Here is a 71865-nt window from a genome sequence, read left to right on the forward strand (position 1 = left end):
AAGGCAGCTCAGAGTGGGATCAAGTCGTATTGTCGGCTGAATGAGAAAAGGCAGCGCTACACTACGTCTTCATCTGTTTCCTAACACGGTGCTGAGAGGTTTATCAGCTGAGGAAAACTAATGTAAACCTAGTGCTGATGAAACGAGCCATGTGTTCCCCCTGGTTCACCCCACAGCTGAGAGCAGAGAGGAGCTTTTTTGTGCCGGGGGTTAAAAGGCCGGTGTTGCCAGCACCTTTCAGCACCCCCTCACATTTACTGGGCTTCGCGACACAGGTATTGTTCTGGAAGACGGTTGAAAAGCATCGCCACGTTTCTCTCATCGGGGGGGTTTGGAACGCGAGGCGATCTGTGTTCCAGCTGTTCCAACACATACTTTTATGGAAAACATTCGTGTTATCCTGAGAAGCAGCAGCAGGGAACGATAGTTCACATTTTAAGTACTATAAAAAGTACTATAAAATAAAGAGTAAAACTGGTCTGCTGTGTTACCTTCAGTCCCCACACTGTTCAAAAAAAGCATTTGTTGACTCAATTTAATATAGTTCAGTCTTTGATTTAACCCTTAGTGCTCATGTTGCACGGATCTGTGCCGCAGGTGCACCATTTGCTGTGGGAATAGTACACAATTCCTTATAGGGACATCCTGGGTGTGTGTCGTCTTCTGAAGTTATTAAGATTCATTTTATGTCGCATTTTTAGTCGTATAAAGTAGCAATAATTGTGCAGAAGTCACAAAATAGAGCGTTTTTTTGTTCATAAAAATGAGCCAAGTGAACTTTGAACTGTGACTTTTTTTTCATCAGATAGGTTGTGCTGGAAAAAAGGGGAAAAAAAAAACATTTAGACAGACGTGTGCAGACAGTAACATTAGACAAAACAAGCAAGGGATTAAAGGATTATAGTCTATGTGCATTATGTAGAGAAACAAGTTATAGACATTATATACAATTAATGAAGGAATAAAGAAATATTGCACGTTGCAGGTAGACGTGTAAATCAATATAGTGAATATTGTGTATACAGAATATAACATACTTATGAATATGAACTATTTCACAGGATAAGTAGGCACAGATGATGGAGGTAGTAGTGGTGGAGTTGTGATTCTGTGGTATTCAAATAAAACTGAATTGAATTGAATTGAAAAAAGCAGCAAAATGCTCTGTGTTCTAAGGGTTAAGTACTAGTTATATTTTATATAAATATTTTAGTCTTCAGTTTAGTCTTATAGCAATAAGCAATAGTGTTGTAGAGTAGTGTATAGCTTTGCATGCCATATGAGGCAAAACATTTCTTAAAACTTATTTCTATAGTATAATTGTTTTAAAAGGTTAGTATTAGAGTTATTATTATTATTTCTATGAAACTAAATCAATGTCAAATTGTTGTACAATACCATCTCAGATGAACAGGTCATAATTTATGTCTTCATATCAAGTTCTAGTTCTCAAATTTAAAAAACTAATTAAAATTAGGGATGTCCCAATACCACTTCTTGTGTGTCCAATACCGATAACAACAATTCGAGCGTCTACACCGATATACAGATACCGATATTACTCCGATACAGTCATTTATGAACGTATGAAGCTGTTGACGCCACATTTGTTCCGAGTCATTTCAAAGACATGATTCTCCCAAAAAGATCTGATTCTACATTTTTTATCTGTCCAATATCTGATGAATCCAGTGATTTTGACCAGTATCGATACCGATTACCATCCCTACTTCATTTAAAGATGACTTGACAAAATGTATGATTCATATTTTGCTTTTTCTGACAAATTTTAATTATTCAGTTTCCTTATATGGAGAGTTTTGACATCCACGCACAAGATGAATACTTTCTCGGACACATTGCTCTTACATGTCAGAGAGGACGACCAGTTAGTTCAAATTACGGAGAAAAAAACCCAACTAAAAGCAGTGCAGTTTCCATGACATCAATAAACACAATCAAAATGTGGCATGAATGGCTGATTGCAGGGATGTGTATTTCCACTTCATGTGACTTACAATAATAAACCGAGGAAAAGGAACTGACCTGGAATAATGTTCCATCCATATGTGAAAGTCATCAAATATATTCTCCTGGGTTATCATTAGCATACAGAAACGTTAATAACAACACTGCCAGGTATTTCTAACGAGATAATCAAAATAAAGCCGTCCCCTCCCGGCCAAACACATGTGCTACTCTAACATATGAACCACTGTTAGATTATACCTCTCCTACGTCTCCTCCTCGCTCATATTGACTCATAGTAATGTTGTTGTTGCTTCCCTCAGCCTTTTACTCACATATTCCATTAAGCATTAAAAAGGCCATTAATAATAATAACAATAATAATAATAATAATAATAATAATAATAATATACAAGGACAAAAGAAATCCATGACAGTGAGGAATCTTTTTTTTAGCAGAAATTATTATTATTCTTAGTTGCAGTAGTAGTAGTAATAGTGTCCTTGCTTGTGCCCCACATGATGGAAAAGTCTTCAGTGACCCTTATTATTATGGTATGTGATCTCATGAACAAGGCTTAAATTGAGATAAACATGTTGCAATGATTATTTTTATAGCTTTGGTTGCAGTAGACTCTAACTGGTGCCTCCAGGCAAATATGATGCTTCCCTAATGTGGACTCGTCCTGCTCTCCTCCCCCCACTATGATCAGCATCTATACTAATGTATGGAAATTGTGTTTGTATGTCACTATTAAGATCACATGACACAACACATGTGGAATTCATAGAAGAGAATAATGTGCATGATAGCACCCAAAACTCCCAATTTAGTTAAGAAGGCATCTTCAAATTTGCTTTAAAAAAATTTAAAACAAAAAACATGAAAAGTCAGAATTCCGAGATTAAAGGCAGAATTCCGAGATTAAAGGCAGAATTCTCATATTAACATCAGAATTCTCATATTAAAGGCAAAATTCTGAGATTTAAATCACAATTCCGAGATTAAAGTCAGAATTCTGAAATAAGAGAAAAAAATCTGAATTTTGAGAAAAAAAAAATCTGAGATTAAAGTCAGAATTTGAATTCTGACATTAAAGTCAAAATTATAAGATTGAAGTGAGAATTCTGACTTTTTTCCTCTGGATCCTGCCTTCTGAGATTAAAGAAAAAGTCAGAATTCTGAGAAAATTTCTTTAATCTCAGAATTCTGACTTTAATCTCATAATTCATGCTATTTTATTTATTTTTCTTGCTTTCAATTTATTTTTTACATGCAGCCTTAATACTCTTCCGTATGTTTGCAACTTAAGTTGGTAGAGCATATATATGTATATATATATCTTTTACAGTTGGAAAATGAAGGGGAAAATTCCAGGTTTCCTGAATGAATCTAGCTCTGTCGCTCCTGTCATTCCTCCATCATTGCAAGCGCAGAGCTATTATATGACTTCCAAATGTTTGGTGGAGTCTATAATGTTCTCAGTGACAGTTTCTGCCTGTGGAATTGGTTCTGCTATGAATGAGCAAACTGTGCTCTGAATTGTAGCCCGACGCCTGACAATCACCAGGACATTCCCAAGATGATGTTACAGATTAGCAATCAATAACCGCCATAATCTCTCAACTTGCACTTGAAAAGCATAAACCAGATGGTGCAACTGCTCGGAGAAGCATGAGTCTTCTATGAGCTTGTGACGGTACAGTCTCTGTGTGTTTGCATTGGGCAAACCACAAACACATGCTTCTCCTTAACAGAGTCTTTCTACACGGGGGTTATGTTTTTGATCATTTGTCATAACAGACAAAAACAACGAGAGCTTTGCGATAACCACACATTCGTCCTACATGTGAGCACACGCGGTGTAAATATAATCCACTGCATCTTTAATACCACACGGACTTTCATACAGAAGTCTCTTTTTTTCCACACAGGACACTGGGAAAACATGTGGTGAGACGCCTGTCAGTTTGATGCTGGACGTTTTAAAAATGTATAATAAGATTTCTAATGTGTTTTCAATATTCAGAGCATTTTGTTTTTGTCCGTCTGCAGCTGCAGCAGCGGCAGCATGGTGTCAAACTACCATTAAAAAGCTCTCTTGCGTCAGTGAGCTGACAACACATCTCAACATCTGAGAGTCCTGTCTGTCTGTCTGTCTGTCTCCTTCTGTCTTGTCTCAAGACTGTTGCTCCAGATCCTCTCGCCTGCTGAGATAATTGCCACCTATCTATCTACATGTATCTCTCTGCGATCTGCTCGGGCCTAAAATGTGACCAACTATCCTTCACATGTGCCAGATGTAGCAGCAACTCTCCGTTGGGCCTGACCTGCATATCGTCATGTGGATAACGATGATAACTGTATTGTGAGGAAAAATACCAATAATACAGAAAAGAAAAAGATTCCTCTCCTACATTAACTGCCAGTTAACTTAATATAAATAAGAATATGGCTATATTTTGCCTGCTTGAAACTAAAGTTTAGAAGAAGGCTGTGGAGGAACTTCTCTGTAGTTGAAGGGAAATACTAGTATTTCATGAAAAGAATTTGGTTCTTTTCATGCAGAAAAGGGAAGTCAGATTAATAAATAACGCAGGATATAGAGACCGCACAAATGAACTCTCCTTAAAAGTACAAGCTCTAAAATTTCCTGGATGTGATTCAGTTAAAAACAGAGCAAATGGTATTCAAAGCAAGAAATAATTGACTTCCAAAACAAACATAAAGACGTTGTTTTCAGAAAGGGAAACTAAATTTAATAATGCACCGTGCCAGGACAACTTTGAAAAGTATGTGTTTCAATCTCGGGGGTTAAATTACGGAACAGCCTAACAGATGAATTAAAGCAGAGTGGAAAACATCAGTTTAAAAGTAAATCTAAGGATGAAGAACAGCAGTTTAATCCAGGATGGTTATGAAATGGTCGTATTCAGTAGTCAAAAGCATTCTTGAGTTGTACAGAGAACATTAAGAACAAAGTTTAAAATACTGTAAACATGTAAATATTTGGTGTATAAATTGAGTTGTTTGTAATAGGAATGGGGGATAGGTATAAAAGTTTATATATTTCTGCCTACTCCTTTTCAAACCTGTGACGAGATGTAAGTTTGAACGTGTTTTGCTAGTTAGCATGCTAGTTAGCTTGCGAGCTACCAAGCTAGAATCTACCTATCTTAACTACTCTTTATTTTCTTTGTGATAATTATCTAATTATAATAGAATATATTATTCTTTCTTATCAAATAATGAGGTGTAGTTCTCCTAAAACATGTATAAAAAAAATATGCTCTTAATGTCATGTGCTTTTTTTTTGCTATTCAGGGAAATGCCCTTCACCTCGACAAAGAATCATAATCTAATCTAATCACAGCAATCACTACATGAAAGCTGTAAGTGTATGTGAATCTTGGTAACAAATAATCTATTTATATGCAAATACTCTGAGCCACATGCAAGCGGCACATTATTCCAAGGACACGCTGGAATACAGTAACCGTATAAAAGCTTCAAATGTAAGTTTGTCCATTTTATTCATATGGCAGCAAACTTCTCTGTCCATCTTTTTTAAATTCTGGGTTATAGTGTGAGCTGAAAATCGGCTATAGTGAAAAAAATACCGTATTAATTTAACTTAATTTCAGCTGATGTAATGTATGGGATCATAAAACTGAAGATGCTTTTATACACTTAATGAGGGGAATTTTATAATATTTATGCAAAAACAGTTCCAGCACAGACAAGTTCAACTCAATACAAACATGTTTCTCCATCCTACAGGTGTGAGGCACTGCGGTTGAAAGAATGCGTATAATTCTTTTCAAAATACGTGATCATTGAAATTAACTACGTTTGAATCCTGACCACAGGTAGCTACAGGTTTCTCTTCCCATTCTACAGTATAGTTTGTCCAGTCATGCATTGGCAGTGTTCTACGACGGCAACAAAATGAATGGTTTTTAATAAAAAAAAAATAAAAAAAAGGAGATTCTTTAATTGCAGCGAAGGCGAGAGCAATTTAACGTGTCAGGATTGACTGCGAAACACATCTGAACCTGCGATAATCGTCGTGGTTTTAGTTTATTGGGCTTTTCTCTGGCTTTTATTGCCAAACCACAAAATGGGGGTTACATTTAATTGTGAGGCTTTGTCATCATGTTGCCCCATCTCCTCAGACAGAGAGACTCCATGTACTGTCAGTCACTCAGAAAAAATGATGTTCACCTTTGGCATTTTACCCAGTGATGTTTGGAGAAGGGCCAGAACCATGGGAGGCACTACAGCAACATGGAGGCTTTCTGTTTGTGTCCTTAAGTCACTGTCCACAATTAAAACAGAAGACAGGAAGCATGACTGCTATTGCACATACACGTTCCACGCGGTCTCTGCCGTTCGTCAGTGCCTGCAGGTCCTAAAGCGTTCTTATTACTGCACTCAAGAGGAGCGAGTATGTCAGCACACTAAACCCAAGGAATCCTCTCTACATTCACCATGCCACAGCCAGAGGGAGGCTGCTTTCTTCATATCCCATAAGGAATTCTAACTCCTGCAGTGAAAGGAGGTGAAGCAACAACTACTGTAAAACCTATTACTGCTGCCAAACGCATAAAAGGGGACCATTTTACAGGTGCATGTGGGTATAAACTCTAACAAGAACACATCTAATTAAGGTATCTTAGTTCATATTATGTATGATCAGTTGATTCAGCAATCTTGACATTTTATGTCAGAAACAACCAAAAAAAGCATGTTCCTGCCATCTAGTGGTCATGATGTGGATGCACAGCAACTAATCAAAATTCAACACATACACACAAGTGGTTTTTTGTTTGTTTGTTTTTTTTTACTTAAAAATATGCACATAAGAGCAAATTCAACTGACGAGAATTAAAATGTAAAAATCACCTTTCTAACCAGTGTGACCGCAATATATTTATATATAAAAAAACAAAAAAAACGGTGTGGACACATTTCAGGGGTTCTACATTACAGGCCACACACACACACACACACCTTGTGGGAAGAATACTCGAATGAACGACACAAGATCATTTCTGTACAACATACATCGCCGATGATGTATAATAAGAATTCTTGTTTTTTTTTTTGAAAACCGTCCATCATGCCTCCGTTGTGTGAAAGACCGCACCATTTTTAATCTCAGTGTACAAAACTGTGGCTATACAGCGGGGACAATGTCCATGGCAAACAGGGAAAACAGTGCAGGTGATTTGGAGCCGAGGGTGGGCAAACACTTCATTCACATTTTATATATATATATATATATATATATATGTATCACATATTAAAGTAAGAATTTGATCAGTCCAGTTCCTTGAACCGTGCAAACATGGCCTTGCGAACTGCTTGTTTGTAGGTGGCATGGTCCCAAACGACATGCTCTTTCTTTTTCCTTTGCTAAAAGAAACAAGTGCAATAACAGAAAGTTAAATTAAACACACGGGCACCACCAAGATATTTGTGAATATATAAAAAGCTCCATACGTACTTGAATGGGTTCAGCCCCTAAGCCGGGCCTCTCACTGACTTTACTCATCTCCCTACACAGAGAGAACATTTTAGACTGTTATCGACAGATCTATTTTAAATATAAGCAACCGAAAGCTGCTTTGTTTTCCTTTTCTATCACTAAAAAGAGAGTAACCAACTTAGGAGTTTTAGTAAAGGTCAAAGGCCACCTCCCCCTTACAGATCTGGAGAGGGTAATCCACATTTTTAACCACCTCTCCCTCTACTTTGGCATCGACAAATCATTGATGTCTCGTCTGCAACTCATGCAGAACGCACTTGGAACGCAATTCTCTTATTTGTTTTTAAATCATTGGGCGGGCACCTCAATATATGGCTGAACTGCTGCACCTACACAGTACAGTCAAGAGCGCGTAGGTCGGCTAACCAGCTGCTTTTAGAAGTCCCAGAGACAAAGCTAAAGAACAGAGATGACAGCCTTTGCAGTGGCAGCTCCTCGGCTCTGGAATGCCCTGCCTTGGCATATCAGATGCACCCAGAGTGTTGTGCATTTTAAATAGCCTTAAAACCTACTATTATTCCATGGTGTTTAACACAGGTTGTGTTGCACTCCCATTGTTTTTGTTTGTTTGTTTTGAGTTGAGTTGAGTTGAGTTGAGGAAACCTACCTGGAGCCCCCAGCCCAGGTGTTATGTTGCTGCTGCTGTTTTCTTTTTTTCTGTTCTGGTGATCTTGTTGATTCTTTAGCACTCAACTGTGGAAGACACACACACAATGTTAAGTATACAACAAACAAGAAGAAAGCAGTCTATTTTTTAAACACCATATTATTTTTCACTCACTTCTCTTTCTTGATTTTCTAGTGCTTCCAACTCCTTCTTTGACCTCTTGATCTTGAGATGGATCTCCATATTTTGCTGTTGAGACAACAAATTGAGTATTAAGAAGCTGTTTTTCCAGAGTTCACTCATCAAATACAGTTTACACAGAAGTAGGCGGTCGTACTTTGTGCAGATCAGAGAGCTGCTGGTGTCGGATCAAAGCGTCCTTGTTGGGGAACTGTCTCCTGCACAGCAAACAGGCCATCTTTTTCCAGTCTGTCAGTTTGTCTTCCCTGTCATCAGACTGGCCGCTCTGACTGCTTTTAGCCGCCTCCTCCTTGTCCTCTTCAATTTCGTCGTCACTTCCGGCTGCATAGTCTGACGCCAGCATACCGAGAGAGCCCATTGAACGCTGCAAAATACAAACCAAAACAAATGGTCAAAACAGTCTATTTCCACACGTTTATTGATCTAGTTGTTAAACGAATTTCACCTTTGACTTTTCATCTTTCTTTGCTGGAGCAAGGGGCTTTTTAAAAAGATCATCTCCACCTGAGATCTGAGGATAATAGAGTATATTGTTAGAATTAAACTGAAAGACAGAAGTCAATACATCTTTGATACAAGGGTTTTTTTGTGGAGATTTGAGATGGGTTATATAAATAAATTGACTCGGTAACAGTGGGTTTCCTAACCTTTCTCTCAAAGATAGCAAAACCAGCATCAGCTGACTTGGACTGCCTCCTATCATCATCCATTCCAGTCCTCAGCAGCGGTGACGGGGAACGGACAATGTCCTTCTGACGATTTTGGATCTTCGCCCAGCGCTCCATATCTTTCATGATCTGCAAACATAAACAGATTATGAAACCACCTGCCACTAAAGCACACGAATGACACGCGTCGTGCACTTATAACTGATGTGCGACCTTGACGGCAGCGAGACTCTTCGGCTTGTCTTCTTTGTTATCCTTGTCCTTTTTCGCAGAGTCGTCGTCTTCTTTCTTCTCGGGAGTCGCTGCAGAAACGGGATCGGGCTCCAGAGCGGACGTGTTAGCGGCTACCAAATCGGCCGGGGTCGAGGGAGTCACCGATGGTTTCTTCATTTCCAGAGGAGCGTCTGCCGCTGGGTTGGAAAGAATAGCCTGGTCCTCGGCAGTCATGGCCACAGGTTGGGTCTCTGCAGCGGAGTTCCCTCCCGGAACTGGGATGTAAGTCTTTGTTGTCGGATCCCAGTACATGTACTCCTGGGTTTGAGCATTGTAGAAATACTATACACACACAAAAAGAGGTTATAAACAAAAACAATTATTCCTAACACTTTTATGGTAGCTATAGGCTGACACAGGTAAATTTAAACTATGGTCTTTGTCATCCCTTCTATGACATTTCTCAGTTTTTTGTACTTTAGTATTACCGACAGATTCTGAGTGTTTGTCTTCATTGTAGGATAAAACAACATCTGTCTTTACAGGACATGCAAGTCCAAATCATGTCAATCATATGTTTGCACTCTTACCCTAGAGTTGGGGTCGTAATAAAATGTTGTCTCAGGATCGTAGTAGAAGCCTGATGTGGCGTCAAACAAGTAGTTGGCAATGTCTGGGATTTCAGAGCCTAAATGAATTCAAACAGGACAAAATAAGTAATAAATTACACATAGAGAAAAAACACATCAAGATACAGACAGGAAAGAGCATACGTTTATGACCCTTGTGGTTATTAACAACTATAGGAAGGAAATGATCAAACATGACCCTCACTGATTCTGTAAGAACTATGTCAAACAAGTGCAAATCTAAAGTAGTTATTATCATAAATATCACAATTTATTGTTCTGGACTTGTTTTGTCTCTCACCAGACATGTAAGCCTGTCCATCTATACCAGCGCTCATACCAGCCGACTCTGTGGGCACATGAGGTCCACCGGCATGAAATGAAGGATCCATAGTTTGGGTTTCACAGAAACCAGCTCCCTGTGAAATTTAACAAAAACATGTCCAATTAAAACACCTTCGCTCTGACACAGGATTTCCACATCTTTCTACACGACTTGTTTCACCACCTACCTGACTAATGCTGGGATCTAATGACAGATTAGTGGCAGGTAACAAATCACCTGGTGAAAAAGAAAAAGTGAGACCAGTTGAGAATGTATGATACGGTTTATAAGAAAGATCCTATACTAGACTGTGTGTTTGATGAAGTGTCACCTGTCATTCCAGCAGGAGGAGCAGCAGGTGGCTGCAGAAACTGCGGAGGTTGTGAGAACGGTAGCTGCTGAAATACCAAAGCAAAGACAAAAAATATAAATATATACATGGCAATTCTCTTCTTTGGTCATTTTAAACAATGACAACATAAAAACAGTAAAAACGTACCCCCATCGTGTTGGGCTCGGGTGGATAACCAAGGATAGAACTGTTTGGTTTATCGGAATCTCTTCTAAAACTGGAATAGACAGAAAACAACCACAACAAATTAGATTAGGGATTTCTTGAACGAGAGAAGTTGGGAACAAATCTTGACAGCTCGGTGACTTACCTTTGGTTCTTCAGGGGTTTGGCAACTTCAGCATAAACTCTGACTCCGTCAATATAAAGGGGTCTAGGTTTAGTGAGGAGTTCAACCAGACGTGTCACTTGCTACAAACGAGAAGACACTTGCTTAGACACTTCAACAACACTACACAAAGATGACAACTTAATACTATTAAAACATGAAATAATCAGCAACATAATTAAGTTTGCGTACCTCATGGGAGTCCATGTCCACAAAGCAGAAGCACTTTGTTCCGGGCGGCTTGCCCTTGACGAGACGGACGTTTCGTTCATCCAGATATGCAAAGGGATCCAAGGCTTTCAGGATAGTGTCTACTGAGGTGGTGGTCTTCACATTCTTTATAATCATGGCTGCACGGTGACAAAAGGAATAACATCGGTTAGTGCTGTGCAGTATGAGCAAACATTTACAGTTACAGTTGAGTGAGTATGTGTGTGTTCATATTAAGGAAATGGCCGAGCGAGAGGGGAAGAAGGGAGCGGTGTGTGTGAGAATGTAACTGCATATATTCTTGGTACTCGTGTTACTCGTGTAAGACGTGTTGGTGGAGTAAATTTGCTCATTGCATCGGTGGTGCAGCAGTGAAAATGGCCCCCCCACCCTTGAACAGTGTTTTGTTGTGCCACGTCACGTCATATACCGGTCTTCCAGGATCAGCTGGGATTGGCACCAGCAGCCCAGCGACCCTCATGTGGACGACGGATGGATGGTATGAACGGTTATATCGCCCAGCACTAGTGTCACTGATCCGATTTCAGTAATAAATAAATAATAAATAACTTGAGCAAATACACAGCACTGACGGCTTTATGCAACATACTTTTGCTGTCTTTAAAGACAGATTCAGATCGCTGTGAACTGTGAGGAGGATGGATGCGGGAGCCCCAAGAGTCTGCCAGTTGCTCCCTCTCTTGCTGCTGCAGCTGCTGGTCCACCTGCTGCTGCCACGCCTCTGGAGTTAAGTCAGAGTTGCGCTGCCAAGCACCATGGGACACTGGCTCCACGGGACCCTTGGGTTTGGTCCCGTTCAGGTTACTATTATTAAAATCCTTCGAGGGTTCGTCTGGTCTGGGCAACTGGGGCTCCTGGAGTAGAGGCACTTTGTGATCAGATTCCTAAATAACAAAAACAGGAAAATGGGAAACTCTTCATTACATCTGAAATAAAATGGTGGTGTGAACAACATGGTTCAAAACTAATCTACATGGTGAATGTACCTCAAATATTATGTAGGGCAGGCTCTCAATATACCTTAAGCATCTGCTTTCCCTGTTTAGGGTTATTACTGTACAATACTTAATCTAATTGTATTGAAAGTAGGGGTAGGAACCTCTTTCACAGCAGATATTTGTTGATATGAAACAGTAGGATAAACACAGGCTTTACAAGTAACATTCATTTGGATTCTACTCCAGTTTTAAGAAAGCCAGTGTCTTACTGTTGTTCAAGAGTAATGGGAGATCACACTAAATACTTTAACCCACACTAAAACTACGCAATGCATATATGTTCCATATATTTTCTATCCCAATAACGTGATTGAGAAAGTAATTATACTGTAAGATGATTAGAGCATTTATGAAACAGCACATCTAATGATAGCCTTATAGTTATTGGAGAAATAAGCCTTCAATTATTTCATTCTATAATGACAAAAATGTTATTTTCAAAAACATAAAATGATTATTTCCCCACTACACTTACATGGACTCTTTCATGCTTGTCTGGCTGGATGAATTTCATGGTTGCCGTTTTAGTGCCAACCTTTAGGGATCCCTGGAGGAGGAACAAAACAGATCAATCAGCGTTATAGGACACTGGTGAAAACACCTAAAATAATATCAATGACATGCACTGAGGCAGGTTCTGCCCTCGTCTTCACTGCAGAGAACGAAATAGACCAAACTCTTATGGTGGTGTGTGCAAAGCCCGGGGTCGAGAACCACGCTTCACACAGCCCATTTACCCTCATTCTACATTAACTACATTGATTATTTCATTATCTAGTGACTGTTTTGTCAATAAATCATGTAATACTTGGGTCCATAAAACACTTTTTCTAAACCCCTTGATGACACACTCCGATTGCTTGCTTTTGTCTAAGCAAAACAGAGAGATCTGCATTTCACTTCTACACAAGACAAAAAAGGCAACAACTAACTGAACAAGAATGAACTAGATTAGTTTGTCATTTTTTGCTTTAAAACTGCAATTAATCAGTTATTGACCAGTTCCCTTTGGCTATAATTGGTTACTAAAGAACATGTTACTTTATTCATTTAATCCCACTTCATATCAGGAAAGGAATCCATAAATAAAGTTATCTGAGGAAAAATTAAAAAAATTAGATAAATAACAAACCTAGTTGTCTACAGATGCTGCAATAATACAACCAATTATTCTCTTCACACTCGTGAATTCGATTGGTCGTACTGGCTCAGACCAGCATGGACTGGCTCGTGTACCTGTCAATCTTAACCCGGGCCCAGGTATCACCTGCCTCAGGAAACGGTACTCAACAATACACCAAGACATGCAGAAGCAGCAACAGATACACAGCGAGTCACGGCAGAAGAGATGGCAGAAAAACTACAGCCACAATTCAGTCCCTTCAACCTCTGGAGCAAAGCCTAAGATGAGGCTTTGCAAAAAAAAAAGAAAGAAAAAACTTGAGCGATTGACAGCAAACAAGGCAAAACCTCGATGAACATCGATACCATTTTTTCAGCTGAAGAACATGAAAGCTTCCCGTGTGTGCATGTATGTTGGTGTGTGTGGAGGTATCACTGGAACTCTCACTGAGGAATGTAATTATGTCTGTGTGTGTGAATTGAAAGGCCTGTGACTGATTGATTGAAGTTATATAGCAATTGACTTATAGACCTTCCTTATGTGCTTTGGTGAGAGCACCAAAGGCAGTTTAAGCTTTTCAAAACCTGCTCTTGCTAGCATTTCCTGACTTGTGGACAGCACCTTTAGAACAGCTCTACTCCAAATAGTCCCAACTCTATTTCAAGCTTCAAATCCATAAATATCAAATAAAGAAAAAGACAAAAAAAATCAAAGCGCAAATGAGAACCACTCTTGGCACATAAGGTGAATAAACCAAACAAAGTTATTGTAAGTTGCTCATTTGCTAGACAGCATTAGTATAAATTACATTCCATTGTGTTTAATGAAGCCGTTAACAGTAAATTCCACCAAAACCATTAAAACCAACACATGCTTAATTGCAAGACAATATTCTATGTTGCACAAGGTAAGCTCACAGTGGCCATTAAAACCCTTTATGAAATTAAAACCATCACACTGCTGACCGTGTAAGCTGTTATGATAACCCATCTTCAAGCTGCATAAAAAGTAATGGTCAAAATATAGCATATAATTGACAAAGCCAAACTAACCATCAAAACAAACGATCCCATCAAACATGAGGTTGCCATTTCTGAATGTTTTAAGGTAAAAACACAGCAAACTGACTGGAGACTGTTCGTTGTCTCAAGATGAAAACTCCACTGAAATATTCAATGAAATTTTGAAGAATTTTAAAAGAATGCCATCAAGAAGACGGATACTGTGGGAAAAGTCACAGAAGAAGGAGTGACAGACTCCTATGGATACTTGAAAAGAAGGCCGAAGGTCTGAGTCCATGTTAGAGATTGTGTGATGCTGTATTTGATACAACTATTATCATCGTCGGTGGATCATCAAGCGAGCAGGCTCCTTCCTTCCTTGGCACCAAGACATGCCTGTGCAAACTTTTCTGACAATGTGTAGAATAGATTTTTACCCAAACCAAACTTGACAGAGCGACTGCCATCATCACCCAGTCACACTGGAAGCACAGCCAACGGCCCTCAGAAGTAATGTAAGCTAGGACAACTTGTGTTGACTACAAGGGCGTACCCTTTTTTTCCAGAGAGGTCAATACAATCAAAAATGTCGTTTTTCTCTTCTTGATATAATAGACTGATATGAACTAGCAACCTGTAAAAGCAGGTTTCTCAGTGACAAGGCTACACTCAGAACAGCCGTAGCCCTGCATGAAAAAGTCCTGCACATAAGTCATTTAAAAAAGGCCAATCCACTGACACAATGGGGATGCCACTGTAATAAAGAAGAGATGCACGATAGTGGCCAATCAATTATTTTAGGAAAGTTTGAAGCTGCTTCTTCAACCACCAAAAATAACAAACCCACAAAGCTAAAAGGAAACCGTGATCAGTAAGACATTCTTCAACTGACCTTGTTACAAAGTGAGGGTACTCTACCTTCATGTTCAATATCACCAATAAATATTCCTTAGAAATATCCTTGAGTCTTAAGAGCTCCCACCAACGAGGACTGTTTTTGTTTACCCAAACATTTCCTGGTTCAATTCATTCCAGGTATTTTGGGATTGAATCTTAGAGTTAAGAGAAAAAATAGTGCGTCTATCTCTGCATATAGAGTTGAACATTTATTTTCTAAACGAGAAGCCTAAAGTAGCACGATAGCTTGGTCAGTACAAAGTAAATACCTATATTTACATAGTGAGGACTAACTTTTGAACCTTCATCTCCTTATCTAATGTAAGTGGACCAAAAATGAATAGCAACCCCATGTTCCTAGAGTCTCTCCCACCCCCATCGATAAAAATGCCCTCGGAACCCCTCATAATCCTGATGGGCCTTCGTAGAGTGACGAGGATGGGCCACCTTGTTGGACTCCATGAAGTGGACTGCATCCTCGAGGTTTAAAAACTCCACATAGGCCGTATCGTAGCTGTAACCTGGGGACAGCATTTGAAATACAGATGGGTTTTTGTTAGTCAAAACCAGAAATGACAAGTCACCCACTAAAATACAAAAGACACCAGTTCGTGAACACATCGAGAGTAGTGTGAGCGGATTTCTTTTTTTTCCCTTTTAGTGACACACATACCTTTTCAGGAAAACACTTTTTGTTTATGCTTTTTTCTATTCAGTCTTCTGATGACTGAGGTCATATCAGACTTTGCCATGAAAGGCTCCAATAGAGCCGAGCCTGAACAAAACAGATATTCTGGACCAGTGGCAGTGAACAACTGCATGGTGCACACCATGGAGAACAATTTTTTTTTACCATTTATAATTATATCAAAAGGAAATAAGGCACCCAAAATCTTTTTCTATGATCGTTGGATATACTGTGTAACGTAAACAGAAATGTTTTTAAGATGTAATTTCATGATCTTGACGAAAAGGCTTGAAATCGTATACAACCATATTTACAGCAATCTGTTGAGGAGACTTTTCAGTCTAATGGAGATGTTAGGATCAGCAGGATGAACAAAGCACGAACAAGGCAGTTTCCATTTCAAAATTGTTAATATTCAGTCACTTGTCACATATCTCTTGCGACTATCACTCTCCTAGGTTCCTTAAGTTGAACCGTTGGTAGTTCTTGCTAACAATGTCCCCAAACAAAACTCCGACATGGCTTAACCCCTTCTTTATGAGCAAAGTTCACACAGACCAGCAACAACAGAGACCATGATTGTAGAGATGAAAGAGTGCAGAGGATCGAATGTCATAAAAAAGCGAAATGTCGAGGAACGTACGATCGATTGTCGTAAAACATTTCGAAAAGACACTAAATTCTTACCTGGCACAACATTTTTGATTTTCATCCCCTGCATTGGAACACCATCACGAACTGCAAAGGCACCAAGGATCTGCAAAATAAAATGTCAAACTGAGTGACTTGTGTGACCACCTAAGCAAACAAATGCAAACAATGAATAACTATGACTCATGGGTTGGGCTTTGGTCTAATAATTACCTGCTCCATTGTGGCAGTCTTTGGAATACCAATGATGGATATAGTATTGGAAACCTTCTCCTCCACTGATGCGCTCCTGTAATCCTGATCCTTTTCCCAGACATTTAGATTACAATTTTGATTATTAGACAATGAAAATGTAAACTTTACAACACATTTATAACCAATAGTTCCAAGAGAGAAATTATCACACATACCTGAGAACCAGATTCACTAAATTTTGAAGGTGTGATTGGTTTGGATTCCGTAATGAGTTTCTCCTCTGGTCCTTGAAGGTCCTCATGTTTGTAATCAAAGTTTCTGCCAGAACCTGTTCTGTAATCAATGTCCCTGTAGTCTTGGTCTCTCACCTGCATGGTGTTGCTGCTTTGGAAATTGTGTTCCAGTTCCATTTTAACCCTGGCAGGACTTGGACTGACTTCCATCCCTTTAAAACAATCCTTTGGCTCCTGATTCTCTGGTTTGGGCAAGTTCTTCTCTTGATGGTAATGAGGCCTTTCTTGACCATGGGATTTATTTTGAATATGTTTTGGGGGCCTTTCCCCAAGCCAATGTTCACTTTCATTTTCTCTACCAGGGGGTCCAGTAAACTTACTTATTTCTGGAGGTGGATTTTCTTGTGGGCCTTTGCTACCAATTGGCGGTAGGTCGATAACAGGAAAGCGTTCATCACGAGCAAAGCCAATATCTTTCCTTGGAAATTCTACAGGAGGCCTATTCCTTTCCTGAAAAGGTGGTGCATCTCTAATTTTCACATCATTGCCAAAACCTACAGGGAAGTTTGGTTCAGATACACCTCCAATACTTTTACCCACAAAAGGTTTTTTTTCCTTTTGGCGGTTTTTCCATTCTTCTGCAAGAGTCATCTCTTCACCACTTCGATAATCCGTAAGGGGACTATCACTTGACTCTGGATACTCGTTCTGTCTGAGAGTGTTTTCTGCACCCATAAACTCAGATCTTTGAGGGCCAGAAAAGTCTGGAGGCATATCTGATCTCGCCCTGTCCACCGAGGGAACATCATTGCTTCCAAATCTTAAAGGTGATCGATCTCTTCCTCTAAATTCAGCAGATGGTCCGGGACGATTTCGGAAATCCATATCAGAATCAAATTCACCTCTCGGATTGAAAGGTGGACCTCCTCTTCTATCAGAGTCCATCCTTCTGTTCTCATGTGGAGGTAAGTCCATATCATAGCGATTGCCATCACCAGTGCCCATTGGCTGCCAGTCACGCATATCCCTACATCCATCATTTCGGTCCATTGGAAACCCCCTTCTTCCATCAACATTTGGATTATTGAACCGTGGCATGTTGGGCTGAAATGACTCTCTGTCTCTAATGTCATTAAATTTGTTGTTTGGATCCCATGGTGGCATACCCCTCCCTCCCATTTCAGATAAGTTCCTGCCTGGTCCCGGAAAACCAGAAAAGTTCATAAGTTTGTCCCTGATGGAAATTTCATATTGCCTCCTGAGGGTGAAATCAGGTTCCTCTCCCCGTCTGAAAAAATCTCTGTTAGGCTCTCTACCCTGCATATCACGTGGGTCCATGTCACGGCCTCTCATGGGTGGTCCATCCATCCTTCTCATGTCCATAGATGGAAGATCATGAGGTCTTGGGCCCATGTGACCCATATTCATCTCATCTCTACCTCTATAGTCAGGCATGGGGCGATCTCTGCCCCCGAACATTTCTCCACGATGATCACCACTGGAACATTTATTAATATATTAGAAACTGATTTGCTTGACATGTTTGACAACAAAGCCTTCAATAAATAATATAAGCAGGAGAACGATTAACTGACTTAATTAAATTTGGTCTACCAACCACCATATACAGTTGTGTCCACAGGTTTGAGACTCAGTCTTTCATAGACTTCATAGTCAGAGGATGGAAGAGTTTGTCTAATGTAATGTTTTGTCACAAAAAAATACTAGTGGAGCCTGCAAATGCAAAAACTTGAGACACTGTATATGGTGTAGTTTACAAATGAAAGTCTTCCCTGGAGAAAAAAATTTAAAACTATGTGTTGTTTGTAGATTCATCCACCATCCTGAGCCCAAAAGACTACATTTCTTTACATAAGTACTTTCTAAAATCTAAACATGTGAACGTACCACTCTCCAAGAGGGTTGGAAAAGTGGTGTAAATTAACCAAACAGTACATACAAAGTTACCAGAAAGATAAAGTCAATGTGTATAGATGATGCTCTTTTACCGAAAGGATGGTCCTCCTCGTGGTCCTTGCCTGGGCCCAGGTCCATCCCACATGTTTGCAGTCAGTATTTTATCTGGAAGCAAGATGAATCCACCAATTTCTATTTTGCAACAACTAGCAGATCTAACGCGTAACTATGAAATATAAGGACTGCTACTGTACAACTTTATTTTCACAATCGTAACGAGATATCTTTCAATGCACACACCCAATATACACTAATCGACCACTTTATTAGGTTCACAGGACACCTAATAAAGGAGCAGGAGTGTCACCTGATGTCATCTGCTGCTGTAGAGGTTCAACATGTTGTACATTCAGAAATGGTATATTTGAGTTATTGCTGCCTGCATTACTTATCAGTCTGACCTTTCACATCTGTCCTTCTGCAAACTTCCTCCTCCTCTTTGAAATATATTTCCCTTTGTCAGACCGTTCTACATACACGTTTGGACCGTGCTACCCAAACCCGTAGCACGTCCCTAGCGTCTTAAATGGATTCCTTTCATCATTCGGTTTATCGGTGTAAACCTCGGCCGGTCATCTTGGCCATGCCTGCATATGTGGATGTGTCGAGTTGCTGTCATGTGATTGGCTGGTTAGAGATTTGTGTTAGCAAGCAGTTAAACGGGTTTTCCTAATAAAAGATGGCGGTGAGTGTTTGATTTAATGTCCAAAGCCAGTGGTAGTATGAGTGCTGCTGTCGGCCTACATACTGGACATAACTAGGCTATCAATAGGCCTACAGAATCTGCGCCACGACTAAATCAAATAACACGAATTCAGTAAATGAATACGAGTGGTGGGGGGAAAAAAACAGGAACATTTTGGGAAATTCAAAGGAATAGGAGCATCGTACTGGGAATTCCGGATTAGCAAGAGAGAACCATTTCTACCAAAGAGACAATTCAGAAGGGCGACTGTTTCTCAGCTAACACTTCTTTGCTAACGTTGACGTCAAACAACCAGTTTCATTTACGTCGTTTTGCAACCGGACGCCGTCCTTTTGAGAACGAATCACCTCACAGACAATCCGTTTTTCTATTTAATCGTATATGTTATTATTAAAGCCATATCTTACTTGTTATTCGGCCTTGTTGTTGTCAATACTGCAGTGACTCGGACGTTGTCTCGCCACAGCTTTAGCAATCTGGTGAAAAATGGAGGAGAGTCTTCTTCCACCTTTTTCTGTTATAATAGCGGTTGGCAAACAGCGCGGTGGGTGCATTACTGCCACCTTCTGCTCCGGAGTGTGGATCACACCCACCACCTACCTTTAAAAATACCTCCTACTGTATTGATTTACTATTTCTTATTATTGGACGTGAACTACTTGAACCATGTATATAAATGTGGTACCTTGTTTCATTGACTCACTTTTGTTGCAACTCTTTTATTGATTTGATATCACATTCGTTAATGGAATTGTAAATCTGTGTGTAAAGATTCTTCTTCTTTTCTTTATTACATATATGAGGCTATAGGCTAGAAATGTCCCCATTGTACCTGTAGTGCACTGTGGTATTCAATAGACCAATAATATACCAATATATACCATTACCATTATCTATGGTACATTAATTAGGTGCTGTGGTACTTGTTTTGATAGTACTGCTATTATATGTAGTGTCATGGCAGGTGCTATTGTACATGTTACCATGGTACTTTTATATGTGTGTGGATATATTTGTATATATATATGTGTAGATATATATATATATATATATATATATATATATATATATATATATATATATATATATATATATATATATACATGTATATGTATATGTATATATACATATACATATATGTATACTGTATACAGTGTAAACAGCATGGCATTTACTGTGAATATCTTATGGCATTACTATTACCTGTATATAACATGTTAAGAGCTGTAGTTTATCACAGTAGAATTCCTTATGGGCCACTCTCTTAAGACGTGCTTAACATCTGGTCGTAATTTAAATGAATTATGATGTTAATTCAACTAAGGTTTATGACGCATTAGTTGTGGCATAAATGAGCTGCTCATTACACTTAACTGACAACAAAACTGTTCATGTTATTGTTTTTGCGTTCTACTGTGAAATTGGCTGAGCACTCGAATAATGTCTCCCAAATTATTCATTATGAAAAGCACAATGTTTTCTATTTTTAAATATTGAAAATGTAGGCGCGCACTAAGTGAAAACATTAAAGCGCTTAATGAAGGACAGCCTGAGGGGGGGGAAAAAACACCCGTTTCAGCAACATTAGTATTGCTCATTTTATTCATTCACAAGCGCTGAAGCAACCCATTAGCTCAGCTAAATGTTGCTAAATACACATGTAAATAAAAAAATACACATGTATACAATGCAAATATACATAGCAGTACAGTATAGGGACTCGGCAATAAACTCTGTATTTATTTACTGGTTACAAGTGACAACACAATAACAGCTAAAAACATCACTCCACATAGGAAATGCTCTAAACCTAGTTTTCTGTGTTTTTTAAATGAAGTGTGAAGTGGACAGAATACAAGCTTCAGTACAACAGCGTCAGACTAAACAAGGAGGAGGCAAAGGAAAATGGCTAAAACGTATCAAAAAGAAAGAACTAAGCAGTTATCATCAAGTTTTCTTTTAAAACACTACAGCAACAAATATTAAGGCACTTTAACTTAAAAATAGACTTTCTTCGTGCCTTAAAATTCTAAGTTGTCTAAAGTTACACTGCGCTGAAAATAAACCGGGAGATGTCTTTTCAGGGCGTCGAATCGTGAATTGTGTCTAAATATTTAAGGAACTCTTCAGAATAGTCTCCTTTAAATCAAATGATCTGTTCAAGAAAGACATGACAAAACTTGTAACTCCCTGTATCCTAATTTGAGGTATGGTCTCTAAAACGTCTTTACATATACTTGTTTTATCTCTTGAAATTAATCTTGATAAATTTACAAAACTCTTTCAACTCATAATTTTAAGTCACAAGACATGAACTCAGAATTGTTAAGTTCTGCGGCTAAAAACTAGCTATTTTTTTTTCCGAACGGACAAACACATCTACAGTATATACAATGAGCTGGATGAGTAAAGATGGGAGATTTCACTAAATTACACAGGTTTTTTTTTACAGTCTTAAGGAAAAGGGGGAACAGAAGAGCTACTTTGCAACTATCTTTAAAGGGACTTGTACATAAAATAACAAGGGGAGACTAGAGAACACTACTCAATAGACTGACCAGTACAGAAGGTCGAAAAGGGATGAAATGCATGGGCGTGAAATTATTCTGCAAACTGGGGATAGCCAAACATCACAGATATGGTATCATCATGCCAAAGTTATGGCTGTACTGCACGTGTGCTTCTCGGATGGCAAGGGTCCTCTTCTTCTTTCTACCCCGACCTGACGTCTACTCGCCCTTTCTCTGTGGCAACATTTGGGCAACATCGCCGTTGCACCTCGTCTGCGGCTGCTCGTCCTGTCGCGCTGCACTGGGCAGGGTGAGCGTGGTGATGGTGGCAGTCTGTGTTTCAGGAGCCTTTTCGCTGAGAGCAGCCTTTATGCTGGCGCCGACGCCGTCGCTCTTGCTCGCGGGGGTATCGGCGGGAGCGCCACCCGGTGTGTTGGGGTCGGCTGCAGCCCCTGCCCCAGGTTCACCCTGCTCAGACGCTCTCAGTCTCTTCATGAGGGTGGTCACTCGGACAGCTTTCTGTGAGGGATTCAAACAGATATAGACATTTACATACAAGACTAACGTGTAGAATGAAAAACTGTAGAATGAAAAACTGTTTTAACCCTTAGTGCTCACGTGATCTGTGCCGCAGGGGCATTCATGGGAATAATACACAACTCCTTATATGGACATCCTGGGGGGGTGTGTTTATAGGTCACATATTCAGTCTTTAAAAAATGCGTTTTTCCGTCTTCTTATGTGTTGTTGAGTCAAAATTATGATTCATTTTACATCACATTTTTAGTAATGATATAAAGTGGCAATAATTGTGCAGAAGTCACAAAATTAGGGCGTTTTCCTTTTCTTTTTGTTCCTAAAAAGGAGCCAAGTGAACTTCCAAATTTCCAAAATTCAATCCGATTTTTATTTTTATATTTTTCAGCATAAAAGCGTGGTTAATTATAGGGAAATCTATAATAGATTTCATTAGGAGGGGATTAAAAAATCCAGACCATTTCAAATAAACTCTGCACTGCAGTCCTGACACTGAACAGAACAGATACACATAATAAATAACGATATAGGGGCAGAAATAAGATCTATGAGAAGCAATACCTTCCACTTAGCTTTGGCAAAGTTCTTCTCTATCTGTGCACAAACACCATCCTTTATGTTCTTGTCTGAGGCAGCGTTTCCAGAAATCCTAAGAGAAGGAATAAAGAAAACATTTTCCAGCGTATTATTAGATTTGTGGCACGTATACGGCGTGATTAATAACCGCTGTATTGGTGGTACCATTCCCAGCATGTTTTGATAAATGGTATTTTCTTTTCTTTTTTACCATTCATGGGCTATAGCTTCCTGTGCAGTCAGCCGCTGGTCTTGATCCACTTCCATCAAAGATGCCACTAAGGTTTTGGCTGGAAAAACATCAACAGTGACCTTGCGTTTTTGTAATAACTGTGATCTGTGTAAATACAGTTACATCAGTACAAACGTGCCTTTGATTGACATAGTCTCTTACCAGAATCTGAGATATCATCCCAGTATGGTGAATCAAATTCATAGTCCCCAGACAAAATCTTCAGAAAAAGGTTTTTGTCACGATTGTCAGAGTCGTCTTCTTCGGCATCGTCATAGAACGGAGGGTTTCCAGACAGACTGTGGAGAAAAGGACAATTTTGTGGCATTTTGGCTGATTTTTCCATTACTATGTTTCACCCTTAGTGCACCGTGCCACAGGTGCATTCATGGTAATTTGCCATGGGAATAAGACACAACTCCTTATATGGACATCATGGGCGTGTGTGCTTATAGGTCACATATTCAGTCTTTAAAAAATGTTCGTTGTTGAGTCAAAGTTATGATTCATTTTATATCGCATTTTTAGTCGCGATATAAAGTAGCAACAATTGTTCAGACGTCACAAAATAGGGCGTTTTTCTTTTCTTTTTGTTCATAAAAACGAGCCAAGTGACCTTTGAACTGTGACGTGTTTCACAAATTTCACAAATTCAATCTATTTTAAACATTTTGTGTACCTTTTGCTCAGGTGTGTTTGTATAGTTGGTGGTTTTATTCATCACTTTGCCTAAGTAGTGAAACACATTTTAGCCTCTGTATATACTGTACATTTAACCCTTCGAACATTACTACGATTAAACATGCAGTATATACAGAGGTTATAAGAACATGAAAAATACTCTATTTTGTGACTTCTGCACAATTATTGCTACTTTATTTCACTACTAAAAATATTACACATTTTAGCCTCTGTATATACTGTACATTTAACCCTTAGATCATTACTATGATTAAACATACAGTATATACAGAGGTTATAAGAATGTGAAAAATACTCTATTTTGTGACTTCTGCACAATTATTGCTACTTTATATCACTACTAAAAATGCCGGATAAAATGAATCATAACTTTGACTCAACAACACATAAAAAGCCTGAATATGTGACCTGTAAACACACCATAGAAGGAGTCGTATGTTGTATTATTACCGTGGGTGCACCTGCAAAAAAGCAATCATGTAAATTCAAATGAGAAAACGGCACAACTGTGATGAAAAGTGCAGTGCGCTTACAGGATGTACATGATGACGCCGATGGCCCAACAGTCCACGGGTCGTCCATATCGCTGCCTGCCAACCACCTCCGGAGCTGAGGACACAAACGAGACTCATTTACCCCGACAACATAAGCTGCAGCAAGATTTGTTTCCCCCGCCACGCACGCAGTCACAAACCTATCAAACAAACCTATTTAACAAAAACACATTTGTCTATGTGTGTGTGTGTGTGTGTGTGCTTCACTGTCATACCAAGATATTCTGGAGTTCCACACGGATCCTTAATGAGTCCATTTTCCAGTTTTGCCAGCTGAAAGTCACTGATAACAATTTTGGAGTGCTTCAGACGATTAAAGTACACCAAGTTCTCCAACTGTGTGCACAAAGAAAGAAAGAAAGAAAGAAAGAAAGAAAGAAAGAAAGGCATTGGAACACAACCAAAAATACAGAATGGTATGTGAGGGACAGTGCGGCTGCTTCCCACTAGGTGTCAGCATTGTAACGTACCTTCAGATTTCTGTGGACAATTTTCAGGGAGTGCAGGTAAGCGACAGCTTCCAACACCTGCCTCATAACATTGCTTGTGTCCCTCTCCGAGTAATAGCCCTGATCTAAGATCCAGTCAAAGACCTCTCTGCCCGTAGCACTGACGGACAGGACACCCACATTAAACATATGCAAATGTTGAATATGCAGAAATATGTCAGGAAAGTACACTAGTCGATACTCACAGCTCCAGAAAAAGGAAGTACTCTTTCTTGGTTTCGAACGTGTCGACCAGCTGAAGGATGTTGTGATGTTTTACCCTTTAAAAAGCAGGAAAACAGGACAGAGAATAACAGAAAGAGGGGGGAAAAGAAGCTTAAAAAGCCGATTTGGACAGTTGATTCACATACTTAAGAGTAGTAGAAGAGTAGTCACTGTTAGGCAACAGCTAATGGGGAATAAACAGCAGTGATATAATGTGTTTAATTCTTAGTAATCATTGCTGCCAAAAGTCATTTTACAACTTACTTAATGTGGGGCAAAAATGTTGCTCACTATTGTAATTACACAAAACAGAACCAAACTTTTCTTTTCTTTTAATCTATCAATCTCCTACAGTGAAATATCCAGTTATTTTTTAACATTTTAAGCAAATTAAAGGACAAATCAGCTCAACTTCCAACAACGATCTCTGTCACCTCCTTCTATCTGTCACTTACATTAGTATTAGGGAAAAATACTACACACAAATGAAGGAGTCTCAGTACATTTACCAAACAGACATTTCTTTGAGTAAAAAATGGTTACATATATATATTAATATTAATATATTATAATAAAAGAACATGTCACCCAATTCAAGTGTGTGTGGCTCACACAGAGAGACTCTGTGAATAGGCGGAAGTGCACTCTGCTGTGAGTCTTAACATCTGTTGTGTTATTGTTACTAAAAAAGGAGAAAACTCAGAGGGTATTTTACACGTTGCTTTGTACTCGACGTGGAGTTTCAGAAATTCCGCTGATCACTGGTGATTACACTCCCAGCGCCGAGACACTGCCTCGGGCGTGTAAAAATGTTCTAACGAGGAGATAAAACCTTCACTCACATCTTTAAGATCATTATCTCATTCTTGGCAGCTTTCCTCACTTTCCTCCCGTCCTTTTTGTGGAACTTTTTACAGGTGTACATTTTCAAGGTGTTCCTATCCTTGGCCCGGAAAATCTCACAAAACTCCTCTCTGCAAAAGAGAGGAGAGAACCCGTCACGTTGTGAACCCTGGGTGTCTTCGAACGACGCACAAACGGAGACGACACCGATGTACTCACGCTTTAACAATCTGTCCGAGGTCATATTTGTCGGTCACCTCTGAGGGATTGTTGTAATCCTTCTTCTCCCCGAGTGTCAGACAACCAAATGGCATGGCAGCTCCTGCCACAACACAACCTGCCCACAACACACACACACACAAACACACACACAATGTTACACAGAATTATTTAGAGAATCGAGTGAGCGCCAACAAATGTTGCTTTACAGAGAAATAATCTGTGCCTCTCATGTCAAGTACATCTACATGTGAGCAAAATCGTCAGAAACAAGTCAACAAAAATGTCAAATTCCACGAGAACAAACACTGAGCGTGATCTTCACTGAGCTCTGTCAGGCTGCCACTCTCTCTCTCTGCAGTGAGTCAGCGCCTGTACTACTGCAGCAGCACTCGCATTATTCATCTATCTGCTTCTTTTTTTTTCCCCTGACCCCCGCCACACTGCAGCTGTTTATTATTTATTTATCACCTCCACGGTTTTTAATGTTTGGTTTTTTTTTTTTTGTTTCGATAGTTGATCATCTCACTCCAGACGCTGTGTTTTTAATTTGGGCTGAAAACTGGAACGACCTGCAGTTACTGTATAACGACCGGCGCAGTAGCTCCCAGCGACGCTGACAGGCCCATACACACACACACACATAAAGAGAGAGAGATAAAAAGTGTGTGTTTATGCAACAGTGACATTTTAAAAACAATTAATTCAACACAAAACCCTGTACGACGGCATGTTTTCTTATTTATCTCTTGAGAAATTCATCAACACAGTAGTTCTCCTTGATTTCTATTTAAATTAGGGATGGATTCTGTGGTAACCCTTAGAACACAGAGCATTGTTTTAACGTACAGCATATACAGAGGCTATAAGAATGATATGCTAACTATTATTTTCATAATCGATGAATCTGTTGATTATTTTCTCGATTAATCGAGTAATCGTTTGGTCCTTAAGATGATAGAAAACGTTAAAAGACGTTGATCAGTGTTTGTCAAACCTGGAAATGATGATGTTCTTGAATGTCTTGTTTTGTCCACACACCAAAAATGATGCAGTGTAAATGATTTCTTTGTTAAATGGAGCAAAATAAACTAAATATTCACATTTAAGAAGCTGAAACTGAATCAGAAATCTTGCTTTAATCATGAAAAAAGCTTCAAACCGATGCACCGATGCATCAAAATAGTTGACGACTCATTTACTTATTGATTAATCGAGTATTAATCAATAAGTAAATGAGTCGTCAACTATTTATAGTGATTTATAGAGCTATACAAACACACCTGAGCAAAAAAGTACTCGAAATTGTTTAAAATTGGATTGAATTTGTGAAATTTGTGAAATACGTCACAGTTCAAAGTTCAATTGGCTCATTTTTATGAACAAAAAGATTTGTGTGACTTCTGCACAGTGATTGATATAAAATAAACCATAACTTTGACTCAACAACACATGAGAAGCCTGAATGTGTGACCTATAAACACACCCCCCCCAGGATGTCCACATAAGGAGTTGTGCATCACCACGCGTGCACCTGCGGCACAGCTCCGCGCCGTGTGAGCACTGAAGGGTTAACGTACGAGCAGTCGCGCCGCTCGCCGGGGTCACGCGGTTGAAAATACATTTCACAAGTGCAGTGCACAGAATCTCTCGCAGCAGAGAACGAAAAGCCTATTAAATGAAATTCACCAACATGACGTCCTGTAACACGTTCATGTGCCAATTTCAGAGCCGGGGCTACAAAACGCTTTTTCATTCTCACCATAGACGCAGGATGATCTAACACTGGATAATTTGCTCTGACGTGTTGCTCTCAGCAACGAGCATTCTGGTGTTACAGTAGACTATCTGACTACACTCATAAACAACAGGTTGTTTTGCAGTTAACAAACCAGGTGTACCGTTCTTAAACTTCGGCTGCACTGAAGAGTGTAATTCCACCACAGCAGCAATGTGACATGGGATGCTTGTATGAAAAACAGACTTCTTTTTTCCCTCTTCTTTTTTTTTTCTTGGCACAACTTCCAGCAGAAATGGCAGCCAGCACAGAAGAGAGTGGGAGTAGAGAGAGAGAGAGATTCTGACTGAGGTGATGTCTGGAGTCTCAGTCGAGACCCGATCAGAGGCGAGATTTCTACCCCCAGATAATAGCGTCAGGTGAAATCTGCATCGGCAACAAAGCACGCGCAAACGTGGAGCCGAATGTCAACGCGCGTTCACGTGAAGCTCGTTGGTTATCGCAGCTTTGGAAAAGACATGATAGAGTCAAATCAAGAGGGAGTCCTTCAAGCATGCAACTGTCCACGAGGGGACTCATTACTCTGTGATCCGTGTCTCCACAGATCTGTGTAGCTGATATGGGAAAGAAAAAAAAAACGCGTTACATTATTTAAATTGGTTGGTTGTCATAAATAAATAAATAAATAAATAAATGAATGAATGAATAAAAAGAGCAGGGCCTCCGTTTCAGCCTCTTCATTGACAGTGACTTCATGGATCTTGTCGGTCTTTGATGAGGAAAGAAATAATCCATGAAGTTTTCGGTGTGCATGAGCTCCTTCAGTCGATACAGACGGGGGTTAAATGACCTTCTATGAAGAGGGGGAAAACTTATATGACGTGCATTTTCATCTGTATATACAGTATTTTGTTTCATTTAATGTTTTATGCACTGATACTTTTTTGAGTTTTGTCACTGTTTTTAAAGCTGGTGAGAGTGAAATAACATTTTATTTTTTGCCTGATGATGACACTGGTGTTCTGTCAATATTATCATAATAACAGATTACAGGATGAAACCATAAGGGCTATTTTCAACATTTTCTGGTACTCGATTAATCGAGGGAATAATCGACAGATGAATCGATTATGAAAAGAATCGTTAGCTGCAGCCCTACATAACTTGGAGGTGATTTAGTTGTTGTTGTTGTTGCATCTTTAAACGTACGCTTGCCCTAAAGCTCACATCTGTTTGTAAAAAGCACTGTTTTATGATTAGATTTTAATTGCACTCATTCATCAAGTGTGTTGTATGACACTAAAATAACTTTTTTTTTTTTTAAAGTCATCACTACTTTATGTGATAAAGCACCTAAGCCCATTTTGAGGTCATCTCAATTAGCCAAAGGGGCCGTGCGTCTTCCATTGAACCCAAGTAAGTCCGTGCCTGATAATGGTTTTACTCAGGGCTGTTTTTTTTTGTTTTTTTAAGTAAAGAAATGGAAAATAATGGAGAACGTTTCCTCTGGGTGAGTTAAGAACAGGGTGGCCGTGAACACAAACGCAGAAACCGTCTTTTTTACTCCGACCAAACCATATCTCTGTTTCCCCCCCCCCGATCAAAACGCTGCATACACAATGTCTTTTTGCCTCTTCCTTGTCTAAAAGACGAGGGATGTGGGTTCAATTAGTCTGGAGCACTTTGAGCACTCGGGTGATACACTTCAGCTAAATCACCCCATCTGCCTGAATCCTGCAAGGAAGCCATTCAGACTCTCCATTAATTCAGGCTCTGACCTGAGTTCACACCGGTGCGTTACAGTGACGCGCGCACGGGATCAATGGCTGCAAGTAAACACATTAGAGCTGAAACAATGAATCCATTATTAATCGATTACTAAATGCATTGACAACTATTTTGATAATTGGTTTCATGATTAAAACAAGATTTACGATTGTTTAAGCTTCTAAAATATGAATATTGTCTTCATTTCTTTGCTCTGGATAAAGAAATCATTAAAAGTGAATCATTTTGATTTGTGGACAAAAACAAGACATTCAAGAACGTCATCATTTCCACACCGAACACCGGTTTTCTGACGTTTTATGACGGAGAAAACAATCGACAGACGAATCGATTATGAACATAACCGTTAGCTGCAGCTCTAACACACATTTTCCTTATTTTGTTCAGTCAAATCTATAATTATCATGTTATTTACCAAACTCAGAAAGATGGGTCTCTTTCTTTCACTGTGACCACGAGATTTTCACAAAAACAAACAATATTTTACATTTTAAATATAGGAAAAAGCTGTTTCGAGTGATCATCACTTTAAAAATGAATGACAGATCTCTACACCTGTTTATGGAAGCTCACACTGCACCAAACACGAAACACACACTGTGACAAGTGAGGCAGAATGTGGTTTTGTTTTTTGCATGCTTGTTTTTCCTGCTTTTCAAGGCAATCATGGAGATGAAAGGCTCCAGAAGAAGAAAAGAGAAGAAGAAGAAGAAACAGATATAGGAGGCACTTGACTTTGCTGAATCAGACTTCTTTTATCTCCGTCCTCTGAATGAAAGTGTTCTTCATTAATGGCAATGACAGCCTCGGCGACGCGTGGCGTTGACAAAAACTTCACTGTGACTGCGTCCCCGAGGGGAATTAAAGAAAAGAGGCAAAGCTGTTGCGTTTCATTAACACATTTCAAATCTCAAGTTTGATCAAGTTTCCAGTGGCATAAATGAAATGCACGACGCATTAACCCCCGATTAACAAACAACAGAAATAAACTGCATCATTACGTTTTCATTTTGTCTGCATCATTTAATGGAAAAAAATAAAAACTGATAGTGGAAATAGGTTTTTTTCATGGCTTATGAGACCAAGACAGGACGAGGAGAGAGAATCTGCAGTGAGAGCACTTTGCAAAAACTGCCCTGAGGTTCAAGGGTTCAAATTCAGTCAGCCCGGTGTCCCAGAAAAGTAAAAAAGATGCTTTTTTTACTTTTCTGCAAGCCATGCGAATGTATGTTTTTTGGCAAATTGTGCTCACGTCTACGAGAGCACGTACACGAGGAAACAAACCACAGTTCGAGACCAGGTCAAGCGCTGCCCGTGTTTTTGCTTTTGTTGTTACGGGGGACACGATTGCGGCGTATTTTAACCTTAAAATGTGGAAAGGATGTTGATGCAATGAAGGAATTATCACTTTGATTTCTTCCACTTGAACCAAAAGCGCCACTGTAAACAGAAATAATGTTAATAATGTTGGTTGGTAAGCTCGCGCGTACAGTGGCAACATCGTCTGGTGACTGGGTTTGAATCAGTTGCACTTCACATTATATATTTGTGGGAAGTTATGGAAGACAGAGCTGGCGGTGACAGGAGCAACATTACCCCCGCGGAAAATGGCAACAGCTCCTGTAAATCTTTAAAGAAAAATGGAGCTATCGCACAGCAGCTGTATGTGTCTGCCAACCACAGTCAGCGTTACAAGAACTACACACAGTCACAATCTCAACTCTCCTCCTCCTCCTAAGGTGAAGCTGCAGGGCCTAAATAAATGTTTGGGTGTTTTCGGATGCTGTTCCGTCTGCGTGAATAGACATAATCATGTCACATTATCTGCATCCTTCATCTGAAAATAAAGTCTAACTGAGTGAGGGAGCATTTGTGTGTATACAGAGGTTATAGAAAACTGTGTTTGCACTTAAGTTGACCTTTGACCACCAAAATAGTATCAGTCCCTCCTTCAGAATTTGAGCATTTGTACCAAATTTGATTAACTTTCCTTAAAACAACATCCCAACAGGGCCGGCCCAAGCCTTTATGGGGCCCTAAGCTGAATGGGGGCCTCTTCCACCACCTCGGAGTAGCTAGTGCTTGACTATTATTGATATAAATGGAACACTATACATTGTGATATTTACACCAAACAAACTCTAGAGGGCAGTAAAATCACAAAAGTGGCCCAGTTGAGTGATTTTGGTTTAAATAACTTACCATAAACACTATTTAGATTTCTTTAACAGCCTATGCTGAAATGTTTTTATGTCTCCACTACACTATTGGGGTGGCAGCAGATGCTTACTTCACTTATATGCCTTGGGCCGGCTCTGACTCCTATAACATGTGACATGTCATGAGAACAGGAGGAATGGGCAGATAAATAATATACATACATTAAGTAGGTTTTCTCAAATGTGCTTGTATGAGGTGGCGCCACAGGCTGAGACACAAACACTCGCTCTCACTGAAAACATGGCTGCCAACAGGGCAGGGACACAAGAAAACAGGATTTTAGCCCTGCAACAAAAGGGGATGGGGGGGTGGATTACAACGCAACACAAGCCGTTCAGTGTCCATTCAGAAAAGGTCATCTAATGGCAAGACAGGCATATTTTTGAGATTAGAATCTTCAGATTACAAGCTTCATAACCCCTACCCCTCAACAATAACCAATAGTCCTAGATTAAATTAGATAACCTCAAATCAAAATAGATTAGATATGAAGTGTGAGAACCTACAAAAGGCATTATAGACAAACAAGAGTTGAGTCATTCATTTATTCTAAATTGAATAAAAATAGATGATTTATCTTCACACTTTTCCTGCTGTGGCAGAACGACACTGACGAGGATTACAAGTGCTCGGTATCAAGGCCGTACAATCCCGCATTCGCCTGCAAATCTGCACCATGTTTTAAAAACTCACAGCGGTCGATACAACAAATACGTCCGGCTCCATGAGAAGATTGTCTATGAAATTCAGGTTAAAAAAGATATTTTCCTCTGCCTCAGATAGATTTTTTAAAAAGAAACCACGGGCCTGTGTGCCGTGTTTTTGTCATGTGACGACTTACAAGGGGCCTGTAATCAAATAAATAATTTCCGACTGCTATTTTGGAGCCCGTGTTTGTCGATTAAAGTCAGATATGGTGGCAGCAGGCCAGCGAGAGCTGTGGATCTGGCCACAGTCGACACTCTTCAAAGGAAGAGGCTTGGTGATAGGGGGCAGATGGTAGTGAGAGCATGTGTGAGCCAGATCCTGAATCCTGTAATGCCTCATTTAAGACCTAACTGTCACTTAAAGCGAGTTGTGAGCACTAAGACCGCTTTCAGATTTCAACGACATTTATTCCCAATTGAACGGAAGCAAAACAGACGTGTGGGTTTTTTTTTTTCCTTCCTCCGACTCGTCCAGAGGTGAAGAATATTTTGATTATTATGAATCGCGCCAGCTTTTGTGCTTGGCTGTGTGATGCGCGGCGTCTACCATTCATCTCTTTAGGCATCACTGGCTCATCATCTAACCAGTTTCCTTCTGATGTTGTTTTGTTGCCATGGCGACCAAGTTCTACAGTATGCACCATGGCACTGTCTGTACAGAATAGCTCCCTGCACGCTCATCGACAAAGACCACCGCCACTTCATGCGACTCAGTTTCCTTATCTGGGATTCAGAGAATATAAAACCAAAAATTTGACGTGCACAAATACCCATGTACGTTCTGTTTTCATACATGCTGTTTTTTTTTATTCTATTACAGCATACTGAATTAAATAATACATGAGATTTAGCTGCTGCTTTTTCCCCGTGTCTCCAGTCATGAGTGGCATTGCAGCAAACTCAGTTTAAAATAGGGGGGATTAGGATTTTTTTTTCTGGGCGGGGTCCTCCTGACAATCTTTTATCCTCCAAACCTCACATTTGAGGTTTAGAGGATAGAGAGAGGGCAGAGAGAACCACTGCCCATTCAAACTGTGACTTATAACACAAGTCGTCCTCGTCGTGACATCACGGCCACGCAGTCGGCGACACAACCGCTCAACACTTTCCCCAAAAGTCCACAGAAATACACGACGCGCATCGACGTCGAGAAAATAGACAAAACACAAAGACAAAAACAAGGACAGGTAGAGATTTCTGGGATTATTATTTCACCACATCAAGCTGTGATCCTGTAATCTCTCAGCAACTGAATAAAGAAGGGTAACACAGCCGATGCAGTATGAAGTTTGGTGCCTAAATAAAAGATTTTTATTCTCAGCAACTACTAGAAATGTATAAATCATAAACTTGTTAAAAGTAAAGCAGCAGCAAGACAGATCTTATCTCTGTATGTTCTTCAATGATTTTACTTTTTAAAGTTTGGACTTAAAGTAAATCAGAATCATCTCAATCTAAAGAAAAGACACACAAATAAAGAACTGTTTAAACAGAAGAGCCTGTTTCTGTTGTCTGTTGTCTTGCGTGTCCTCCAGTCCCTCACAACAAACTTTGTTTGTGCACAGTTTATATAAAATATGATCAGCTCCCTATGTGGTGGACCGTGATTCCATCAAAAATCTATTTGGGCAGCGGATCAAATGAAATCTGATCTGTCCTCCTCGTTTGTTTCATGAAGGGGACGAGCACCAAGTGTGTGTGTAGTCGTGAGAGACCAAAACCTGGTCCTGGAACTGGTTAGGTTTACGGCTAAAATGTGAATTATGATTAGATTAAGTTCAAGGGGTAATTGAGATGAACTGGTTATGTTAAGGTTAGGCTTTGTAAAAATCAATGTCAAGTCAACGGAAGGGCCTTACAAGGATAGCTGTGCTAACCTGTGTGTGTGTGTGTTCCTATGTTGTAGGGACCATATCTGTTTACACACAGTCACATTATGGGGACTTGTCTTCCTTATGGGGACAAAAATCCAGTCCTAATAATGTAAATGACTGCAATTTAAGGTGAAGACATGTTTTAAGGCTTAGATTAAGGTTCGGGTATAATTGGGATTAACTGGTTATGATTTGTAATGTGTGTGTGTGCACCTGGTATTCCTTACGTTGTGGGGACCTGTATCTGTATACACAGTCACATTATGGGGACAAAAGAAATCAAGTCCTAACAATGTAAATGACTATATTTTAAGGTGAGGACATGTTTTAAGATTAGGTTAAGGTTAGGATTAGGATTAGTAGTAATGTGGTTAAGGTTAAAGTAAGTCTCCAGGAAATAAATAATGTAATGTGACAATGCAATGTCTTCTGAAGTCATGGAAACCAGTGTGTGTGTGTGGGTTTAGGCATCAGCAATTAAGTGGGTACTGTGATCACAAGCTTGTTGGTTGTGAAATGATGACAAATAACGACAAAGGAGGCAGGGACACCGCGAGACTGTGAGACTGTGAACTCAAGAAGTGCTGCAGTCTGAGTGCAACAAGAGCCTTCTTATGTAAACCTGGAGCGCGCTTTACTCTTCTTCTTCTTCTTCTTCTTCTCCCTCTTCTTTCCTTCCACTGGCTTTGTCTACATGACACTTTCATGAATGACGAGTGTAAACGTTGTGAATGAAGTCAGCAGTCACCATAATGAGCGGACGCTTCAGTTTGACAGTTCACAATAAGGCAGCAGATTATTTGCGCATCATCCTCATCCTCATCCTCCAGGTTTGGACTGAGGATGCAGCTGCATGCGCGGATATATCGCATATATGCGGGTCGTCGGAAATCCCACGAGCAAATGTCTGTGAAAATGTGTAAAAGTTTTTCGAAACAAACATGACTTGTGACAAATGTGGTCAGAGAGGACACACTTTCATCCCGGAGAGAGATTCCGTCACTTCACGCGTTTATGGTTTGCAAAAATGTGATTAAAAAACCAACAACAACAACAAAATAAACTGCGTGCACGTACCTTCAGTGAAGTCAACAGGCAATTGGTGAATAATCCACTCGCCGTGTCTTAATTTGGGATTATTTCCCTGGTGCGGTTTCACTTTTCTCTGGATGATTCCACCGATTTTTGGTGTTGCAGCCAGCGCGCGCGCTATCAGAGCGGTTTAAGCTCCTCGAGCATTTCTAACAAGTCAGCTTGTTCACGGGAGTATTACGTGAACGTGTGATGATGGGAACAGCGGGCTATGATGCAGGAAGGAGGGGAAGTGTGTGTGTGTGTGTGTGTGTGTGAGCACATCAGTGCAGCAGCGTGCTTTGACAGCAGTATCAGGGTGTGTGTGTGTGTGTGTGTGTGTGTGTGATGTTCACTCTGCACTGATATAAAACAGCAGGGTCAATGCATGTTTGTTTTTGTTTTTTTCACCCCCTTAAAGTTTCTCCGGAAGTTGGTGGCCAGTCAGTCAACAACGACTCAGGGGCGGAGCCAGGCTATTAGAGGGAGGGACGTTCCAGGCCCCATCTGATCTAACGGAATGAGTCTCATAAGATGACTCAATGAAAAATAATTAATAATTAATCATTATTTATTACAAACTGAACTAAATAAATGGGATTTTTATCACGCATGCCCCTTTTCCACTAGCGCGGCACGCCTCGGCACGGCGCGGTTATTTTGTGTTTGCATTAGCGATAGCACTCTGGCGAGGCTCCAAGCAAGCTGAGGCGATACTACGCGTGACTTCGTCAGACTGCTGGCCACTGCTTTGTCAGCGAGTGTCGTCACAGGAAGAGACGTCCGACACAAGAATCAAACTGAACAATCCCAAAGATCGTGTGAGGTAGCGCCTGAGAACTTTTAAAAAAGGTCTTTTGTAAGTCGCTTTGGATAAAAGTGTCTGCTAAATGACATGTAATGTAATGTAATGTAATGTCTTAAAAATCCTGAGTCTGTGCTCTGGTCATGGAGGAAGTACTGAAATAATCTTTTTAATGAACTCATTCTAATGTTTCGGTACATGGAAAACATGGAAAACTGCTTTACAAGTCACTCGTTTGTGTGTGTCGCGTATAAAACAAAGTCACAACAGTTTTCATGCAGCCGTGCTGTGATGACTCCACCCACATTGAGGAGGTACTATATTGTAATGGAAACACAACCGAAGTGACAAAAAACAGAGAAGACGATGTTGTAAACATTAGATATAATAACAGAAACGGAGGAAAAGAAGGGGAAATAATGTGTTTGTTTACGATTCACCTCATGATGTCTTTGTTTTCCCATGATTAAAAATCTCATTTCATGTTACTGCAGCGGGAGTAGTGCATTTATTCACTCAGCTCCTCACACACACACACGAAACAATAGGCACTCATTAAAAACATAGTGTCTGTGTGTATTTGCATATAAGGGTGGGGAGGACAGAGCATGTATGCAGGACACATGTTAATGCCAGGGATGAACAGATGTCAGCACCACATCTGGGCGGGTCTTCATTGATAGAGCACTTTTCCACCTAAAGTTCAAAAGAAATAACAAGATAAAAAAAGAAAGACAAATAAAACAGGACAAATAGAATAATATAGAATTGGACTGTAGTAGCAAACGTAAACTAAAGCCACCTAAAGTCTTTAGCTGTAGGCAGGTTCCTATGGGCTTGACTCGTAGGCACTGTTTCAATTCCTCAATCCTCAAGGCAAGGAAGAGTCATGTGACGGGTTTGCACATGTATTTCCACTTGCTGTACATCCAGGTTACATTTCCAGCCACATACTCTATGTCCAAGCCTCACTCAGATCAATAACACATAAAAATGTTCCCTTGATGTTCCACGTTGTGAACGACGATCTATTGATTAAACAGTAACAGTAACAGTAACATAACCCTTTCACACCAAACCTAGCTCGGACACGCCCACTGACCCAAAATGCTAGATATTTCCCAGTACATATCTACCTATCGCTCTATCTATCATAGCTATCAAAGGGTCCAGATTACAACAAATTACACTGTAACAAGTAGTCCTTCATTAACGGCTCCTACATTTTCCGGCCCCTAATTGGAAGGCGGAGCCTGCAGTGTACGTACATGCATTACATGTACCCCCTCCCTTGCATATACACTTCATTGAAAGTGATAAAATAACAAGAATTACACTGTTATTGTTAAAACGGATTAACTGACTCAACACAAACTGTCGCTTGCTGAGACGATGCATATTTCAGCACCACCACAGATGGACAGCGACAGCGATGAGGAGATTGTCTCTGTTCCCTGAGTTTTTATTGGCTGAAGAGCACAGTCCGTGAGGAGCACTGAGACACTTCCCGGGGTCCCATAATTCATAATGGTCTGTCTGCAAACAGCATGTGGGAGTGAGCTGACAGACCTCAGGACTTGTGATGTCATCACATCCCTCAGCAACGCACCTAGCAACCTTCTCTACCTGCTTCTTGCGACTCACTGAAGTTGCTCAGTGAAATAGACTGTTATCGTGGTCAGGAGGAAAAAGGTGAGGTTGAAGCGGAGAGCGGAAAATAATTAAAGGGCCCCCCACATGTCAAAAGATGCTGCAAAAAATACTGTGAAATAAGCAAAAATGTTAGAAAACTTAGAACCTTAGAGGAGATTTAAGCTTCTTTTATGGCATCTTGCCAACAGAAGACTGAGACAGGAAACATAAGGAGAGAGGAAGGGAACAGCATGGAGTAAATGGTCCACTGTCTGGGAGTTGAAACGAGGACACACTAGTCCGGGGCATGTAGGCAATCTTTTGTGATGCCTTTGAAATGCCTAAATGGAAAAAAAAAGAATGTTTTTCTTTATGGTTGAGGCAGTGAGACAGACAAAAACACAAAACTGGAATCAGGCACCCAACAGGGGGGCAAGAAGGCAGAAAAAAACACTGCACGATGCTGCCTCATTGACTTTGAGTCATGCACGCGAGTATAGGCAAGAACATGTAGCTCCATGCATCTGCCAGCACACCAATGCTGTTGATAAGCGAGCAGCAGATGGGTTCTCTCCTCTCGGTTGTGCTGAATCCAGCTCTACTCTCAAATTATGCAGGCCTCATCAAAGTGTGAATCACCAACCCATAGAGAGGTAAAAAAATAAATAAAAATGCTAGTGATCTTCTGAGACAAAGCTTAATTGGACAAAAAAAGTTCGAGAAACACTCACTTTAAGTCCAGGTCCCTCCTGTCCTGCTGATTGTCAGAATTAGAAATAAAATCAAACCGGGGATCCTGAGGAAATAGAAAAGAGTGATGTAAAGATAACTGATTAAAAAGTACATGGATGATAAATGATGTGAAAAACTAACCTGACGTGTGATAGAGTGGGTACTAATGTTCTTTTAATCATCCATTGTTGGAGTTACAGGTGCGTCAGTGGATATGTGTGCGTGTGGATAAGAGGATATGACGTAACAAGTATGGAAAGCATAGTGATCAAACTGGTGGCCCGGGGGCCACATGTGGCCCTCCAATCGATTACATGCGGCCCGCCCACCACTGTGCGAGGTGACAGAATAGAGACAGAATATAAGACTAAATGTATTTGCTGGCAATATTTTTATAATAGTAATAAGACATTTGGTTGTAATCATTGCTTTATTAATTACATATATTTAAGCTGTTTTAATCACAGTTATCCTCGTCATTATTTACTAAATTTTCTATTTAATTCTCCGTTTTTGTGCATCATAAATCTGTTTTTATTGTGAATCATTCTATATCAAAACAAGCACTTTTAATGCAATTCTGTTTAATATCATAATGAATGTCTTATATTGCCCACCGGCTATTAAATAGTTGTTTTTGCCACTTTGTTTCCTCTATGTCGGCCCCTGTTTGACCAGACTAGATGCTCATTGGCCCCCAGTCATGATTCATTTTATATCACATTTTTAGTAGCGATAGAAAGTATCAATAATTGTGCAGAAGTCGCAAAATAGAGCGTTTTTCTGTGTTTTTTGTTCCTAAAAACAAACCAAGTGAACTTTGAACTGTGACGTATTTCCGATTTTAAACATTTTCAGTACTTTTTGCTCAGGTGTGTTTATATAGTTGGTGAAAATGTCATTTTTCTTTCATCAGATTGCCTCGGTTGTGCTGAAAAAAAAGGATATAAGAGACTCTATGTTGAACATCCCTACATATATATAGTGTATGTTTTAACATAGTAATGGAGTCAAAATGCTCTGAGTTCTAAGGGTTAAAGTCTCTGCGGCTGCACGCAGAATTCTCTCTGTGCATTCACCCGTTTCAGGAGAGAAAAAAAAAAAAAGATCTGACCACTGGCATCGTTTTTGCAATTATGCACAAGTACAGTATACAGAGGATCTGTAGGGGTTTTGGATGGTAGGCAGTCTCTGTAGCACTGGCTTATGTAACAGGAGTGTCTCTTTCCTAAAATGAGTAACACCACTAAGAGGCCACTTGGATAACAGGAAGGGGAGTGATGGAGCATCTTTTAACCTCTTCCCCACCTACCCACAAAACCACCCACTCCACTCTCTTCCCTGACTCCTGGTATCACATGTTTTTTTTTTCCAGAACTCCGCTCACTTTGCCGTTGCAGTGCAGCTTGTGCTGCATCACAACACCCGAGACCTGAAATCCCTTATATCACAGTCATCATTTTTAAGAGCGAGACATTTATAAATCCTCTTCAAATCGCCCCGGTATCAGTGCCTCGACTTCAAGTCCAAAACAGTGGATTTTAACGAGGGAAATACTAATTCCTGGCACTAAAAGTACTCACGGGAGCATCAATATAACCCCGCGTGACACCGCAGCAGCAGAACAAAACCACTTCTCCACTGAAAGTAGTGAAGAGGTTGGTTTCATAAGATAGCGAACAATGCCGGTGTGTTATATAGGCCACGCTGTGCCGTAGCATTAGCATTTGTATGTGCGTGACACAACAGCAAAATTGTCATTGACATCTGCCTTTTTGGTGCACTGTCACCATAGTAACGGTCTCTTAAGGGATATGTATATTGCAGCGTTCGGTGGCGTTTGAAAGGAAGCTAATAAAAGTAAACCCGGATGAGCACAAGTCCAAATTTCTATTCTTTTTCCAAAGCGGTCCTCTGTTGTCTGTGATAATGGAGTTCCTCTCTTTATCGCTCATCTCTGGTATGAAATCAGTTTGAATTTGTCACAATTGTTTGCGTTGCCGCTCTCCTGGAAGTGCGTGAGGTAGAGTTCAACCTTGAACACGCTCTGCTCTGTAGCTGTCTAATGAATAATGAACAGGTTAGAGCCCAGAGTGTTGCAGTAAAACGGAGCCCTGTATGATGTATGGAAGTTTTTTTGTGCCTCATGTATCACAATAGACTATTTCTAACCCCCAACCACCCCCAACCACCCCCAACCACCCCCACCCCAAACAATAACAGGACTATATATTCCTCTCACGTGATCTCTATCCGTCGCAGTTACCCACAACAAGGCTATTTATTCCGTCAGAAGCATGTACGCAAAAGTGGAATCTGCGTCACTGAGCTCACAGGCGGCGTCTCACTGTGCTTCTCTGAAACTATACTCAATGCTCGGCTCATCGTTATGTTACCATGGCTGCGACTAGTTAATCCAGCATTTGTAAGTCTATGAATGGACCGGAGTGACTCCCCTGCTCTCACACAGTTTTTTAAAATGTCTGTCTTTTCATCCGCAACCTGAAATGCAGTTCCTCCACACAGTGAGCTCAGTTTTTTTTTTTTTTTTATATTATCACATGATCACATTTATATGGTGAGCACATCACTGAAAAAAAAGTACAAATGTCAACACAGTAGGTGGCAGGCAGCCGTTTAGGCTGTTTAAACAGATGATGTATGAGTTGTAAACATTTCAATAATTGAATTAGAAGAACACAAACAACAAAAGTGATAATTCTGCAGTTTGTTTCAGGATCATTCTGGAAATGCTGTGGTAAAATAACACAAATGTTGTCACACAGGATTGGCTCTGAAATGATTCTTTGACCAAAATATTCTCTCTCTTTTTTTTTTCCCACAGTCCTGTACTGCTTGTAAAAGATGAGTCAACTTATGGTTCATCTTAGTTGTCATAGAAACTAAAACCAATAGTCATGGGGTCTGTGATGTGATAGAAACTTTTGAAGGGCTGAAGCACACGCTCCTCACAGCACCAGCGGAGCCGAGACCTTGACAGGTACGGCGAGTAATTCAAATGATTTTTTGCGAATCGTACGAAGGAAGAATGCAAACGTTAGAATATAATATTCAAATTAAACAGGTTTACATGCGTAGAGACAGAAATGTATTCAACAAATACAATTTGGAATTTGCTATTAAAAGACTGTTAAGAATGTTAAGAAACAAGTTTTGGTGTAAACCAGCATCTCAATAAATGTCTATATCATACAGGTAGTAAGTTAACATCAGAATATGTTTAATTATTTACAGTGAGGAAGTTAAGGCCATATCACATAATGCGATATCTCTCCTTTTATTGAAATCTGTAACGTGGAATGTGGCCATAAGTGTGTCTAACTGTAATGCACCAAATATCTAGAATATAATTCTTGAAATCACTCAAAATGAGGGTCTCCCTTAACCAATTAAGGTACATTTAACTCAATGAAACTTCAGCAACTGTATAATATTATATATATGTATATATACATATTTATCGATAATTCTGCTGCTGTTTTTGTTATTTCACAGATCATTTCGAAGGTGTTTATTATCCAGTTACTCAGTTTTAAAGGTATAAACCAATGATTGTCTCAGATAATCTTTCTACAACATTCAAATACATTCTTTTTTTGTTTTTTTCTGAGTCAATAGCAAAGTATTTTGCGGAGACAAAACTTGCAACAATAAACCGAAATTAAACTCAGAGCCGTAGATGTAGTTGTGCGGCGTGAACAGATGAAATGACTTGGACAGTTGGAGAAGTCATGTGGATTTTGACTGTTTCTGCCTCCACGCTGGGGGGGAGGGAGGGAGGGAGGGAGGGATAGTGTCACAATCGTTACCCTCACACTTCAAAGTAGAACATTTGGTGCTCTTTGAGGTTACCATAGCTACCACAACAGAGCTAAAACCGGATGTCCATAACGCCGATGAGCTCGTGGCTGGTGTGGTGCATATATGATGCCTGTGTCTGTGAGCTGACGCTCCAAAAACTGTTCCAAGTCCAAGAGTGCATGTCTCTGACAAGTCTCAGCTCAAATAATCCGCGGTCCTCTTTGTTTTCAAACTTTGGCTGCGTCTGGTTAATAGGTCGTGCTCCCGGGACAAAGACAATCCTTGTAATGATCGTATGTGGAAATGCAAATCATCAGATTATCACTTAAACACTTTCATCAACAGTTGCTCTTTCCTTTCGTTTTCTTTTTCGACGTCTTTGTACAATTTTACCCTCTCAAATCTTTTAAGAACATGTTACGTTACGGATAAATATCGAACAATTACTCAATGAATCGATTATTCATCGATTACTAAACGATGAATCATTTTTTAAGCTTTTTTTCATGTTTAAAACAAGATTTTTCTTGTTTGTTTCAGCTTCTTAAATGTAAACGTATTCTTAATTTCTTTGCTACACATAACAAAGAAATCCTTTTGGTTTGTGGACAAAACAAGACATTCGAGGACATCGTCACTTCCAGGTTTGACAAACATTTGATCAACATTTTTTGACATTTTATGGATCGACAGATTGATCGATAATGAAAATAATCGCTGTAGATAAATCAGTCAATAAATAACTTCCCCGTGAGTGAGATATTCTTTTTTTTTTTACAGACAAACACACCATTTGTTGTCATTATAATGGAAATATTCAATTATTCAGCACATTTGTAGCATATTATGTGCAGGGGTGATCTTTCATGAAAGATCACTACCTACCCATTAACGCAGATGGGTAAAGAAGGCAATTTGGTGAGTTAGTGGGAAAAGTGCATTCAGTAAAGTATTCACTTTGAGGCATGTACAGTATGATATTTCTTGAATTAATCATGGGAGGGAATATGACCCACTGACTAAACAGTTGAATGAATTTTCATTTTTTTTCTTTCCCAGCATGTGTGTGTGTGTGTGTGTGTGCATGTTGCTCCTCTTCCTCATCTAATCCCCTGACACAGACACACACACGGTACATGGAAATTATGAATAGATTATAAAACATGCATAAAGCAGTTTGCTGCTAATTTTCAACCATATCTCTCTGCCTTCCTACACAACACACTGGTATCAAATGATGGTCGTCATGGCAACAGGCTCACAAGCCACAACAGGGCTTTTGGAAGACAAATACAGAGCAGCATAAGAGGGGGGGAAAGGAAAAAAAAAACAACCTCTCTCTCTCTTATGCACATTTTCTCTCTGTAAACCAATCTAAACCCCAAAGATGAAAGCTTTTTTTTATTCCTTTAACATTTCAACATATATGCCTGTTCACACAGGGGGGGAAAGTATTATTATTATTATTCTTGTTATTGTTGTTATTATTACAATAATAATGATAATAATGATAATTGTAAGTGACAGTCATCACTTTGCAACGTGTTATGTGTAATTATGCAGTGGATCAGTGGTATGAAATACACAAGGCCTTTGTTTCAGTGTGATGTGAACAGCTGACGTCTCCCTCTGTGTGTGTGTGTGTGTGTGCAGTTTGCATATTTGGTGCGTAGGCTTCCTCCGAGTGCTCCAGTAACCTAATGGCGTGTAAGTCAAGACGAAGACACGCGCGCTTTCCTTTACTTAGGCGTCAGTGGCAAATCATACGAGACATAAAAGTCAAGGTGAACGTAGGCAATTTCTTTTTACTCCTCTCTACTTTTAGCATCTTGCTGCAGATTTAACAGTAACGGGGGCTCTGTCGGACACACTGCTCTGTCCTGGAAGCAGTTTTAATGAGGCAAAGTGATAAACCACTGGAGGCAAAAAAAAAGAATTTATGCTGACGCCATATGAAATACTATGATCTACACACACACACACACACACATTTCAATTCCTTTACCATCTCGTTGTCCTGTCTCTAAATGTCTGGAGGTCAAGGTTGTTGGATCTACACTCACACAAAGAGAGAGAGACAGAGAGAGTGAGAGAAAGAAAGAGAGAGTGAGGTTGCTTTAATTGGCAAAACCAGTGCTGTAGAACCAGCGTTATATGCATAAGGTTACATAACAAAAAAGGTAGCTCACACGCAGGCGATGACAAAGTTGAGGAGACAAACAGACACAGAGCTGGTGACATCAGCATGGGAAAACATAAAAGCGGGACGAGACACTTTAACGCACAGTAAATGACCCTAAAATACTAAAGATTCACATGGTACTTCAGTGCAAGGTGGCAAACAGAAAACAGGTGAGCGAGTGGACTTGGATGAAAGTGTGTAAATGTCTCGTGGGTGGACAGACAATGGCGGGTTTGTGGACTTGGAGGAGAAGAAGTAAGCAGGAGGAGAGTGTTACACTTCACACACACACACACACACTACGATTGTTTAGTAAACTCAGTAAAGTAAAAGCAGTTGCGGCTCAGCCCCGCAACATCCTGACAGGTGTAAAGAATCCAACACAATTATGTGTATGATGATGTGATGACATGATACGACACCAGTAGGCAATCTTTGGAGTGTTTAGTCACTGCACTTAAGCGCACGCCAGGCACTTAAACACATTACATCCCGGTGAGCTGCTTCCAAAGCTGGTGTGAAACTAAAAACTTGACTCAGTGTCAGGAGAAGAAAAAAAGAAAAGAAAAAAAAAAAGTGTGATTTATACAAAATCATGGTCAGAGCAAATTGTTTCTGAGGACACACACAAGGCAAACGGCTTGTTAGCAGTGCTAACTACTTGCTGTCGTACTTCACTGGTAGTTGACGAGTACAGATTTTGTGTCCTACAAATATAATATATACATGTTTGCAAATGATTATTTACTGGAAAAAAAAAACGTTCGTAGCCTAAATGAAGTACAAGAAATCGGAAAAATGTACAAAATGCTGCTTCCATCGCTAATGTTCTCTAGTGCATCATACTTAAAGGAATACATTTAGCTTTGTATTACTAGAACAGGGCTAGTATTTTTGATAAATTATCCTTCCCAACCTCAGTTTCCCCCCGAGTTGAGAAAAATCTTCATTCTTTTCTTTATTACGTGCCCACCAGTGACACTTGGTCCTGTTAGCGTAGCCGTTAGCAAAGATGGCGGACACTGTTTACATTCTGGGAATGAGGTCTGTCACTGTCCGATTTGCAGTGAGCATGCGCAGAAGGGCCGCCCTCCCGGCTCTAAAAAAAAACAGATAAAAGTCAGAGGTTTTCATTTTCCAAACTTCAGACCCGCCGACTAAGCTAAGTTAAGCTAACTAAGCTCCGCAGCCTCGGACCAAGTGTCACTGGTGGGCACATAACAAAGAAAAGCATGAAGATACTTCTCCACTCAGGGGAAACTGAGGTTGGGAAGCACAATTCTTCTAAAAATACTAGCCCTATTCTAGTAATACAAAGCTAAATGCAACTTGGTGAACACATAGTGTGTAAACTCAAACTAACAATGAATAAACACAATAGGCGACAACAAACACCGACTACGACGCAGAAACATAATAGTTTCAGTTGCTCACGAGCAGTTTAAAGCCTCTATAAACAATTTAAACAAAAACACCCAAGTGACTGATATTTAGCCGATATCACGTATCACCTTTTTTAGCTGCATTTGTGCACTTATCTGAACAGCATCCATCTCTACAGCAACAGAGCAGCGTTTCTAAGCCTCTCTGAGCTACAAAATATCCTGACACATTGATAACAAAATGGATGATGAGAAAAAAATATCCTGTCAGGTACAGTTAGCTGTGTGCCTGGCATGGCCTTGTGCTTTTAAACGCTTTAATTGCTCGGCAAATTTCTGTTTTTTTTCTTCTTCTTCTTCTTCTTCTTCCCTTTCAATATAATCTGCCCATCTGCGGAGACATTCACTCCGAGAGCAGAGACGGGAACAAATACAACACCTCTCTCTCCATCTGTGACCTCCCCGGCTCTGAATGCGACGCAACAATGGCGACGAGCAAAGGGAGAGGGAGGAAGATTGCCTCGCTATTCAGGTATTTACTGATGTACACAAGCTCAAGGACGGCGGATTGAGTTCAGAGAACACAAGTAAAAGAAAAGCTACAAACTCACTTGCAAGGAGATATTTTGCACAAGAGGGTTTTCAGGTTGGAACGGCTTCCGTCTAAAACTGCAGTTTGAAAACGATGGCGACGTTAGATACGCTAAGAGATTTGATATTCTACATAAATATGAATATTTCCGGAATATGGAGTACTTTTTCCCCCCTGTATATTCGTAGTTTTGTTAAATCGTACACAATTTAGTACAAATGGTAGATGAGGGGGAGAAAGAAGGCTGTGTTTCAATGCGCTGCTATATTTTCTTCCACTCGCTCCCTCTGCAGATTTTCTTTCTCGCCAATATCTTGGAAAAAAAAACAACCTGAGACCTTGAGCAATGCTGAAAAACTTCAGACCGCATACAGGTCAGTTCAAAACACCTGCAAGGAAAGGTTTGACAACAGCATGTGTGTGTGTGTGTGTTTCTTCTTCCCTTACTCCTCAGGCCGTTTCATACCAAGTGGTGCACTGCAGAGCATCTGCTGGCATGTAAGTCATACCAAAGGTCTACGTAGTCCACTTCACGAAGCGGATCATCTCAGACGAGTTAACGGCAGCGCAAATGCGACGACTCAACGATACGCGTGGGACTTGAGCGCCTGTGTCGAGAGATCGTACATTTTCATCCGCCTGAAACCACTCACATATGCACCCGGCTCACCATAATGTGTCATTACGTCATCACATTTGGCTCCCTCAAGGCCATGGGTCCATGCCTAGAAGGACACACACACACACACACACAAGTGGATTTTAAACCGGGTTCCACTTTTCCAAGCAGTAATTAAAGTTTTAAACCCTGGCAACGACTCTGACAGTGCTACATGTCTCATGCCCCTCATGCCCCCCCCCCATCTGTGGGGCAGAAATATGTGCGTCCTCTTTGCAGAAAAGGGAGCTCGCCAAGACTGGCGAGCTCCCTTTTCTCCCCTTGTCCAGTGTGCCACGGATCGCACAACAGCTGCTGTATGATATTTGCAGTTTCGCAGATATTCCAACCAAAAGCCTGCTCCTCAGAACAGGGCAGTGTGAAATGAAAGTGTAAAATATTTATAAATATATACACTTGAAGACAACAAAAGGAATTTTAGACCAGGCACTTTAGAGGTCCAGTCTCAGCGCAGCTATTCCCCCTCACTGCGCTACTGGGTTGGAATGGGTCTCTCTCGCTCTCTTTCTGTGTGTGTGTGTGTGTGTTGGTTCTGAATAAATAGATCAACTGAAACTTTCTGCTAAGGAACTTCCAGGCATTTCCTTGGTTCTGTCTTTCCTCATAGAATCAAACTTCCGGAAAGTACATTTTCGCAAATGAAGGCCTATTTGCTCTTAGAACTGTTCCATAAGGATCCGAGAACCCGCCCGGTAACTGATGATTCCAGTTCCCTGCCAGTTCATTTGGCTCAAATAACACAGTGAGCTTATTCTTCAGACTGTGTTGTTAAGTGCGTCTTTTTGTCTCAAATGAAAGCCTGTCAAAAGTTAACGCAGCATTCTCACTCTCTCTATAGTATTATAGTATGTCTTTGTAGGTTTGAACAGAGACAAACAAAACTCTAAGACGTGTCAATAAATAATAACAATAAAGATATTAAGAAAATAAGATTCACGGTCAAAATAGAATGGGGTAAAAAAAAAAAAATTTTTTATTTTTCTATGCCAACCTTTCAATGGTCACTTATTTATTCATTTTTTACTTCCGTAGCCAGTGTCTGAACCAAATTTGAGTTTAAATACCGACGGCTGTCATACAGTACCCCACCCCCAAAAAATTGGCAAATGAATTTGCTCTGTGCAACAGAAACAGACTTGATTTACATAAATAAAATAATCCCATTGCAGGTGGGAGTGATGAGAGGACTGAGGACACAGGTTGTATCAGAGTTAATTCATGTGCACGTCAGGCTGATCTATCGTCTAACCCCTTATTTTCCTCACTTCGCCTCCTCCTCCTCCTCTTCTTCATGTGCAGTCGATAAATACCCCACAGCATTTAATCAGTGGTAACCACGTCTTCAACTGACTATTTTACTCGTCTGTAAATAAAAATCCTGGTGTGACAAAAACATTTTGGTCCTAAACTAAAGACAATCAGAACTTGTCATTACCAGAACCTTTTCAGTACCAGAAAACGAAGGAATTTTCGAATGGAATTCTATAATTTATTCATAGGAACTATTTAAAAACACTAGATACACGTACAATAGGCGAAAGCATCAGTTTGGTAGAGAACCAGAGCTGTGCAAGACTTATTCAGTGGCTATGGTGACCTGCTTTCAGGAAGAAGTCTATAGTCTCCTATTTTGCTCATCTACGATTGGATTTTGTTCTTTATTTTTGTTTGTTTAAATTAATGTTTGATGAAAAAAAGCAAAACTGTGTTACTGTATGAAAGTGGAGTACAGTGAAATCTTGAAAAATCAGGACAATAATTGCATAAAGACAAATAGATATGGAAACCAATTTCATTGCTCCTGCTTAAAAGATTATTCTTGCTGTCTAAGAGAACAAAAAGAAAGAGGAAATAATCAGTGCATATGTTCTAAAATGCTTCGGACTGTCTAATCTAATCTGAGGACATCATTTTAATTTCATGCAGTGAAAAAAAGAAAAGAAAAAAGAAGTGACCCAAATGTGTCAAACGTTGTGCCGCGTTGTTGTTTGTGGAAGAACTGAATTTGTCACATTTGCTCAACAGATAAACGGCTCCATTGTTTGTGTTGAGCTGCCTGCTGTAGTGCGGAGCATCACTGCAGCAGCAGCAGCAGCAGCAGCAGCACAAGTCTGTCTCAGAAGGAGGCTTTGGTTGCCCTCTAGTGACGATGACAGGTACAGTTGATATCGCACTGTATAATTCAGCAGGCGCAATATCAATGGAGCTATTGTGCATGCGCTGTGATGCATTCACATGTGCTCGTGCCCTTGTAGTTTACACTCCATAGTGTATATGACGGAATATACTGTAATATATATTACAAGAAAAACGGTGAACCCTGAGCACAAGTCGGCGTGGGTTCGACCCCCACGCCGCACAGTCTAAGACGTCGACATATACAAATAAAAACATCTGAGAACAACAGCACTTATTACATTCACTTTGTCTCACTCACACTTGCGCTTCAGACGTGAGAGAAAGAGTAAAAACGTTTCTTCCGTCTACACATTGTCTCTGTTTTGTCTCCGCTCCAGCAAGAGTTTGTTGTACCTACAGTGTCTGAAATCAGTAGCCAAATATTCCACAAAATACCTCCACTTTGCGGACACGAACTTAGAGCCCGTGTGACGGGGGTTAAGCTGTCCGATGCTGATCCAGATCCTGTTCCTTTAAGAGTGAGTCTCTAGCACTCTCAGCTGGCAGCATCTGAATCCAAGTCCGAGGCCTCGGCCTCATCTGCAGATCCAGTCAGAGAGGGGTAAGGCCTTGGCTGGTCTAAGTTTACATAGATTACCTTCAGACTAATGTAGTGCTCTCCTTCCAGACAGGACAGGATGTCTTGTACGTCTGTAACCAAGCTGTGGAAACTTGGTCTGCACTCAGGCTCTGGGTCCCAACATGTCAGCATGATTGAATACCTGTGGAACAAACGAACAAACGAACGAATGAATGAATGAATGAATGTGCAAAATAAGAAAGGGGAAATGGTTAAACTACTGAGTGATCATAAATGAGCACAGCTGAAATAGAACAACTGTATCATTCGGCTGGGTGATATTTATAAGGTGCTGCTTACAGAGCATCAGGGCAAAACTGTGGCTGTGGAAGCCGACGCCCCTTCAACAGGTAGAGTGTGATGTCATAGGGGTCCACCTCCGGATACGGACTGGCACCTCTGGTCAGTAACTCCCACAATAAGACGCCATACGACCACTGCGGTAGAAAAGAGATATGCAGCTTCCTGTAGTTAACAGATGTAAACACACGTCTGTGGTCTCGGTAACGTAAACTCACTACGTCAGACTTGGTCGTGAACTTCTGCGTTTGCAGGCTTTCGATGGCCATCCACTTCACTGGAAGCTTCACTCGTTTGTGATCCTGAATGCTGTAGTATTCCTTGTCATAGATGTCTCTTGCCATGCCAAAATCGGCCACCTTTACTGTGAAGGTTTCATCCAGCCTGAAAAGAGGAGATCTGCTTAAGAAAGGATGATCTACTCAAGTCAGTTCTCTTTCAAAACCCAACTCTAAACTCTGTGTTCTTGAGAAGATCCAAGTTTAGATTCACATTTACATTTAAGCATTTAGCTTAACAAAAGAGGAATAAGCTACAGTAATAGAAAGAAATCCACTACATGGGAACAGGGGACTGACAGAGGGTGAGAACGCAGAAGACGCTCTTGGAAGAGCTGGGTCTTCAAGAGCTTCTTGAAGCTAGAGACCGGTCTCGAGACCATTTTTTGAAGGTCTCGGTCTCGTCACGGAATCGACTGCATTTTTACTCGGTCTCGGACAAAGTGGACTGGGGATTTTATTTCAAGACCGGTCAAGACCACAATTGTGGGGATATCAATAAATTGCGTAAATTGTATTGCTTCGGGTTACAACCAATAACTTGACTCATTTATCATTTGAAATTTTTGTCACCGTTAACGGCTGTCACCCCTCCCGCCCCCCTTTCACACGCCCCCCATAAAAGGGCATGTGAGTGACAGGAGAAGAGGCCGTGAGAAGATGTCAGCCGACTCTATAATAAACTTTTTGTGCATAAATACCTCCAAACGAAAACACAGCGCAACGTATAAATTCTGCAAAGCGACGCTAAGGGAGACGGCTGGGACCACGTCCAACTTTTACTGCCTCGGTCTTGGTCTCGATACACTGTGGTCTTGGTCTCGACTCGGTCTCGGTTTAGGTGGTCTTGACTACAACACTACTGTTAGCAGGGCGTTGTAGTGGTCGAGGTGGGAGATGACCAAAGCCTGAACTGGGAGCTGGGTAGCATGTTGGATCAGGTGCGGCCTGATTTTTCTTAGGTCCACTTTAACTCTAGTTAGAATCAGACTGGCAATGTGTGATGATCCCATGAGAGTTTTGCCAAAAACGAGACAGGAAGTGCAAGTTAAAAATGGATAATAGTGTCAAATTGTATTATGAAATGATCTCACAGAAAGCAAAAAGCTATACTTCCCAAAATGTCCCTCTTGGCAACGAATACTATGACTAAAAAGTTTAGAAAAGATCAAGTTATTATGTTAAAAATATCCTTTCATAATGCTTCTGCTGCTGTGGCTAAACCAGGGTGCTAACACATGGATGCTTGTGTAAATAGCCACATCTACTCTCCACCCCAGGTGCACACAGCAGTGATCAGTGTTGCTCCAAATATATCACTGTTTCTGTGAAAAGCAAAACTTGAATTTGATTTAATTACCTTCAGCCAGTAAAAGAAGCAGGGTATGATTCACACTCACATGCAGTTACGCGCAGCCAGGTCCCTGTGGACAAATTTCTTCTGAGCTAAATACTCCATCCCCTTGGCAACCTGAAGCCCAAATCCAATCAGGTCTTTCACTGTCGGGTTCTAAAGAGGACAAAGAAGCATTTTAAGCTAAATACTCACAACCATGACCGTGCATTTCCAGGAAGTTTTCGTTGCACAATTTACCCGTTTCTCCGAACGGATAAAATGCCGCACGTCTCCGTGCTTCATGTAGGGTAGAACCACCAGGGGGAGTCCTTCTTTAGGCAGCATTATGCCAAGCAAAGACAGAATGTTAGGGTGGTGGAAACCTTTCATGATGATGCCTTCTCTGAGGAACTGGTCCACCTCCCCCAAATCTGTAATCCCTGTGTAAAAAAACCCCCCAAAAAACAATGTTATACAGACACTTTTACCACGTAGAGATGATTTACTTTGTAAAATAGGTTTTTCACATACTGTTTAAGGATTTAACAGCACAGTGGGTCTCCTGCTTTTTGCTGTCTATCAAGTATCCGTGATAAACTGTCCCAAAGTGACCTGCATGCAAAGAGAAAATGGTTGATGTAGAGAAAGAAAGAAATAAATAAAGAAAGAAAGAAAGAAAGAAAGAATACCTTTGCCGATTATCTGGCTATACTCAATCCTGAGCATGTCAGCAGGGATCAGCACATCTTTAACCTCCTCCAGGAGCTCAGAATTCAGGCTGACCATTGAGATATTGTCCCGCGCCAAAGGAACGGACATATGATCATAGCTGGCAGCATAAAGCAAACCTTGGAAGGCCATTGCTCCTGAGCCTGATGTTTGATGGGACAAGTCTACTGTGGCACAGAAAGCGTAAAAAGGCCATTGATTGCTCTGGTGTACAGTAGAAGTGGAAGTTGACGCATTCTTAACCAGCAGAAACATGAAAATCACTTGTATGTCAGGGTTCACCGTGTCATACCTCGTCTGTAATCACCGGTTGGGGAAAAATCCAAGGTGCTGCTCATGCGGCTCTGCGAAAGTCGCGTCGATAAACGACTCTCTATGGTGGCTGAAAGGACACAATTGGATACACACAAGTTAAAGTGATGATAATAATAAGCATGGGACAGAATGAGCCGATTATAAATCGATTACTAAATGAATCGTCAACTATTTTGATAATCGATTCATCGGTTTAAAGGTTTTTTCATTATTAAAACAGGATTTATGATGGTTTCTTCTATGTATTCTTCATTTATTTGCTCCAAATAATGGTTAGTTGCAGCTCTAAACACTTCACATTATAGTATAACAACATAACTGGTGGAGCAAACATTATGGTAATACCATCTTATTTTTAATGCAGTTTCCGGTTTGGAAACAACAATGGTAACAGTGTGGTAATAAGGAGATAGCATTACACTCACAACATGATATCAATATGATTAATAGACTAGAAATTGGGATTTTGGTGAAATTGGTGATGTAATCCATCACCATAATCCTAATCATAATCACCTCTTTTTTTCTTCTTTACGTGGATCATCCCAATGAGCGCGAGGCCGGCGCCGACGACCAACGCAGCGATGATGCCCAGCACAATACCCGCGATGACAGTGTCGTTGTTGTGATACAATACTGTTCCCACGTCGTACGTTTCCCCGTTCACAAACACCTACCACAGTGGAAGACATAAATACTGATCGTTAAACACAGTGCGCTGGGGGTATTTATCAGTGAATCTTATTTTCTTACCTTAACAGGTGAACCCTCGCTGGGAATAACAAGTCCTTTGGGAATCCTGCACGTCAGCTCGTTGGACAGGACCTGAACGTTGCAGTACACACCGTCTATGGTCATGGTGATCTTCATGCATGTGCTCACTATATTTAGTTTGTTATGCTGGGGAAGAAAAAGACAATTGTTAACTGTTAAACACAAACGTAGTTTTCACAAAAACGTCTACAAATGAGTTCGATGAGCTGTTTACGTGCGGCGTACACATACATGCAGTGAAACCTCCGTCTCTCCTGGTTTTAGAAGCAACTTCCTGTCGTCGTTTTCAAAGGGAATGACACTGGCATCGGGATAGTAGTCAAAACGTCTCTTCCAGAGGTTGTTCTTTCCATCAATGTGAATGGAAATCTCTCCCCGGTCATATTTTTCCTCTTCAAAGGCGGGGGCCCAGCACTCCATATGCGTGGCATTTCTTGCGCCATTGCAGACCTCAAGTGAAGTGAAGTAAATTTATTTGTCATAATAGGGAAGTAATACTGAAATTATAAATGATTGCAGCTGAAATTGACCGCAGCTTGTGTCACTATAAAATGATTTCTTTTCACTTGACAAAGTACTGAAAAACACGAAACACGTTACTGTATCTACACAAGAGGCTTAGACTCCACTTACTTTTTGGCGAGATTGTATGAAGGGATTTAAGTGACTTTTGGGCGTGTACTCAACCACGATTTTGTGGGCAGAGTCGAGATTTTCACCTTGTATCACCAGCTTGGAGCCACTGCATGTCGGTACAAATGAGCGCGTTAATAAAGATCATTGTTATGATAATTTGGAGCATGAGGTTCTCCTCGTAAGTCCAGAGCAGACTGACGTCAGCGCCCTACCTTCTGAAACTGCAGTTGGGATGCACAGTGGTTATAACAGGATTTTTCCTGTACGAGAACATGGCGGAAGTGGTCAAATGTAAGCTGTCGATGACAACTTTCACAGCTACCTGCCCTCGATCTGCCACGGCGGCTGTTAGGCAGACAATTGAAGATAAAGCCCCTCCTCCTTCAGATACGCTGCAAAAATGTATGAGGGTGTAAGCCTTCAAATACAACCTGAATTTGAGACAGCGTGAATGAATGAATGAGTGTGCTCACCTTTGAATGTTACACTTGTTTTTGGCAAAGAAGACGTCTCTCTGCATCCCTGAATTCAGATACCTGCCAGTCAGTGTCACCTCCGTTCCTCCAAACATGGGCCCATAGTCAGGTCTGATTTCTGTTATGCTTGGTTCCTTATAGGAGGTGATACAATCCAACATTCCATTAGCCACAAACGATCAATGCCAAACATTAAAATTATATAATAATTGTGCAAAAGATGTTATTCCCACCACAAAAGAGAGGCCATGAGTCTGGGCTGTGCCTTCGATGGAGTAACGGCCCTCCACTTTCCCCTCGTGCAATTCGAGCGTGATGCTAAGATTCTGATATTCTGGTATTTTTTCCTGAATCTTACAAACTAACCTGTATTAAGGACACAAGAGTCAATGCATGAACCACAGTAAAAGTAGCCAGTTGTCAAACAACATGAACTCTGTCTTCAGTAATGTCAGAATAATTAATACTGAGATGATATAAAGAAGTGTCAGAGGGATCCATTTTGCTTTTGAAGCCACATTTTTCTTACTCTCATACTAGTTATGGCATGTTTCCACTACTATACAGTGGAAAAATGCCATTAGTAAATAGACAAACAATGTTTTATTTAGTTTTTTGGTTCGTTTTTTTAGACAACAGTAAGTTTTCCTTTACCTTGTTAACCAGTTTCGGTGGGGTGTCTTCTGAAACGGGGAAATGGGCAGATGTTTCCATTGACGCAAAAAAGAACACCACAAAGAATGCGAAAAAGAAACCGAAACGAGACACACAAGACCCGAAAAAGAAAAAGCATACCAGGAAAACCTAAAATCAGCCATTTCAGATCACTGCAAACAGCAGTGGAAATAAATAAACGTGCGCACAGGACGATGAACCGGGATGAGGGAGCGTATATGCTGTCCCACACCTGGAGTGTCCTCCAACCAGACAGCAGGAGGCGTGGTCGACCCATCAAATCTGACAGGAAGATCACGCCTCCCTAACAACAGCTGATAAGGCACGTCACCACCTAACATCAGGTGACAGTTCTGAGGAAGGTGGAAGATACACGGCGAAACTGAGTTAAAGGAAAACTTTCTATTGTCTAAAAAACGAACCAAAAAAGTTCAATCAATAGACATAATGAACTTTCACAATATATAGGACTGTTTATATGTTATGGGTTGAAATATCCCAGATAAAGTATGTTGAGAAAGTTTTCTTCAATAATACAATGAGGTCAGCATCAGTTTGTAAATACACCAAAATCAAAAATGATAGTCATGATTAGTTAAACCATAGTCATAGTCATGATTAGTTAAACCATAGTCATGATTAGTTAAACCATAGTCATGATTAGTTAAACCATAATCATAGTCATTATTAGTTAACCATAGTCATGATTAGTTAAACCATAATCATAGTCATGATTAGTTAAACCATAGTCATAGTCATGATTAGTTAAACCATAGTCATGATTAGTTAAACCATAATCATGATTAGTTAAACCATAGTCATAGTCATGATTAGTTAAACCATAGTCATGATTAGTTAAACCATAGTCATAGTCATGATTAGTTAAACCATAGTCATGATTAGTTAAACCATTGATTAGTTAAACCATAGTCATAGTCATGATTAGTTAAACCACAGTCATGATTAGTTAAATCATAGTCTTAGTCATGATTAGTTAAACCATAGTCATGATTAGTTAAACCATAGTCATAGTCATGATTAGTTAAACCATAGTCATGATTAGTTAAATCATAGTCTTAGTCATGATTAGTTAAACCATAGTCATGATTAGTTAAACCATAGTCATGATTAGTTAAATCATAGTCTTAGTCATGATTAGTTAAACCATAGTCTTAGTCATGATTAGTTAAACCATAGTCATAGTCATGATTCAAACAAGGGTGCTGCTGCAATGACCAGAATAATATAACATATATAATATAAAATATATACTAACCAGAAATGATCATATTACATAAAGGATAAAAAAAGAAAAGAAAGAAAAAGCCTCCAGTTGTAGTTGTCTGCCTCTAATACAGTAACAGCAACATTTCCTTCATGCCATTTCAGTACCATCTGGGGCTTGTTCACTTGGTTAAATAGTGCACAGTGTTATTGAGAAGATGAACTCATTGTGTTAGGTTGTGCATATGTTGTGCAGACAGAAATTGGCATCGGTGCTACTCACGCGTCACTTCTGCTCTTGTCGGGCAGAACGGTGCACACGTTTCCAGAGCCCACTGTGACCACGTGGGTTTTGCCACTGACGATGACCGGTCGCTGAGGCGACTGAAACTCCCAACCGCACAAGGTCACTTCTGTCTCACCGCCGACAGGTGCCGTTTTAGGGAAAAACTGAAGACAACAAGGATTTCCATCCAGAGTATCAATCAGCACGTGTGTGAGCATTGTGTTTAAGCTTCGTGTGTTAGATAACCAGCTGCAGCGGCTGTACCTCAGTAATAATAGGTGCACACGAGTGTTTGTTCCACTGTGTAGAACACTCGTGCTGCCTCAAGCAGTTTCCTGAACACCACCCACAGTTCATGAAGAGTGGAGCTGTCAAACACATGGAGCATGTCATAAAATGTGCACACCCTGGTCCTGCAGAGGGCACCCTAAACATCTTGATGAGGGAGAGAGGAAGAAGACGGTGGGGGTAAGCCAAACGTGGAAGAAGAAGAAGAAGAAAAAAAGGTTACCAGATCCCTGCGTCACACAAAGACGTTACCTTGTTTCCAACTACGAAGAGAAGTGAATCATGTGAGTACACCGCTGCCGTGCTGGACACCGCTGTCTCTCCCAGAGAGTAGTTGGCAAAAACAAAAGGCCTGTATGTGGCAAGAATCACCTATATCAGTGAGACAGAGGAGTAATGTTTAAAAGATATTTGTTTAAAAAGACTGTCACTCGCCAGAAGATAACAAAGATGTAAAGCAGTCAAAAAAAGCACAGCACATACAAAACACATTGTCAATTCATGTCATGTAAAGTGCTATACGACGGCAAAACCAGACACATTTAAAGTAGCAGTTGGTTAAAAACAATAAGTGACAGAATAAATAAAGGAAATGATTTGCAGATGAGATAATCATCTGAGTGAGTTAAGCTTTTCCACAGACGCAGGAATAAGTAAACTTGGGCACTTGTTTCAGGTGTTCTAGGCGAGTAAAAATAAGTCTAGTGCTGATAATTTGCTTGTTATAGATTATCTTGCACCCGGATGAGCTGTAGCAATACTCTCCAGTTTGATCAGCTTTGTCAGACTAAATCTACTGTACAGTGGTCTAAACACTGATATAAAAGCATCAGTGTTGGGTTCAAAAGTATTGTCATTAGGTATTTATGGTAAGAAATAATCTCAATATCCTCTGGGACTCCTCTGTTAAACGATGACATTTTAGACATTTCCTTTGCTAAATGTCGGAGATTAAACCACATTATCAGGCTTGTTAAGTCTTTTTAGCTGAGCTACAGTTCGGCTTTGATTTTTGAGTCTCTTCCTGCACTCTGACCAATCAGTGCCCGGCAGTCTGACGACGCAACGCATAGCATCGGCTCAGCTCGCTTGGAACCTCAACTGAGCAGGTACTAAAAATACCAGGTACTATCGCTCATGGAAAAGCAAAATAACCGTGCCGTGCCAAGGCGAGGTGAGTCGTGTCGTGCTAGTGGAAACACGCCATAACACTAAGCTGTGACCTACGATGAAGGATATTTATGTGTTTTGCACAATTAACTAGAGCTGAAACAATTAATCGATTAATAATCAATTACTAAATTAATCGACAACTATTTTGATAATCGATTAATCGGTTTGAAGCTTTTTTCATGATTAAAACCAGATTTCCGATTGTTTAATCTTCTTAAATGTGAATATTTTCTTCATTTCTTTGCTCTGGATAACAAAGAAATCATTAAAAGTGAATCATTTCATCATGATTTTTTATAAAATACTCACTATAACTGTATCATCATCAAATTTTACAAAATATATTATACATACTCCTACTCCTAGACATAAATATGCAAAGTAAAAAGCAAAGGCGAAAGGACGTGGGTTTTCTCCTGGGACAGAGATGCAGAGATTCATTTGGACACAAATTGACCGTAGGTGCGAGTGTGAGAGTGTCTCTGTATGTTGAGCCCCGTGATGGACAGGTGACCTGTCCAGCGTGACCCCGCCTTTCACCCCATGTCAGCTGGGATTAGCTCCAGCTTCCCCCTGCGACCCTCACGTGGAGGATGAAGTGAGTGAATGAGTGAGTGAGTGAAAGGACACAGCCCTGTGGGGAACTAGAGGAGGATAGCAGTTTATAGCAGAGGTGTCAAACTGGTACCGCCCACCAGTTAATATCTTGTTATAATGAAACGTGACCTCCTCTTCCTTTAAAACACAGAGGTGAGATGATAGAATGTAGACAGAATATAATACTAAATGTATTTGCTAAAAAAGTAATGAGACATTAGTTTGTGATTCTCACATAATTAAATGTATTACATACTATCTATATATATATATCTATAAATATATATCTATATCTATATCTATATAGATATATATATAATTAAATGTATTACATACTATCTATATATATATATCTATATAGATATATATCTATATCTATATCTATATAGATATATATATATCGATGAATCACTATTTCACTGTTAAAACAAGATTTTCTTCAGCTTCTTAATTGTCAATATTTTGGACAAATATCATCATTCACTCTCTCACCCTCAGGGTATGAATGTGAGTTTTTATATGTCATTAACCATGTCTCTTTCTCTCCCTAGTTTGTGTCTTTCCTTCCTTCCCTCTCTCTCTCTCTGTATTCTCATCTTGCAGGTTGCAGGATCAAGATCCAGTTTTCGAGGCTACCCGTATCATATATATCATCACCATCACTATTGTGCTATAATTAAAAGTCGATATCATTGACTGTATAAACTTGTGACTTGATACAGTTGTTGTGTATCTGCTCCTGGTCTCTCTCTCTCATCTCCATCTCCCTCTCTCTCCCCCCTTTCTGTCCCCCACCTCTCCGCTGTCCCTAATTTTCCTTTCACCCCGACCGGTCGAGGCAGATGACCGCACATCTCTGAGCCTGGTTCTGTCAGAGATTTCTTCCTGTTAAGAGGGAGTTTTTTCTCTCCACTGATGCCGAGTGCTTGCTCATTGTGTGAACTGTTGGGGTTCTCTGCTCTCTTTCTTCTATTTACAGTGCCTTGAGATAATGTATGTTATGATTTGGCGCTATACAAATAAAATGTATAGCTTAAGCGACATCACACTGCTCATTAACAAGAGAATCAAAGAAAGGCGTTGCTTTACCTGCAGGATTCTTCCGTCCGAGGTACCAAAGTGGCCCAGCGTGTGATTCTCAATGACGGTAACCAGGATGGCAGTGAACAGGACATCTGTCATCTGCCTGTTGAACAGATCCACTCTGTAGTAGGGCTGTGACACCAGAGTGGGCTTGGCGGTGCATGTGACGTTTCCCTCCAAGCTCTGTGCATGGAGGCAGAAACACAGAAGCGGCACCTCTTAGCACTTACTCGTGTCAGCAATGGAAATAAATAAGAAAACTTCACAATTCACAATGTTGCAAGCAAATAAGCGTGATATGTGTGTACACGCACACCCGCGAGTGTGACTGGAATAAGCGTATAAAGAGGAAGCAGAAGGAAACTCAGTGCATCCATTTCAAGAGGAAGTGCTTTAAGTCTCACCTCCAGTCATAATAACAAAGCTGTGAGAGGTCATAAAACAGCAGTCGCTCCAGCTCCCATATGTTGACATGGAGACTGTTTCAGCTACTAACACTAGATTTACATACTTAAATACATAGAATAATAGCTAAAACAATAGATGACAGCTGTGAAGGATGTTTTTTATGAAGTCCATAATAGTAAAGGGTAAATAAAGATAAGCCTTCCCACTATTTTGTTATGTTCACATCATTTAATCCTCTCAGACACGTCACCACTTTGCACTTAAGCATCCACGCTTACCACACTTTACGACTATTTCAGGCGGCATTGTTTTATGGAGTACAACTGTTTCCTCTGTGTCTGCGTGGTTTTTTTTTTTTTGGATATCCTTTCCTATTTCCTCCTCAAATAAAATGTGTAAAAATCCAGGTGCAGCTGCCAACGCGGGCCCTCCCCTTTGAATTCCACCTTTTTTCTTTTTTATCAGCAGGATTTATAACTTGTGTTCGTTGGCACACATTCCTCCTGTAGGTGCACACACACACACACACACACACACACACATGGCTGTAAGAGGACACAGAAGTGAACGCCATGAAAGGAGAAGACCACACCTTTATTATTTTGTCAAGCAACACAGCCAAATCCTCAGTCAGGGTGTTTTTAGAGAGGGACGAATCAGGATTTAACCGTATGAGTTTACCACCTTTTAAAGGATACTGATCAGGATCAAATTATATTAAAAAAAACATGAAAAAGAAAGAAAAGAAAAGGAACTAATCCAAAAACAAGTGGAAGAATTTATCTTAGTGCACGGAGGAGATATATATCTGATGAATTTATTTCAAATCTGTTGTTAGGGTAGTCAGAGACAATTAACAGTTTCCATAGTTTCATTGAGAAAGAGTTATCAGGGCAGAGAAACATGCATGTCACGCATCTGACTCATCCACCTCTCCCAGATTTCTAACCTCTCTCTCTCTCTCTCTCTCTCACACACACACACACACACACACACACTGGTTTCCATGACTTCAGAGGACATTGCATTGACTCACATGAATTTCCTGGAGACTTACTCGAACCTTCATTAAAATAATTACTATTGGCCACGGCTGCAACTTTTCATCATCGATGAATCTGTCGACTATTCTCTCGATAAGTCGAGTAATCGCTTTGGTTCAAATGTTTTTTCCAAATGATGACGTCCTCAAATGTTATATTATTCAGTTTTGTTAAGTGGAGCAAAGAAACCAAACAATATTCACATTTAATAATGAAAAAAACCCTCTAACCTTCTATAGTTTAGTATTTTAATAATTGAGTAATCGAATAACTGTTTCAGCACTACTACTAGTCTAATTCTAATCCTAATCCTAATCCTAATCCTAATCCTGACCCTGACCCTGAGTCTTCACCTTAAAATGTAGTAATTTATGATTTGGGGACTTGATGTTTGTCCCCATGAGGAAGACAAGTCTGGGTTACGGTGTGTAAACAGATGTAGGTCCCCACAACATAAGGAATCCATTCACCCCAAACAAAGTTTAACTTCACCTAAATCCAGTTCTAACCTTTACCCTAAAACAACCCTCAAAGAGCAAACATGTCCTCACAGACAGTCTCATACACACACACACACCCTCATCATCATCGTCATCATCATCAGAGTTTCAAGATTGACATGACTTACTAATCGCACACATCACTTATAATGTGCTATCGCTTGTTGCCCAAGACAGCGTGAAACTGTAAGCTTAATTATAAACCCCATTGACTTTATTACACAGTGTTTGTCTGTGTATGTCACTTCCTGTCTTGGCAGCGAGGACCTTTGTACTGTTCCTCTGCTCTGCCGATGACAACCGCACACACACGCACACACACACCATGAGTTACTCACCTCATGTGGGCAGTTCTCGCATGGCTGGAAGTGGCACAGACCTCTGGACAGTTGCTCTGAGCCTGACTTACAGCAGGCCTCCACACCCATGTCAATGGCGAGGTTGATTTTCTTCAGGGGGAAGGCACACAGGGCTGAGTTTCTTTCAGGCCGGCCATTTTCGTTCACTTTTGCAAACACCCCGTACAGAATGTCTTCTTTGTCGTCCACCCCCAGCTCGTCGGACAGGTCCTTCCCTGCTTGGCCAAAGTGCGCGGCCTGAAGCCCGTTATACACAATGTCCCTGAAGCCCTCCCTCCGTCTCCTCCTGCGCTTTGGCTCGTACCTGCACTCCAGCACCACCTCCCTATACATCCACACCTCGGGAATCAATATGGGCAGCCGTCCCAGGCGAGTCTGAAACGCCGAATTGCCCTGGAGAGGATTTTCTCTCTGCATGGACAGAAAGTAGACGTACTCCTGGGCGGAGAAGCTGTAGATGTAATTAATCCTGTAGGAGTCCCGCAGAGTGGGGAGGACTGTCAGGCCATTAGTGACCACATGAAAGCCATCTTCGGTTGAAAGTGGCCTCATCACCGATATCGACCTCCGCGGATACTTCTGTGCCACTCTGTCATCCACGGCGGCGGCAACAAAGAACAGCGACGTGGCTCCCTGCTCGATGATGGTGGCCTTGGTGCCAAACGGACTGGCCAAACAATCTGGACAACTCCATTCCCAGTTCTGGCTGCTTTTGTACAAACACTGAGGCTCGGGCGTTGGCGAGGTAACGTCAATGGAATAACAGATGCCATGGTAGGTGCTCCCGCATATGTACAAGTTCGGCAGGATAATTTCAGCAGGATCCAAGAGCAGAATCTCATTTTCTGTGTCCACTGGATCGTCGGGGTCTGCGTCCATGTCACACACCCAACACGTGTCACATTCGAGGCTGCCGACGGGTCCAGTTCTCACTTCCCATACGGCGTCCATCGAATAATTGACCGCCCTGATCACATTCTGACACCCGACATACACCTGTGGCTGATGTGCATCCCAGTGCACTGCTATGTTCTGTATAGGTGTGTGCGACTGGAAGTGGGGGAGGGAGTAGTTCACAGTGAAATCCACCAGCCTGCGAGGAGTCGCCGGGCACGAGTGCTGTCCCGAGGCGGTTTGTGTCCGTATCCATATGCATAGTGTCAGCAGAGCAGCCCAAGTGACCATTTCCACGTCACAGCCCACTGTGATGGATTGCTACCTGTAAGACACTTTGCTCAGAGGGAACATTCTGGGTCGCCAGCTGGAGCACACACTGCAGAGGGAGGACAGACAAAGAATGTTGAGATTTGACAGAGGCGCTGGTGTTTGAAGTGGATATTGTTGTTGTTTGCATCTTAGGTTCAAAAGGAAAAAGAAACACCTGCTTTTTTTTTTTAAAGCTTATATGAATAGAAATATAAACCTGAGTGGAAAAAAAATAAAAAAATAAGTGGAGACGAGATCTACAAATCTACAAGACATGGGCAAGACATGACATGCTGCAACTGGTGCTGCAATTATGGAAATGTTTAGGACCCTAGAGCCAAACACAGAATCGTCTCAGGGAAATACATTTACAAGAAGTAAAATAACAATAACGATGATGATAATAATGTTAATAATGAATAAATACCCAACTGGCACAAATATATGAAGATGTTTTTCTGTGTTTCCAGTTTAAATGGACCACTTTTCAAAACAGTGAGGAGAATACTCTTACTCTGTAAGGTGAAAACATTACATTAAGGTGATAAATTAAGATTAAACCTTAAGTTAAGGTAAGCAAAAGAAAGCTGATGACTTGTCTCGATTATGTGTCGAGTCATTCATTAACGTGGACCAATCACAGCTCCACACTCCCAGTCCTCACCGTGACAAATAAAAATAAAGTCATACCTCGGTTTTCTGTGTGAAGGTGCTGTGGTGTCAGTGAAATGTGTCCCACGGTCCCACAGCGTGACAAATCCACACGAGTCAAACGGCCCCCGTGTTTGTTACTGAGGCTTCACTCACTCAACTATCGTGGGCCCACTCACCTGACAGCGCCTGAAGTGCCACTGGCACAGACTTTACACTGACACTGAACCATTCAACAGCCAGCGACGACCTGAACTCCAGTCTCAACCGGATGTTACACTTGCCTTCAAAATAAAAGCACGTCAAAGGACAAAGTCTCTGCTCTGGAGTGTCTCTGGTGCGCTCATATAATATAATATGATATGATATGATATGATATGATATGATATGATATGATATGATATAATGTAATGTAATGTAATGTAATGTAATATAATATAATATAATATAATATAATATAATATAATATAATATAATATAATATAATTTAATATAATATAATATAATATGATATAATGTAATATAATATAATACAATACAATACAATACAATACAATATAATATAATATAATACAATACAATATAATATAATATAATATAATATAATATAATATAATATAATATGATATAATGTAATATAATATAATACAATATAATATAATATAATTTAATATAATATGATATAATGTAATATAATACAATACAATACAATACAATATAATATAATATAATATAATATAATATAACATAACATAATGTAATGAAATATAATATAATATAATATAATATAATATAATATAATATAATATAATGAATGGTGAATTGGAGTTGTGACCTTTGACCCATTTTTACTGATACATTATGTGTTTACATGTTTTATTTTGTCGGCACTTTCATTAAAAACAATTCATGTGAGATTTGTGTTCCCTTGTCATTTTTGCTTGACACAAGAAAGAACCCCAACTTTGTTAAAAAAGTAACGAAGTAACTTTTACTCTGAGTTCATTTTAAACAAGCTACTTTTTTTTATGATAAGACCAGTACTTTTACTTGTACTTAAGCAAAAATCTTATCAAAATAGTAGTACTTTTACTTGAGTAGAACACATCAGTAGTCTTTCCACCTTTTTATAATTTTATAATATAATATAACTCTTATGTTTAGGATAAAGCGGTAGAGAACTGATGGATGGATGGACAATAGAATAGAATAGATTAGAACGGAACTGTCCAGCTGGATCCGGGAAATGTTTTGTTTTGAATAACATATATATATGTATATATATATATATATATATATACATATATATATATGTAGGGTCACACGGTGGAGTAGTGGTTAGCACTCTCGCCTTGCAGCGAGAAGACCCGGGTTCGGGAAAGCTGAATTGCTGATGTTGCTCTATCGCGACAGGATGAATGTGATAAGATAAGAATCCACTCTTATGGTGCATTAGTTCTATACACATTACAATACACAGTGTACATTACATTTAACATGTGGGGCTAAAACTAACTTATTATTATTTTCATTATCAATCAGAAATCTTTATACTTGGGGATAATAATGAAACTTAAGTGGCTTCTCACGTCTCAAAATATACACATAAGTTAATGATAAACAAATGAAAACAGCATTCACAAGCAGAACCAACGAATACATGCAGCATTCATAACAGGCCAGAAGAACATGTCTGTTATTCTGCTGATTAATCAATTATTTGGTCCATAAAATGTCAGAAAATATAAACCACAAACTATTCGTTTCTTTAAGCTTTTAAGAAGCTGGAAAATATTCAACCACATTCGGACCACATTGCATCTCAGTTCTTTTTAATTTAAGCAGTGATTTGTTGCTTTTTTTCCCCCTATAACATATTCAACAGCAACTGTGATTCCACTTCCTCAGTATTGGTGATAGTGAGCCACTTGTAAGGAATCGGAGATGTATTTTGAAAGGCGAGGACCGGAAATGCCGGTGTTTTTCTAAGTGGCTTCACACCGATTTCCCTCCAGTGGGCGCAGTCACGCCAAGCCGCGCCCGCAGCGAGGAAGTACTAAATAGTTGCGAAATCTGACATGTTTTTTTTTTTCTTCCTTTTTTGTTAAATAAAGAAAAGAAACATGGAGTCATGTTTTGTCACCAACTTAACTCAGACATCACTGTTTTCAAGTTTAGTGGAAAACCACAAACAGTCTGTCCTGTCTCCCCCGCTCTCTCTCTCTTTCTCTCTTTCTCTCTCTGTGCCTGTAGGAGTTTTGCCAAACATGCATTACTCTCATTTTAGGTATGAAGTTTGTCTTCCTCCAACATAAACTGCATCCAGGAAACTATGAGTGGAATGCATCCACAATCCACACTCCACTCAGACCACCTTCTGAAAAAGAATAAAATATACAAGATTAAATCATGGTAATAATCATTATATAATAACAATAATACTAATAATAATACTGGATACTGGAAACAGAGCTTGATTGTTAATGATGTCGTTTGAAATTAGACTTTTATCATCATTATTATTGATACCATTTATTAATATTGTTATTATTATGTTGAAACTATAGCTACAACCACACTGTATTATTATTATTTTTTGTACAACAGTCTCGAGTCGCCCTCTAGTGGCCTAGACTAGAAACGGTTCAAGGACAAACGAGGAAGCTGAAACGAAAGTGAAATGTTCTGGTGAGAGCCGGATGATTCAGTCATTCATCCTCTCACCCGGTTCACTTTCTGTTCACTTTCTGTTGCTGTTCACTCGCGTTCGGTCGCTCCACAGCTGATCTCAGGTCAGTTCGCTTCAGTCCGACTGGACCTTGTGTTTATTACATTATTATTATTAAGTGCAATAACATGTCGGCGACGGGCAACATCGATGAGGGATTCTACTCCAGACAACTGTGAGTAAAACATCCGACTGTCACAGACGAGGCTGTGCGCGAGACACAGATTGTTGACCCTTTCTCCCCCTCTCGCGCGCACACACACACTCACCTGCCCCACAGGTATGTTCTCGGTCACGAGGCGATGCAGAGGATGGCCACAGCCAGCGTCCTGATCGCAGGTCAGCGCGGTCTCGGGGTCGAGATAGCCAAGAATGTGATTCTGTCCGGAGTGAAGTCTGTCACTGTCCAGGACGAAGGCCTCACAGAGTGGACTGACCTGTCCTCCCAGGTACTCACCCTGGACCCTGGTCTCTCTCGTTATTATTGAAAGAAGTCACATATCACTTATAACTTCCTGTTATCAAACCTTGAGTTTCTTATAACCTCTTACATTAAACGTGTATGTTCCACATTTAAAAAGTCCATAAATGAACTTGTTATATATGTTTTACATACTATTTGATATTTGGTAAGGTTGTCTGTCTCATGTGTTATTGTTTCATTGGGACACAATAACAGTAACAACAACTGTAGGGTCATAAATATTTAGGTTTTTTAATATCACAGAGAGGTAAACTCATCTTAACGAAAGTAAAACAGAAAACAAAAGACATGGATCCGTGTCAGGAAGTAGTCGGAAAATGTGTAAATACACTGACTTGAGCCTGAACCCCTTCTTTACATGATGTTTTTAAACTTTTTAAACTAAACTCATATGTTATTCAAAACAATTAAGGAACAAATGCAAGAAAAGGAAACAGATTCAGCGTGAGACGACCTACGTGGCCGACTAACTGGTCAAAATCAAAAATATAAAGCTGAGTCATGTTTGGGCTGCTTATTTTGATACACAGTTGGAGAATTATGTCTCTGAAATGACTCAGCACAAATGTATCCTACACAAAGTAGTGCTATCGTGCCGTCCCTGCGCCGCTTCTCCGTCCCATATCTGTTCGGTATGTTTATTTAATTTACATGTTTCCAGTTAATTATTGTTGTTGTTTCCACACACTTAGACTTGAGTGTGCGATGACTATTGCGACACAAAGCCACCGGTTGAGGGTGCGTGAAGTTGTCAAGATGCAGGTTCTCTTCACTTTGAAACATCAGCAAAAACTGCCCCCCGATGACCTCACCTATCTATGAGCCTGTCCTGTTCTCCGGTCAGCGTTCAGAATAAAGCACCCAAATCATAAACAAAGAATCCACACAGCTGCAACAGACTGTGGGATTATTATTATTATTATGAGGCTTTTGTTCTGACGAATAGTGGCTCCATTGTTGTACAATTCCAAAGGCTTTTGTTCAGTCTGAATTTGTATTTGTGGTTTTTACGTGTGGAAAAAGCCGATGTTATGGAGTTATATAGGTTATTGTAGTGTTTCCTTCTCTTTGGCACACTGTTTCAAGTCAAGAGGTGGAATATTTAGACGTTGCCGTGACAACTAGACCCAGACGATGATAGCTCCAGAACAAGTGAGCAGGTGGACCTTGACCCGAGGGTCGTTTTTGTGGGTCTGTGATTTTGTTGTCGCCCTCCCACAGTTTTTCCTAAAGGAGTCCGACCTCAGTCAGAACCGAGCCACGTGTTCCCTGAAACAGCTGTCAGCCTTAAACCCACATGTGCAAGTGTCAGCGCACACTGGACCGGTGGACGAGCACCTGCTTCTGCAACATCAGGTACGTCACCGGGTGAAACTGTGTGAACTGTGTAACGCGAAAGCGGCTTTCTCAGGCTCAGTTTGGGCTCATATCTGATTCTGTACATTCTGTTGTCTTCTTTCAGGTGGTGGTCCTCACCGACTCGTCACTGGACGATCAGAAACGCTTTGGCGAATTCTGCCATTCACATTGTATAAAGTTAATCGTGGCAGACACCAAAGGACTCTGCGGGTGAGTGGACTAAACGCGCGGTCAGAAAATAACTCCATGGGGGACGGAAAACAAGTGAGAGCTCTGTGGATTGTTTGCAGTCAGCTGTTCTGTGACTTTGGGGAAGAGTTTGAGGTGTTGGACGAGAACGGAGAGATACCAACGTCAGCAATGGTGCAGAGTATCACGAAGGTAAATCCTTATTCAACACCCGGGGGCAGCTTAGGTGTATTTTAAGTGTATACTTGAATATTTTTTGTGTTGTCTTTATTTTAGGGAAATCCTGGCGTGGTGTTCTGCACAGATGAGCACCACGGATTCATAGACGGCACCAAAGTTTCTTTCTTTGAGGTGCAAGGGATGACGGAGCTCAACGGCATCGGCCCGATAGAAATCACAGTGCGTAGTAAGTGTTGCTTCACCACTGGGACTCACAATCACATGTTGTATAATGCATTATTTATGTCACCCCCATCACCCCCATAAGGAGTTGTGCTGTGAAACCCACCTGTGACAGACAGCTATATGCACTCAACTCCTATTATGTCATTTGACTCCAGATGTGGAAAGAAAGACATTTTATTCACTCCTGCGTGGCTTTGATTTGGTAAAAAAATGATAAATGATGACAATGACAATTACATTGGCAGGCGAGAATCCATTAGAATCCAGACCAACAGACTGAGAGACGGCTTCTTTCCCCAAGCCATCACCAGATTGAACTCTCCTGCGCACTAACCCCTGCACCACAACACACTTCCTCACCCAATATCATTAATTCTATGAACTGTTCCTATAATACTGCATTGCAATTTCTGATTGCTTGTTGCTGCCAGGCAAACATATTTATGTTTATGTTTTCACACCTGCGGCGAAGCCTCCCCGATTTTGTTGTGTTTTTACCTGCATAATGACAAATTAAGGCTATTCTGTTCTACATTTTTTATAAAACAGTGCATTTGTATGCAAATGTTACTGCTAAAAAAAAAGGGGAAATAAAGCACCATTGGCCCCTGGAAATCTTCACATTATCAAACAAGGCCCTTGTTAAAAAAAGTTTGGACACCCCTGCCTTAGACGTAGTATGACAGACACTTATGTTTGTAGTTTTCCAATATTGCTGTATCTAACCTGTTTCTATCGCTTTATCCTCCACATGAGGGTCACAGGGGGCGCTGTTTGGGTGTCAAACGTATGGCCCCCTTAATTTCACATTAAGACAAGATTGTAACCATAGTGTGAAATACTATATTTTTAATTTCCAGACACCTGTGACTAAATAAATGTATGTGCCTTTAAAGATCCAGTGTGATGTGTAAATGGTTAATTTAGGCATAATATTGTTGAAATTGCACTTATTTTTCTCAAGCAATTTCATGTCTTTAAAAAAAAGATATTTTATTAAATGTAAAACAAAGGAAAATAAATCGCAGTTCTTGTTGTTCATGGGTTTTTATGCTATTATTTTACTTGAGATCAAATAGTGCTGTATGCTAATTTACCTAATCCCCATATTGCATGTTTTGGACTGTGGAAGGAAAAAACCCACGCGCACACAGGAAGAACATGCAAACTCCATGCAGAAAGGCCCTTGTTCTGACCGGGTCACAAACCTGGGTCTTTTTGCTGCAAATGCAAGAGTGTTAACCACTGCACCAACGTGTGGCCCCTTTAAAAGTCGATGAAAGTCTAACTATTTGGTCTGTGTGTTTCCTTTTATCAACAGACCCTTACTCCTTCAGCATCGGTGACACGTCCGCCTTTTCTGAGTATGAAAGTGGTGGAATAGTCACTGAGGTCAAAGAGTCCTGCATACTGCATTTTGTAAGTATTAACTAACATCTTGTTGTTTTTTTTCCTCCCCTCGGAAAAAAAACGCAGTGTCAATAAAATGTCCACACCGTGAATTTGCAGAAACCACTAAGTGAGGCGCTGTCGGATTACGAACTCCTGAACATGAACGACTTCGTCAAGACGACGAGGCACAAGACGCTGCACTTGGCTTTCCAAGCTCTGCATGGCTTCGTGAAGAAAGAACAGCGTCTCCCTCGTGTTCGGTCTCAGGTAGGAGAAGCAGTATTTTTCGTTAAAAAATTAAAGTTCAAATTGAAAAAAACCTATAATGATGTTGTGGCTCTGTGCCGTACAGTCAGACGCGGATGTCCTGCTTGATATGGTGAGAGAGATGAACGCGGTTACGCGGTTGGAGAAGCTGGATGAAGTCGCCGTGAGAAACCTCTCCTACACTGCACGCGGCGACTTAGCTCCAATCAACGCTTTCATCGGAGGCCTCGCGGCGCAGGAAGTTATCAAGGTGAGGGGGAAAAATTCTAATTGACACAAAGGGGAGCAGCCAA

The 71865-nt window shown here is 40.3% G+C and overlaps 4 protein-coding genes across 6 annotated transcripts in view; 1 reads left to right on the forward strand and 3 right to left on the reverse strand.

The window, feature by feature from the left end:
- Nucleotides 1–6792: 6792 nt before the first annotated feature.
- Nucleotides 6793–20027, reverse strand: LOC122767973 (RNA-binding protein 6). Of its 2 annotated transcripts, none has more exons than XM_044023553.1 (23): nucleotides 19951–20027; nucleotides 18870–18942; nucleotides 16843–18358; nucleotides 16646–16735; nucleotides 16469–16538; nucleotides 15541–15614; nucleotides 12548–12619; nucleotides 11664–11958; nucleotides 11036–11193; nucleotides 10826–10926; nucleotides 10663–10732; nucleotides 10495–10558; nucleotides 10351–10400; nucleotides 10140–10257; nucleotides 9800–9897; nucleotides 9210–9551; nucleotides 8976–9125; nucleotides 8774–8839; nucleotides 8465–8692; nucleotides 8302–8376; nucleotides 8128–8213; nucleotides 7479–7530; nucleotides 6793–7387 (listed from the first exon to the last, which is right to left on the reverse strand). In XM_044023553.1, exons 2-23 carry the CDS (start codon nucleotides 18920–18922, stop codon nucleotides 7292–7294), a joined length of 3924 nt encoding a protein of 1307 aa, XP_043879488.1. In that variant the 5' UTR covers nucleotides 18923–18942; nucleotides 19951–20027; the 3' UTR covers nucleotides 6793–7291. The 2 variants fall into 2 exon arrangements, with proteins under 2 accessions (XP_043879488.1, XP_043879487.1); XM_044023552.1 differs by having other exon boundaries at nucleotides 10495–10561.
- A 1100-nt stretch (nucleotides 20028–21127) lies between these two features.
- On the reverse strand, nucleotides 21128–36044 carry camkva (CaM kinase-like vesicle-associated a). Its single transcript, XM_044023185.1, has 11 exons — nucleotides 35834–36044; nucleotides 26430–26547; nucleotides 26210–26341; nucleotides 25349–25423; nucleotides 25125–25263; nucleotides 24870–24990; nucleotides 24634–24709; nucleotides 23561–23697; nucleotides 23378–23456; nucleotides 23152–23239; nucleotides 21128–22572 (listed from the first exon to the last, which is right to left on the reverse strand). The coding sequence occupies exons 2-11, from the start codon at nucleotides 26522–26524 to the stop codon at nucleotides 22273–22275; spliced, it is 1242 nt and encodes a 413-aa protein (XP_043879120.1). The 5' UTR covers nucleotides 26525–26547; nucleotides 35834–36044; the 3' UTR covers nucleotides 21128–22272.
- A 13076-nt stretch (nucleotides 36045–49120) lies between these two features.
- LOC122768575 (macrophage-stimulating protein receptor-like) lies at nucleotides 49121–64977 on the reverse strand. Of its 2 annotated transcripts, none has more exons than XM_044024665.1 (21): nucleotides 64788–64977; nucleotides 62871–64164; nucleotides 60588–60764; nucleotides 57981–58100; nucleotides 57705–57875; nucleotides 57438–57604; nucleotides 55489–55621; nucleotides 55253–55389; nucleotides 54992–55171; nucleotides 54777–54885; nucleotides 54375–54593; nucleotides 54123–54269; nucleotides 53886–54042; nucleotides 53347–53436; nucleotides 53015–53218; nucleotides 52857–52937; nucleotides 52584–52765; nucleotides 52390–52499; nucleotides 50930–51095; nucleotides 50712–50848; nucleotides 49121–50553 (listed from the first exon to the last, which is right to left on the reverse strand). In XM_044024665.1, exons 2-21 carry the CDS (start codon nucleotides 64074–64076, stop codon nucleotides 50328–50330), a joined length of 4119 nt encoding a protein of 1372 aa, XP_043880600.1. In that variant the 5' UTR covers nucleotides 64077–64164; nucleotides 64788–64977; the 3' UTR covers nucleotides 49121–50327. The 2 variants fall into 2 exon arrangements, with proteins under 2 accessions (XP_043880600.1, XP_043880599.1); XM_044024664.1 differs by having other exon boundaries at nucleotides 53015–53221.
- Nucleotides 64978–67427: 2450 nt separating this feature from the next.
- Nucleotides 67428–71865, forward strand: part of LOC122767759 (ubiquitin-like modifier-activating enzyme 1) — a 34598-nt gene continuing 30160 nt past the window's right edge. Inside the window, 9 exon segments of the mRNA XM_044023221.1 lie at nucleotides 67428–67651; nucleotides 67757–67925; nucleotides 69182–69316; nucleotides 69423–69529; nucleotides 69610–69700; nucleotides 69785–69914; nucleotides 71235–71332; nucleotides 71423–71572; nucleotides 71658–71822. Of these exon segments, the coding sequence (XP_043879156.1) occupies nucleotides 67605–67651; nucleotides 67757–67925; nucleotides 69182–69316; nucleotides 69423–69529; nucleotides 69610–69700; nucleotides 69785–69914; nucleotides 71235–71332; nucleotides 71423–71572; nucleotides 71658–71822 (1092 nt within the window). The 5' untranslated portion in view covers nucleotides 67428–67604.

This window comes from Solea senegalensis, linkage group LG4 (genome assembly GCF_019176455.1).
Source record: "Solea senegalensis isolate Sse05_10M linkage group LG4, IFAPA_SoseM_1, whole genome shotgun sequence".
Lineage (NCBI taxonomy): Eukaryota > Metazoa > Chordata > Actinopteri > Pleuronectiformes > Soleidae > Solea > Solea senegalensis.

Bases quoted from the DNA above. Each gene is read 5' to 3' on its own strand.
- LOC122767973 (XM_044023552.1), bottom strand. From the start codon at position 18,922: ATGTGGGATGGACCTGGGCCCAGGCAAGGACCACGAGGAGGACCATCC. The intron at 9,126-9,209 runs GTCGCACATCAG...TTATGTTTGCAG, and splicing joins AGAGTCTCGCTGCCGTCAAG to ATCATGAAAGATATGGAGCG. The intron at 8,214-8,301 runs GTGAGTGAAAAA...TGTCTTCCACAG, and splicing joins TAGAAAATCAAGAAAGAGAA to TTGAGTGCTAAAGAATCAAC.
- camkva (XM_044023185.1), bottom strand. From the start codon at position 26,524: ATGCCATTTGGTTGTCTGACACTCGGGGAGAAGAAGGATTACAACAAT. The intron at 24,991-25,124 runs GTACGTTACAAT...TTGTGCACACAG, and splicing joins TTGTCCACAGAAATCTGAAG to TTGGAGAACTTGGTGTACTT. The intron at 23,698-24,633 runs GTAAGCGCACTG...TTTTCTCCACAG, and splicing joins GGCGTCATCATGTACATCCT to TCTGTCTGGAAACCCTCCGT.
- LOC122768575 (XM_044024664.1), bottom strand. From the start codon at position 64,076: ATGGTCACTTGGGCTGCTCTGCTGACACTATGCATATGGATACGGACA. The intron at 57,605-57,704 runs GTACAGCCGCTG...TGTTGTCTTCAG, and splicing joins GTGCACCTATTATTACTGAG to TTTTTCCCTAAAACGGCACC. The intron at 52,500-52,583 runs GTAAATTGTGCA...TGTCCTCTTTAG, and splicing joins TTATCCGTTCGGAGAAACGG to AACCCGACAGTGAAAGACCT.